The 72,089-nt window shown below is 37.8% G+C and overlaps 2 pseudogenes across 1 annotated transcript; one reads left to right on the top strand and one right to left on the bottom strand.

Moving 5' to 3' along the window:
• The first annotated feature begins 6,089 nt into the window (after positions 1 to 6,089).
• LOC143850669 (putative mannitol dehydrogenase) lies at positions 6,090 to 15,427 on the top strand (annotated as a pseudogene).
• A 23,337-nt stretch (positions 15,428 to 38,764) lies between these two features.
• LOC143849968 (putative disease resistance protein RGA3) lies at positions 38,765 to 70,016 on the bottom strand (annotated as a pseudogene). Its single transcript, XR_013235917.1, has 8 exons — positions 66,039 to 70,016; positions 65,363 to 65,406; positions 60,297 to 60,389; positions 50,108 to 50,225; positions 39,945 to 40,505; positions 39,705 to 39,856; positions 39,179 to 39,580; positions 38,765 to 39,079 (listed from the first exon to the last, which is right to left on the bottom strand). The product of XR_013235917.1 is annotated as a putative disease resistance protein RGA3 (transcript).
• Positions 70,017 to 72,089: the final 2,073 nt, after the last annotated feature.

Genomic DNA, 72,089 nt, shown 5'->3' with positions numbered 1-72,089 from the left:
TTTTATAGTGGAATATAGATTTCATTAAATTAATTGTTTGTTATTCACGGTATTATTATTAATGCATACATTTACAATTATAAGGTTTAAATAACATATTTATATATCTAATACATAGCCTAAGGTCTTAATAGAGAGAGATTTACATTTATATGGTTTTGAACCTTTTGAATAGCTAAGGGCCTAAGAGATAGGCTTGCATTTATAGGAATTTAAATAGCCTAGAGGATTAATAGAGAGAGATTTACATTTCTTGGGTTTTAAATAGCCTAGGGGCTTGATAGAGAGATTTACAAAACAGCCAGGATTTTCATTTTCTTATTTACATTGGGTAAAAAAGATAGGGATTGCTAATGGCAACCCAAGTGTTTTATTTATAATTAGTATAGATATAAATATAGATAGATAAATGACTTTGTAAATTTTCTAAATGGCGTGGGAGATGGGCATGGCAACCCATGTTTTCCCATTCTGTATACGGTATAGCATAGATAAAGCCCCAACAAGAAGGCCATATTCCAACAGAAATTTTTTATGATCAGAAAGAATATAAATTTCAAGTCCACCAGATATTTAAATGACATTTACAAAACAGCAATATCTACTTGATATGCTTAAAAATAGTGTAAAAAGAAAAGAAAAGAAAAGAAGAATAGCAAAACAAAGGACAATGCAATCATTACCTCATAAGTATGGGCAGTTCTATTCCGAACCATAAATCTAGGCCATGATGTTCCATCCTGTCTGTCATTCTGGTTTGCTGTATTATTTTCCCCGACATGAGCGGCTTCAACACCCTTGTCAATAGAAGAATTACGCACGTCCACATCTACCGGATTATGACCTTCCTGATTTATTTGTTCAGTTGGTGTGTTTGATAATATTATTTCAGCCATTTTCAGAGAATCCAGAAGAGGATCTTCCAGAACTGTTTGCAGATTTATACAGCTGGATTTAAGGTCCTTTCGTACTTTATTTACATCGAGTGTAGACAGGCTATCATATTTATTCCCCATTACACAGTTACCCACATTCACAACGTGAGAACTGCCCACTTCTTTGGGCAGCATTCCAATCTCTCTTTCCTCAGTGAAATTTATGTCTTGAATGGGTACATCTTTCTCTCTAGGCTTCTCACTTTCCTCAGTCGAATTTATATCTTGAATGGATACATCTTTCTCCCTAGGCTGTGAACTCCCTTTACATTCGTCTAAGCAATGTATGTCAAAAGAAAATTTTCTCAGATTGATTGTTGAATTCAGAAAGATAAAATAACAAACAAGTATAGTATGTTAGACCAAAACAATGAAATACAGCATTAAAAATATAAAATTACCTTACACATGCATAAGTCATAAACAGGCAATTGCTTAGTTTTTTATTTCAAAATGAAGACTGATAAGTAAACTTTTCAAGACAAAAAATAACAAAAAACAGATAACTGTTATGTGCCTAGACGGTCCCACTTAGGGTAGAATAAATTAATTTATATTTTTTATAGCTTGTGGAATTTTCTCCCTAGTTGCTTGGTATGGATTGGAGTCTTAGAGATAAGGGTTATCTAGATTTGCTTGGGAAGGAGTTTTAGAGGAAGCGAGTGGGTTTTCTATTTATAAATAACATGCAGTCTTTTCAAATTAATGAAGAATTCCTAAATCAAAACTGTATTTCTGAGCATAGAACCTTCACTCGAAGTGGGTCAAGAGGCTGATCTTTCCAATAAGAAGATCCATCATGTTGCGAACTGATTCGGGTTCGTAACTCATACATACCTGTTATGGTGTATATACTTTAGTTACAAAGTAGTTATCAGATAGCTATTTATGTCAAAGTTGTGGGTGTTGATTTTTGCTATGTGTCATTGTAGGGGGTAAATGGGTTGATGATGTGGCACTCTCTTTGTGCTAGTATTCAAGTAATTATATTTCAATGAAAATGTAGAGAATTTGCAACCAAAGCAGAAGCTTATAGAAGCTTATGTTTCAGGAGAGTTATGGTTCCTCTCGAATTGAACCGTTAGGAGATTTGGTTGTGCCTCGAATCAACCTCTCTCCCCCTCTTTTTTCTGTCTTTTCCTTCGTTTATTTGTGTTACGGCCTTACTGCAAATTAAGCACATAATAGTAAGAACATCCAACCAGCACAGAATGAAAAGCAATGGCAAGTTAGAAAACATTAAGGCCACATTTGGGTACCCACAAGATTTAGATTTGGATCAGATCCTTAGATTTCCAGATCAGCTACAACAGTGAAAAAAATAATCCGATTTTCAAATCTGTTCTGCAAGACATTATTTGGAAAACAATATTTGTGCCAATTACCTCCACCCTCGCTGCTCCTTCACCATGCTGCAGCAGCAGCAAGACTTCGATCCCTCCCTAAATCTCTCCATCTCTCTCTCTCGTACAACATGAGCATGAGGATGATTGATGTATTTTGTATCCAAAACTCAAATCCAAATCCACATACAAAAGCATAAGGTATCCAAACGTGGCCTGATTGTTTTTATAATTGCACTAATTCATATTGTCTTTTATTGTTTAAACAGCTGTAAAATGTTATTATTATATTATAGTTCCCAAAAAGCTCTTGGAAGCCAATTAAAGAAGAAAAGACAAGCTGATTTTGTGCAATTATTAAAACATGGTATTGCCAGTGTCAGTATCCTTGAGAAAAATCAATTCCAATTCAGAAAACTAAACTTAAACATCATACAACCAACCTATCTGTGTTGGTTCAAGCACAGTTTCTTTCTCCATCTCAACAGGGGGATCCAATTCCATGCCAGTGACACCATTGCCTAACTCAATTACGCTAACATTTCCAACCAAAATCCACGCATTTTCCTCCTTACTACAAACCATTTCCGCCGCAAATTCCAAAAAAGAAGGACCCAATTCTCCCATAGCCTCCTCCAAAAAAACCCAAACACATTCCAAAGCATCCCTTCGCGTATCCTTCATCAAAAAATTATCATGAACACTCTCATTCCCAATCGCCTCTATTATCTCATATCTCGACTCCCTCAACCATTTTGAACCCAAACCAAAACCCTCCATCTCACAAAACCCTAATTTTGCAAATTCTCTCAACAGAATTAAAACAATTCTCCCAAAAATACTTCGCTGCACATTCCACTGCCACCGCACAGTATCCAGCCTTCATCGATTCCGAAACCCTAATTCCGACTCCACGGCCCATCAATTCGATTGATTCCAAGGAATCGAGAATTTTCTCTGTGATTGAACCTTTCAAAAGTGATGTACAGATTCTTCTCAAGAGTATTGTTTTCTTTAGACGGAGATCTTGTCTGCGAGTGGGGAGAATTGAGATGAGTCTGTTGAGTACCCAGTCTTCGATTGGTTGGCGAAGAAGGAATTCGAGAATCCATGAGCCTTTGTGTACGTCCATTAGGGTTTGTAGAGAAGAAACCCTAACATGGAGGATTGAGGAGTTTTAGGGTTTTGGCATTGGAAACGCGAAGAGAGGTGAAAATCTCCCGCCTGTTTGTTTTGATGGAGCCTCAAATTGCACATTTATCTATCTAATCTAATATAATAAGGAGGGAGGGAGGTTTACTGTTCACCGCTGAGGTGGCAGCCCTCCCCTTCCCCCCCTTGAATCTCGGTGGCAATTTTTTTTCCAACGTGCCATTCAGAAATAAAAAATAAATAAAAATCTATTTCTAACGTGTCCATTCCCATCCCTAAACGTCTGTGTTCTAACGTGTCGATTCCCATCCGAAACGTCTCTGTCTCAACGTACGTGGTAATTATTTTCCAACGTGGAATTGAAAAAATTTCCATTTTCTCCTTTCCTTCTTAACCTTCCAAAAACACCGTAAATTATCCAACTCTACATCTTCCAAAACAAACGAAATAATTAAATTCAGTACCAGAAAAAGAAGGATATCTTCAATTAGTTTCCAAATCGTTTCGGATTCTAAAGATTTGCTATGTTATAAGAACAGTCCCTGTTTGGAAAGACTGCTTGGGAACTCAATCTCTTACGTGTTGTGAAATCCCAAACGATTTGGATTCTACATATTCCAAGCGCCCTTCTATTAATGGCCACGTGATTTCGAGTACCCCATAAATTAAAGGAACGCATTCAAGATTTAATTCCCATAATTTCCCATTTCCTAACACCACCTCTCTCTCTCTCTCTCTCTCTCTGACGGTGGTCGTTCCCTTTTTTTTTTCCAAGGTATACATTTTCCTCTATCTTTTTTCTCCTATTTCCTTCTCCCTATGTTTGATGGATTGGTTAAGTTATATATGGTTTTCGTGGTCTCTATCGCTTGATTGATGAAATGAGCCTTGCTTCGTGTGTTTCAGTCGAGGGGATTTCATGGTGGTTCTAAGTCAAAGGGATTCTTTAATTTTGTGTTATAACCTCGGCGTTTTGTAATGGATATTTTTTCTAAGTTGCAAATAATCATTTTGCAATTTTCGGTGAACCTATTTTGCAATTTCCGGTGAACCTATTATTTGTTATATACTGCATGCTTCATTGTGTGTAAAACCCACAAATATCTTCTCAACCCTACTGATTGTGATATATATTGATTTGGTTTTTGTACTGAAAATCTTGATGCAGATTTTTTTACATTTTCTCTTGCTCAAGTGTTGCAAGTGTTGTTTTGTTTTGAAGTGGTATTATATCGAGGAAATTTCAGATTTTTTTGGACATTTGGTTGGAGACTAGGCTTTGAATAGGCATATGTTTTTTTTTCTTTTTTTTGGGCTCTGTCTTTTTCGACCTAAAATGGGTGCAAAACATATTTTATGCCTATTTTTTAAGTGGAAAAAATCGGCATAAAATCTATTTTAGACCCATTTTGCATAGAAACAAACAAAACCTTAATGGACTTGACAACATAATAATGTCATTGGAAAAATAATTGTATGCAAAAGCATCTCACGTGGCCATGAAACAGAAATTGGGCTTGAGTTTAAATCCCAGACCCATTTACGAATCCTTTAGTTTTTTAATATTTATTTTAGGCATTGGATTCTTATTATATTTTTTCAAGGCGTCTCTCTCTCTCTCTCTCTCTCTCTCTCTCTCTCTCTCTCTCTCTCTCTCCGTATTCCCTTTTGATAGACACACGGAGTAACCCCAACTCTACCACTCTTTCATTTTTTAAATACATTCTATCTTTGGAGGGATTTGCTTGCGTCCATCGCAGAAGGCATTTCACAGATGCCATGTCACATATGACAGCAGCCACCTCATGAATGAAGACAAAATATGCTGAAAAGTGGGCCTCTGAATGAACTACCTAACCATAGTGAGCCTCCGATGATGTAATATAATGAACTACTCTCACCATAGTGGGTCTCACCTTTGACTCACATTAACCATTCATTAATTTGAAACACCATGCTTTGGGCTAAGGAAATATTAAAATAATTGAAAATGGCCAAACCAACTGCCAATACATCATATTCTTTGTTCAACTGGGATTATTAATTGCAGGTTCAATATTTATTCTTTTTCTTCTTCATCTCGATAAATTGTTATATTTAATCTAATTATATGGTAGAAAAAATTTTCTTCTTTATTTTTCGCTTACAATTACCCTATCCAAATACAAAACTCATTTTGCTCCAAACATTTTTGTTATTTAATCAGCTTTCAATCTTTACATCTTAATTTACGTCAATACCATGCATCGCACGGTTGGTCTCACTAGTGTGAGAATAAGGCACAAGGGCAAGTGACCCAAACCGTTCATCTTATGGGTTATTGGGAGATAATCCCTAGATATGGTCCCGTACCAATTGGACAATTTTATTAAGAGGACTCGGATTTCTGTTTAGATTGCAAGAAAAATATTTTTTAACAGAATTTTTTTTTCATGAGCCGGTTTTTTCCCACGCTCTCGAGCCGGCAGAGGATCACCACATCGGGTTATCTAAGAGTGTTAGGTTATCTGCGTTTCTTGCGAACTCAAGACCGTGATCCTGATTCCACAAGGAAGAGAAATTCAGAGTCGCCACCTAGGTTAGGGCCTTGGACCCATACATGTTCTTCCGATGAAAATAGGGTAAGTACCCAAGTTTCATTGGAGGAACAGTAAACCAAATGGGTTCTTTTGCTCTGGGCTTAGAACCTTGTAATTTTGCCCTGTTTGTTAAGACATGGTCCTTACAGATATCTGGGTAAGGGTTATGGTTACAATCGGGGAAGTTGTTAGACACCACTCTTGCCCGGATGAATCCGGTCTCTTGACTTAATTTGGCATTTTCGAAAAATTTAATCAGAAAAAGTTATCTTTTCTACTTTTATTTGGGTTAGGCTTAATTCCAATATGTAAACGGAATGAATTTACAAAAGAAATGAAAAGAAGCGGTCATTAACCTGATTCTGATCATATGCTGTGTATGAGTCCCGAAAGATCTCGTAGCTAACCACAATCAGGTTAACTAGTTTAAAGAAAGGCAAAGGGGTTTATATTACAGGATCTGAGGGCAATGGGAGCCGGAGATCCTATAGCGTCACCACCCCATACCTTACTTTGTAAAGAAAGTACAGAAAGCTAAGAAATGAAACAGAACGTAAAAGACAGTACAGAAAGTAAAAGAAAGATAAAAGGGTTTATATTACAAGATATGAGGGCAATGTGAGCCGGAGATCCTATAACGTCACAACCTCGTATCTTTCCTTGTAATGGAAATTCCGAAAGCTGGAAAATAAATGTAATTTTACTAGAGTCTGTACAGAAATCGACAGCATAACGGCGCTATTCTGAAAAAGGGGCTCCGAGTTTGACGAGATTTCGGCGGCGTAACGGCGCTATTTGGACAAAGGGGCTATGAGGTTGTCGAGAAATCAATGGCGTAACGGCGTTATTTGGAAAAAAGGACTCCAGAGTTGTCGAGATTTCAGCAGAACAACGATGCTATTATTGAAAAATAGGTCGTAGTTCTGCGAAATTCGATAGAATAATAGCGCTATTAGAAGGATGTCACTCCGAACCTTCTGAATTTCGACAGAAAGCCGACGCCTAATGTGAGCAACCGAAGTATTTTTCTACTTTCTCTCTTCTAAAAAGTAAAGAAACTAAAAGATTTTTGGAAAACCAAAAGGATTTGGGTGGTTGAAATCTCAGAGCAAAAACCCAGAGAGAGAGAGAGAGAGAGAGAGAGAGAGAGAGAGAGAGAGAGAGAGAGAGAGAGAGAGAGAGAGAGAAGAAAAAAGTAATTTGACTTGCTCATGGACAAAAAACCCGATGTGGTGATGTCGGACCTTCGGTTTATGATGTTGTCCCTCTAAATTAATTAGACATAATTCCCTTCTTAAATCATTGGACGAAAAAAATTTCCATAGAGATAATTTTCCAGAGTTATTTTCTTGTAATCCAACCAACACAGGAATTTCTTGGAAAAGTTAGAAATGAAAAATATTCCTAAAATTTCTTACTTTATTCTTACCCTATTTAATTTATTTTAGAGAGATTTTCAATTTATTTAATTCCTAAAATGATTTTTTTGTTGAAGGATTTTCTAAGAGAATATTGGAAGAAATAATATTTTGCTTATGTCCTAGTATTTTTCCTAAAATAATGGAAGGGAAATAAAAAAACGCTAAAACCGATTAAATGGGTTGGGGGATAAATTTGCCGATTAAATGGGTTAGGGGTAAATTTGCTATATTAGAATTTCTAATGGAGAAAATTGACGTAGATGAGTTTTAGGGACCTTTTAGCAAATATTTTCTAAAAATATGACTACTAAGATAATATGCTTTTCTTCGGGACTAATAAGTAATTATTTTGCCATGTAGGGACTAATCAGTAAAAATCCCTAAAACATTTAGAAAGCGCGAGAACCAATCACATTAAGAGCCCGATGATAAGTGATGGGGTATGAAAAGCAACGACCAATTAGCTGTCGACACTTGGCCCTTAAAGGGCCCACCACGAATTCATGCACTTGCCCAGGGGTAGTCTGGTAATTTGCCAAGAGCAGGTAAAACTAAACCCACAAAGGGGCCGACACCTGTCCTAGCGTAGGTAATTCAACCACCCCAGAGCTCTCTCTATAAAAGGCCTCCCAAGGTTCAAAGAGGGTAATAACTTCTGAACTACCACTTTTAAAGTTTTGGCTCTGCACTCCTGCTCATACTAACTTGAGTGTCGAAGGGCCCGTCCAAAGCAACGACTCCGGGTTGGTCTTCTGACCTCGTGCGTCCTTGTGCAGGGCTTAGCGCATCCAGTTCGGTACCTTGGGCCCACCAGATCAGTTCTTTCGTCACTGCCGTATCTGTTACCAATTTTAGGCATAACAATAAGCTCAGACATGCACGACGAACACGTGCTATGTTTGCTAATAAAACCTGTCACCAACATATCTCAACCCATTTATTTGTTAATTTAAATAATCTTATTAGTAACAAGTGTTTAACAATATAAATCCATTTCTAAATTATAAGAATCTGTGGTTAACATTAGGGAACCATTCTAGAGAATGGAAAAGGCCAAAAAAAAAAAAACTAGGAAGACAACATTTGGCAAGTCCCACGTGGCAAAAGTGAGCTTCGTGGCTGCTATCTTATGATCCATATATAGCAAATCCCATATAGTAAACATGCAAAAGTAAAAATAAATAGTGCCAGAATTGTCCTCTTCAAAATTCAATATCGGAATGAAATTGTGAATAAAATTACCTCATGAGAATTTAGTTAAGGTCCTTAAGACAAAATTAAATGCCCATAAACAAATTGAAGATGTAACTAGGTTCACGACAGTAGTTTTAGCTTGACGCGCATATGAAAGTTTTTAACCCAACTACATCTAGTCTTCTTCAGTCCTCAACCCTTAAGAAAACCACTTCCCACAACTAACATGGGAAAAAAAGTTTTAACACTAAAAAATATCCAAATTTTTTTTTTTTTTTTTTTTTTGCAACAAAAGACAAAATCCTTTAAATTTTTGAAATTTTTTCCAAAAGATTCACGCACTTTTAAAATCATACATGTGTTTGTATGAGAAAAATAATTATCTTTTAGGTTTTAATTAAAAAATATTTAACCCTGTTTACATTCTTTTCAGAGCGACCGGTGATAAAGATGTCATGTTGAAGATACTCTACTGAGGGATCTGCCACACCGATCTCCATATCTCCAAGAATGATTGGGGAAATTCCGTCTACCCTATTGTGCCAGGGTAATTATTGTTATTGCAAATGATTTTAAAAATATATTTAAGCATATTTATTTCATTTTTCTAATCATTAGAAAGATCTTGATTATGATCGATAAATAGATTATGAAGTTTTAAAAAATGTGTAACGATGTTTAAAATATGTGTAATTTAAAATAAATATCAATGGCCATTTCTTATGATTTGCTTCATTTAATTAATGAATGCATTTTTTTATTTGGGAGCTGATATTTTCACTATTTTCTTTGGCATTTTCCACCCTTTTTATTGCTGGGACAGAGACGCAGAGCATAGATAGCAAAACGCTATTTTAAATTGCATTTTCTGAAGAAATAAAAAGGACGTTTTATTGGTTTCCCGTTTAATATTGAGTTTTTTACAGTAAAAAAAACTCCATTTTGTTTTTTTTGAAGAAAATGTTTAAAACATGTTTAAAACTAGGAAAATGATATGGAGACATAGAGTACCACCTAAAACGGGACCTGCAATGAGAACATGCCACGTGTTAAAGAAAAATTTACCTTTTAACTATTTCCCTAACTGCTCAAGTCATTAGTGATGTTGTGGCATGAAACAATTTGTTCGGTCCCCTTTTAGGTCCTACTCTCGGTTTCCCTAGCATTACTCTTAAAACTATTAAAAGCGTTTTTGGCCTCCTTTCCAACTTTATCCTCGCTATATTTTGTAAATGATAAAATTTTTAAATGCAATTTTTTGTGTCTTGATTTTATTTTATTTTACTTTGTTTTCTTGATTTTTTTTTACTTTGTTCTTACAAGCGTTTTTGGCATATTAAACTTTAATTTTTTTCGTCCTGTTTTTTTTGTTGCCGCCGAATCAAGTTTTGGTAACTATGGGCTAGAGTGTCCTATCCCACACCACTTGACACTTGTACGACATGAACCCACTGCCACATGTGCAATGGGATCTATTGCCCTTGATCCCACCCTCATCGGATGACTCTAGACTTTTGATCAAGCATGATGAAAAGGATGTCCTAAATATGTCATTTAAGCCATTCACTTTCGCGTGCCTCTATCTTTGGGATGAAATCTTTGTTCGGCAACGTGACTGGGTTGCCTGCGAGGGACATCAGATCAATGGTACCAAATCAGGCCTGTACCGACTGGGTTGTCCTGCATGGGACATCCAATCAATGGTACCGATCACCAAGCCCATATGTCATGCAATGTGCATATGTGCTGGATGATCGGGACCATAGATCAACGGTCCTTATATCCCTAATCAGATCTCATGGATCCCATTCTCTTAACTTGATGGGATTTGGTCCACTTCACTAAATTAGGTACTTTCCATTTAGATGTTTTATTGGCTTGTAATACTTACAGTTTCGATTTCCAAAGAAAAAACAGATCCATGCTTTCCAAGGAAAAAAAATCGGCTTACGGCATTTACTGAATTTTTTTTTTCTCAGAAAGTTTTCTGTAAAATAGGATTTTCCAACGTTTGATAACTCATTTAATAGATATAAAATTTATAAAGTAAAAATTTTCATCACTGTAACTCATCCTTAGGTGTGTATTTTTTTCCTCAGATAAATTCATTAAGGTTGCAACTTGGGCCGGGTTTTACCTGAGCCCACATCATCCTGAACCAAAAATAACATGGGTCGGGTTTAGAATCTGCTCCTGGGTCGGGTTTCAGGTTGAAAAACCCAACCCAATCTCAAGTCAATTCAGGTTTAAACAAAAAAACCCGAAACATGAAACCTGACAAGAATTTTATAGGTATGCTATGATTTTCTGAGAAATTATCTGGTACCCAACCGTCAAGTCCCTTGTTGGTGGTACGTCGAAAGTACCACCCTTGATGTTTGATCCAACAGCAGACTCTTAAATAGTGGTCTGATGTTGGATCTAACATAAGGAGTGGTACCACCCACAAGGAACTTGCCGGTCGCGCACCATATAAAAACTCATGATTTTCTTAACCATCTCCTAAATAACATGCCAAATCATTTTCAAGTGTAGTGAAAAAAAAGCATCCCATCTTTAGGTGTGCATTTTTTTTCTTTGGATAAATTCATGCCAAAAAATTTCAAGGAATAAATTTTCTTTTTGGTAACACATTACTTATTAAAATTACAAAAGAAATGATAAATTCGTACCCCGTGGAGTATGCATATGCACCCCTTATTTGATGTCAAAAAAGGGTTAAAGTTGAGCACTCTTCATGTCAAATCATGGTATAAGGGGTGCGTATGCATAGTGCAGGGGGTGCGAATTCATCATTGCCCTTACAAAATCAAACATTGGAAAATTCAATGGCTAAGATGTTATCATAGGCATGAGATAGTAGGAGTAGTGACAGAGGTGGGGCAGAACATAACGAGACTCAAAGTCGGAGATAAGGCCGGCGTAGGGTGCATGGTCGGTGCCTGCCATTCGTGCACTAGCTGCGAATAGGGCTCGGAGAATTATTGTAGTAAGGTGATATTCACATACAATGCCCTTTACTATGATGGCACCCCAACATATGGCGGGTACTCTGATATTATTGTTATAGATGAGCCTTATGTGGTTCATTTCCCCGAAAATCTCCCCTAGACGCGGGTGCACCATTGTTGTGTGTGGGGATTACGGGCTATAGATGAAATGTCTTGGACTCAGTGAGTCGGGTATGCATTTGGGTGTGGTCGCACGCGGTGGACTCGGTCATGTTGCCGTGAAGATTGCCGAGACATTTGGAATGGAGGTTACTGTGATCAGCAGATCCCCTAGCAAGGCTAAGGCTAAGGAAGCAATTGAGCAACTCGGTGCTGACTCATTCTTGGTTAGTCGTGACCCGGCCCAGATTGAGGTAAAAAGGTTGTACTTTTAACATTATGGGTTTCGTTTTTTGGAGTCTTGATTTGAACATGTGATTATCTATTAGAAATGAATGACTCCTGGGGCGCGTTTGCCTACAATGAACTTTTTTTCATGATAAATCGGTGTCTCCAAATGGAGATGAGCGTGAAGTGGCTAAAAATTAAGAAACAAAAAACAGGAAACTAGTCTGTGATGATGAGAAGTGACAAAAAAATCAGGAAACAGTTGATCGGATTTTGAGTAGAGTTTGTTGTTTCCTGATTTTTAGCCCCATCTCACCACTTGGAGATGCTAGTATTCTAATTTTTAGCCATTTCACCCGCCCAACCCCTCTCTCATCACTTGGAGGTGCCAGTCTATCATTAAAAAAAATTCTTGGTAGCCAAACGTGCCCTAATTTCTGTATTTTCTTGGGAAATTGCATTTCTCCTTGGAATGTTTTTTCAAATATTTTGTTCCATGAAAAATCATTTTCCATAATTTTTTCCAAGATCCAAAGGCCCTAAGATCTGCTTGTTTTGGATTTTGAGAAACCATTGTGAATTCAAAACTGATTCTTGAACTCAATTAAACGTAACTTAGAGCCCAATCATAGCTTTGAATCTAAAAATAAGATATATTATTCAAAGTTTAATCAAAATTTAGAATTAAAATTGTTTGATATACAGACAGAGATTGAAGATCTGACAATGAACTTCAATGAAACTAGTGTTTATAAAAGCTATCCTAACTTGATCAAGCTATTGATTTGGCTCATAAACCCTTTCTTTCATTCATCAATAGGGCACTTTTCCGGGCCAGGCCTTGATTCAGTGACGGGAAGTGGAAGTCATAAGAAAGAGATGCTTCTCTTCGCACCTCAGATCAAGAGGAAAGGTGATTGGTCTAAGCGCCTCTCTTATTACTTTTTTGTATCCCCCTGTTCCTCGGATACGATTCAATCCTTCTACGGCCAAATCTTAATTTGTGAAAAGCCTTCGGTGGCTTCCTTATGAAAACATCAATTTGTATATGGGTATAGACGGTCTCTCTTTATTCTTCGTGATATTGACCGCATTTCTGATCAATATCCAAAACAAACAAAGCATGTCCTTAATTGGATAGCAAGAAAAAAAAATTTGATTGAAATTTTTGGGAGATGATTTTTTCACCCCCTGGTAGGATTATGCGCCCCGCTTTTAAAGTGAATTGTAGCAGACTTTAACGCTTTTGATGTTAAATCAAGTTAAAAGGGGGGCGGGGGTGAAAAAATCAACTCCCAAATTTTTTCATGGGAATTTTTTTTTCTTTACATGATTTAGCAGGACGTCTTAAATTTATGATTAATTTTGAGGGGGATATCATCATAAATTAAAGGTCCCTCTAAATAAAATTGAATAGGGTTGGTTTTCAGTTAGACTAATCTCAACTATTCACAGAGAAGTGAATGGGGCTGATCTCTAGCTGACGCACCTAGTGGAGCCAGGTGAAGTCCACTCTAGTTCAAATTATCTTTTCCAGTGCCTAAAATGTAGGAATTATTGGAAATATTTTTTCTTTCCAAACTTTTCCGAAACATCAAAGAGCTGTTTGGATCTATGGAAAAAATTTCTTGAGAAAAGCTTTTCTTAGAAAGTTTGTTTTCCAGCATTTGGTTAACTCATTTTCCATGTAACTTAATTTCTAGATAGCAAAATTTTCATATTTTATAGAAAAATTTCATTCCTGTGGCAACTCTTGAATCATTTTTCATGGAATACTTTTCAAGGATAACTTTTTCCAAAAAATTCTTTTCCCCAGAACATCCTCATGGAAATGGGTAAATTCCTTGAATGGAATTGATTAGGGCTGCAACAGGGTCGGGTTGGGCCGGGTTTTTCAAAACCTTAGCCCAACCCTGGATCCAATTATCTTGGCCCGGCCCACCCTGACCAGTCAGAGCCAAAAGACCTCAACCCAAGGCCTGCCCTGGAGGGCTCAGCGTGGCCTTTGCCCTGATTGGGTGGGGCTGGGCTGGCCCTGATTGACCCTAGTGCAAACACACTGTTGTCAATAATATAAAAGCGAAATTTTATAAGGTGTATGACTGCACAGTCCAGTGTTTTCAAAAGTACCGTACAACCCACTTCATAGGATGATCCAAACCGTTCATTTGTTGGGCCACAACATAAATAGATTGTGTTCCAAAATTCATTTCCATCAGATTATCCTAGCCATCCGATCTATAGAGTGGAGGGTTAGGATCATCCTATGAAGTGGGCCTTACAGTGCTGTTTTTGAAACACTAGACTATAGGGCCACACACCATATAAAATCTCTATAAAAGCTCCGGTTTATAGACCCATTACTACACGGGTTTTTATAGTGTAAGGTGTCCGGACCTAATGGCACTTATTTTTTCAAGAAAAATATAAAAAAGTAGTGGAGGCCACCTTATTCGAAGATACAAGCCATTTGCCACAATATAATTAGGGCATGGCCCTAAAATCATGTAAATAGGATGATCTTATGTTTTGTGGTTTGATAAGTATATACTGTAAAGTGTAAATAGGGCCGGTTGGGCCGGGTCAAGGGTAAAGTGTGAAAAGGGTCGGGTTGGCCCCACGTATCAACCCTAAGCCCGACCCGACCCTGAGTCAGGGCCTACAAAATAAACCCAAGCCTGCCCTCAGGGTTGGATTTTCCAACCCTGACCCTGTTCGGGCTCAAGGCGGGTCAGGGCTCACAGGATATTGACCGCATTTCTGTTTTTATTTAGAGTGACCTTTAGGCCCTGTTTGGATTGTAGGAAGTTTTTGAAAAGGAAAATTATTTCTAAAATTTTCTTCTTTTTTCTTACAGATGAAAAACGATAACTTGAACGAAAGCTTTTCAATTTTTATTTAGAGAGACATTCTTTATGTTGTATCCCTCTAAATTAGCAATAATTACATATTTTTCCTATAAATCATGGTAAGTAAAAAGTAACCCAAGAATTTTTTTTGTTACAAATGTTATTCTTGCAATCTAAACAGGGCCTGAATTTACCATTCAAAAAGAAAAAAAAAAACTACAGGGCCTAAATTTATAATGACATCCGTCTATATTAACTATATGATCTCTCTCTCAATTCTGGAAAAGAAAGGAAAAATTACTAGGAAACTTTTTCCACAAGAAATAGTTTTCCTGCAATCCAGGTAGGGCCTCTCTTTAATTAGGTTTAAGTCAAGATTAAAGAAGTGAGATTACTTGATTTTGAATTCACAGGTGGGAAGATTGTGGCGGTAAGTCTTATAGGCGGAATGAAAGAGACCCAAGAGATGATTGATTTTGCCGGCAAGCATAATATAACAGCAGATATAGTGCTTGTTCCAATGAATTACGCGAACACGGCCATGGAGCGGCTTGCCAAAGCTGACGTTAGATATCGGCTCGTAATAGATGTTTGGAGCATCTTGACGGCTTCATGAATAGCCCATTGAATCGGGGTCAACATGATCTAAAATTCACTGCTTTTCCTTTCAGTCAGTTCAGGAAGTCCAAAACTTGTTACAGAATAATTCTTCCCTTATTTTCACCGACACCACCCTTTGGTGTTTATGATTGTGTTTTAAGAATAAGGCTTCTTTTCGTACTTCTATAAATTGTTTACATATATTCTTAGGGAAATGATATATTGGCCCGGGCCACCTCCCCCTATCCTAGTGTATTTATGAGTTATGACTACTCCTTTTACACTACAAGGGGTAGCCCAGGGAAGAAAATGGGGCAAATATATAACTTTCATATTCTTATGTAGCCCATCGGCGAAATGCCTTTTGCGATGGACGCTAACGAATCCCTATAATCTTATTTGCATAAAAACTTATTGCAATACATAAAACTTTGTGATTGGTCCTTGCGGTTCTCTGCAGTCAAAGAATTTGATCGAGAGAGAGAGAGAGTAAATATACCATTAGTGAGTGGACGATTTCTCCTCTAACTTTTCCAGCGGATCCCTTTTGAGACTCTAGCCTGAGTAAAAAAACGCCCGAGGATTGTCTCCCCTCCCCTACTCTTCTACGTGATGGAAAGCCTCTGCTCTTAGACATGGAAAAGGGCACTTGCTCTCTTTTCTTCAAAGCAAAAACAAGAGAGATAGAGAGAGTGTGATTTTCAGTCATGAGAGAGTATGGGAAGAGGGAGCCTTGGGCTATTTATAATCAATATGAAGAAACTGGAAGCTTCTTGCTTTCTAAAATTAGCCTCTAATCTTAGCAAAGCTAAGCTCATCAAAACTGTAGAAGGCATGTTTCCTTCTACACCTTTTGCCAACTCAAGAATGTTGCCATGTTGAGAATGACACTTGGCCAAACTTTCCAAAGAATGGCTTATGCCCAGGTAACGCAGGGCGACGCAACGGATACCAAATAATGCTGGGGAAACTAAGGGATGTAGTTAAAACAATATCAAGAAGGGTGGTCTGTTGGAGAAACTAAGGGATGTAGTTATAGAAAATCAAGATCTTAAGAGTTAGGAATATGGATATGGGTAAATGGTTGAAGGAAACAGTAGGCTAACAGATGGGTAAGATGGGAGTAAGGCCAGGCTTCTGGTGGGTCGTAATCAAGCTAGGTAGCCGGTTAAATTGGTGAAAGCAAGGGCTGGTTCTAGGGGGCTGAATTTATTACAATTATGGGTTTCTTGTTGGGAAGGAGCAGCAATTGATCAATTATCATGGTGTAACAGATGAGAATTAGTAGTGGTAATTGAAGGGCAATAAAAAAAAGATAAGGATTTCTGGGTTGTAGATGGGCTGATCGAGGGTTCAATTTAGGGGCTGTTAGAACGTACCTAAGATTGATTTCCAGACTTGAGCGACAAGCAGTAGGTGGCTTGCTGAATGGCAACAATACAAGCAGCAGGTGGCTTGTCTTTGATGGGGCAAAACGAGGCAACAATTTGAAAGGCAAACAAAATATTATTCATAAAAGCTTTTCAAACGTTTACACAGAGTAGTGTATTTATAGACTTTGTAAAAGCTTCCTAATCTTACTCAAACAAGTAAAAAAAAACTTTCTAAAATTATAAAACTCTTAAACAATATCCAACGTCCTGAAATTTCTCTAACTCTAAACTAAAATTAGTCCAACTCAATCTTCTCCTACAATTTCTCAAAGATCAAATCCTACTCTAAAAAGAAGTCTCATACGACTAACTCTTAGAAAATTAAAATTCAAATAAAAAAGGCCTAATAAATCAAAGTTGATCTTGACCGTTGATCTTGTGATAGTGCGAGATGCACCTGCATCACCAGGCCACCTAAGAATGGAAACATTCTAACATTCTACCACTTGGCCGGCGTGGGCTTTCAGATTCTTATTCTTTTTGATCGGCATACTTTATGTGCAGCGTTTTTTCTTACTATTCCATTCAGTGAAGATAAAGGCAACGGATAATGTAATCATTGGATTAATTCTATCCAATAACCTCCTCATGGTCACAGAGCTAGTATCCCCACCAGCATGATTACAGTCAACCTTATGATCCACTTTATATCTTTTGTACGCACTTTGCTTGTTTTATAACTTCCATTTATGTGCACAAAACTAATAACGGAGCAACACATAGCATAAAATATTAGAATCAATCAAAACATATTGTGATCACTATTGTATGAACCTTTATATAAACTCCCACTATCCAAAGCCAGTATGCTTGTCCACCAACCTAAACGCATGCAACACGCTCTTTACCGAGCTCCGATGGCAAGCCTTTGGTGATGGAGTCTGCCAACATAAGTGCAATGCTTATGTGTTCCACAAAGATTTAAGATTGTAAGCCCAAGGGTACATCCCTCTCTTGTTTTGATGATCAACAAACCCAAATTTATGGTAGTTTGATAATGGCTTCTCTAGTGTTGTGATTTAGACAGGTTATATTCATATCAATACTGGAAGCAAGAAGAACAAGGGCTAGTCTTGGAGCAAGTCAAGTCTTGGTGGTCATCCTTCAAGCCATATGGTGTATCGAAGAATCAAGGGATCCATAAGCGCAAGAATGTATTTGAAGACTATCTCAAGACAAGGAGAAGATCATGCAAGCTCCCAAGAAGAATGAAGATCAAGAAGTCTCAAGGTTCATACTTTTAGAATGCATTGGAGTCCTCTTGGCATTTAATGTTTGCATGAGTTAGTGTTTTCAAAACTACTTAAAACCTATTTTTACAACTCATAAAAGGTATTTGAAAACACATGTACAAAGCCCAAAGACCATGGCCCAAAGTCCCTTGCACAAAATATTTAAAACCAAAATTTTAAAGCAGGGCCGATCGACCGGGCTAGGTCGGGCGACCGCGGGATGGTACCTGGAATTCCAGGACATCTCGAAATTCATCCACCCGATCGACTAGGTCATTCCGGGCGACCGCGGATTGGTTTTCTAGAAATTCAGAAAACATGCATGAAGGTCTTGCCGGGCAACCGCAATGAGCCGGTCTACCGCGGAATGGCTTTCAAGCAAAATATTTTTAAAACAGGTTGCCTTCGGCGGGCGACCACGGCGATTTGAATTTTGAAAATAAAAAAAAAGCGCCGATAATGGCGGGCGACCGCGGTGGCTCTGTCGACCGTGATGGTCTCGTGAAAGAGCCGTTGTGGCCTGCAGTGGGTAGGTGCAACCACCCAGTTTTATTACAGTTTTGCCCTTGAATCTTCCTAAGTCAACTTGGACTATTTAAACCCCATTAAAGACCTTCTTTACCACCTTTTGAACATTCATCAAACCCTAGAGCTTTCTTCTTTGAAATCAAAAGGATTATTCTTCAAACCTCTTGTGCATTTAGCACTTGCATTCATTTCTTGTCAAGAGGAACTTCCCAAAATATTTAGTTTCAATCATTGGAAGTATTGTAAGCATTGAGAGTTGTATATGCCTTAAAGAGACTTGAGAGCTTTTCATTTTTCATTTTGCCTTCCTTTATTATATTTGAAGTTGCAAAGAGGAGTTTCTTTCTTCAAGGTGGTGGTGCAATGAAGAAGAACGTCCTCGGAGGCGGATTGTATCCAAGGGTGTGTCCCCTTGTTGTGGTGGTGATTGTTGTATACGCTTTGTGAGGCGGCGTTGAGGAGTCTCACCATAGTGGAGAAAATCCCAAAGAAAGACTAAGTACTTGGGTAGTGGAGTAGGTCAAGGTGTGACGGAACCACTATAAAATCATCTTGTAGTCTCCTTGCTCCCTCTCCTCTCTCTTGTGGTGTGATTGGTAATCTCTTTCCTTTGTCTATCTAAATATAATCTTGAACAAGGGTTAGAACTAACTAGGTTAATTTCACAAGCCCTAGCTTTGTAAGTAAATTTTTTTTAAAACACCCAATTCACCCCCTCTTGTGTGTTGCTCTTTGGGATTTCACTTGGTATCAGAGCTAATGACTCTTATAGAGATTTCTTATCCAAAAATCTACAAGAGAAAGATCCATGGCAACTGATCCTCCTCCATCCTCATCCTCATCCAATCCTCTTCCGGTAGCTCGCTCCGAGTACATTGAGGGTCATGCCTCAAATAGACCTTCATATTTCAATGGATTAAACTACAGATATTGAAAAATTAGAATGGCCTTTTATTTAAAATCGTAGACTTTGAAATTTGGGAGCTAGTTCAAGATGAGTACATTGAACCCACAACGAATAGGAAGGAATGGAGTACCGCCGACAAGAGAACGGCTACATTAGATGCCAAATGAGTGACACTGCTATTTTGTGCTCTCTTCCGAGGAATTCAATAGAGTCTCAACTTGTAAGACGGCTAGAAAAATTTGGACCACACTTGAGACAACCCATGAAGGGACAACTCAAGTGAAGAAATCTAAAGTTAATATGCGTATTAGTGATTTTGAGGCATTTGAGATGCATGAAGGAGAGTCTATCTCCAACATGTTCATAAGGTTTACTAATATTGTAAATTAGTTGAATGCCATAGGAAAGACATATACAAATTATGAATTGGTCCAAAGACTCCTGAGATGCTTCTCGGACTCGTGGGATCCAATGGTCACGGCAATAGAACAATCTAAAGACTTGGACACCCTAAGACTTGATGACCTCATGGGGAACTTAATCACCCATGAGATGAAGATGAAGAAGAGGGAAAGCAAAAGAAAAGGAAAGAAAGAAGAATCTAGGAAGAAGGAAGTTGCTTTCAAAGCCAGGATGGAAAGCGAAGAAGATGACAGTGAGAGAGAATTGAGAATAGAAAATTTAACATTGGAAATGGCTCTCCTCACAAAAAGGATAAGTCAATTCGGGAGATTCAATCGGAAGAATCGATCCTCAAGAAGGAGCAAATCCTCGAAGAGAGACAAAGATAGAAGAAGAAGAGAAGATGATGATCCGATTCGATGCTTCGAATGCGGCAAGGAGGGACACATACGTCCCAAGTGCCCATTACTCAAGAAGGACTCGGAGAGAAGAAAATGAAAGGATGACAAGAAGAAGAAGAGCTTCAGTCCCAATTGGGATGGATTGAGCGACACCTCGGAAAGCAAATCTAGCGGAGATGAAAAGTCAATCTTTGTATGCTACATGGCAAGTGATCCATCTAAACTCAATGTAAGTCAAATTCTAGACTCTTTTGTTTAAAGCAGTGATAGTGATAGTAGTAGTGGTAGTGAAAGTCATAATGAAAATGAACAACCTACCATGAATGAATTTATAAACACTTATCAAGAAGTCAAGAAAGCATTACTTCTTGAAGTTTCCAAAAATCAAAGATTGAAAAAGTCTCTTGAAATGATGACCAAGGACTTTGGAAACTTGAAGAATGAGCTTGATGGAAAATCTTCCATAAATGGTAAACGTTTTATGGAAAACACCTTACTAAAAGGAAAGCATGAAAATCTAAGGTGTAAATTTGATCACTTAAAGGAAGAAAATGAAAAATTGTATATTGATATTGAAAAAACTATGTGATGAGAACAAGAAACTTAAAAGTGAAAATGATAAACTTGTTCTTAGACGTGCATGTGAAAAAGACAAACTTGATGAGATTTTAGCAAGCAAGGTTTCTATTGGGAAACAAGGTCTTGGTTACCGAGATCCCTAAAAGAAAGGTGCTCATAAAACCAATTTTGTTAAGTCCAAAATCCCTTACAAGAATTTTAACACTTATTCTCCTACATGTTATTATTGTGGAAAACTTAGACATTATAATTATAAATGTAGATTGAGAAAATCATCTAATCTTGTTTGAGTAAGAAAGGATAAGTTTTTTTATACTAACAATGGATGACCCAACATAGCTTGGGTACCTAAGGGCACGACTTAAATCTTTTTTTGTAGGAGTGCTTGAGCTCAAGAGCCACAATGGATAGATGGTACTTGGATAGTGGATCCTCAAGGCACATGACGGGAGAACCCACCAAATTCTCAAGCATTGTCATGGGAGACGAATGATATATCACTTTTGGAGACAATGGCAAAGGGAAAATCATTGGGGAATGTACTATTAAGTTTAAATGCCATAGTATAAAAACTATTTTTCTTGTTGAAGGCCTACATCAAAATTTGCTAAGTATTAGCCAACTATGCGATGTTGATTGTGAAGTTTTATTTAAAAACAACAAATACATAGTTAAGAAAGAAAATGAAAGTAAAATCAAATTTGTAGAGGCTAAAGATGGAAGTCTATATTATTTGGTCCTAGAAGAGCTAGATGACCAAGACTTGAAATGTCTTTCCTCCGTGGAAGACAATTCATGGATTTGGCACAAAAGGCTAGGCCATGCGATTGTGAAAGGTTTACCCAATTTGAAATACGAAAATGATCTTGTTTGTAGGGGTTGTCAACTTGGTAAACAACATAAAGGTTCTTTCAAACTCAAGTATATCATATCTACTTCTAGATCATTACAATTGCTGCATATGGATTTGTTTGGTCCCATGAAAATATGTAGTCTTAATGGTAGAAGATATGTGTTTGTGATTGTTGATGATTTTTCTCGATTTACTTGGGTTTGTTTTCTTGCATCCAAAGATGAAACTTTTGAAAAATTTTATACTTTATGCAATAGATTACAAGGTGAAAAAGGTTGCAAGATTTTAAAAATTAGGAGTGATCATAGAACCGAATTTGAAAACATTCACTCTAGTTCATAATGTAAAGAACATTGAATTGATCACAACTTTTCAACACCTAGAACCCCACAGCAAAATAGTGTAGTGGAGAGGAAAAATAGAGTTCTTCAGGAAATTGCTAGGTCTATGCTTTATGACAAGAATGTGCCTAGAATTTTTTGGGCAGAAGCCGTTAACACAGCTTGCTATGTCATTAATAGAGTCATGATTAGACCTCACACTCATAAAACACCTTATGAGCTTTGGAATGATAGAAAACCAAATATTAAATACTTTAAGGTATTTGGATGTAAGTGTTATGTCGTGAACATTAAAGACAACCTTTACAAATTTGATGCTAAATCTGATGAAGGTATTTTTCTTGAATACTCTACTAGAAGTAAATCATATAGAGTATTTAATAGAAGAACACTATGTGTTGAAGAAGTCATCCATGTGAAATTTGATGAACTTAGTGAAGAAATGAAAAGGTCACATGATGATGAAGATTATGAAGTTATCCCCCCGAAACAATAACCAAAACGAAATTGAAAATGAAGTGCATGTGGATGATATTAGTGAAACCTTAGAGACACTAGAGCTAGAGAGTCCTCCTAAAGAGGTTGATGATCAAGGGAAAGAGAAAGGGAAAGGGATTCTATCCAATCACCTAAGTACCGAAATCATTGGTGATACCTTTCAAGGAGTCAAAACTAGGTCTCACTATAGAAATGTATGTGAGTTTGCTGCCTTTTTGTCACACATAGAGCCTAAAAGTATAGATGAGGCTGAAAAAGATGCTTTTTAGATTATTGCCATGCAAGAGGAACTAAATCAATTCGAAAGAAACAAAGTTTGGAAATTAGTTCCTAGACCTAAAGACCACCCCGTGATTGGCAATAGGTGAGTCTATAGAAATAAGTTAGATGAACAAGGAAAGATTCAAAGGAATAAAGCTCGATTGGTAGCACAAGCTTACAATCAAGAAGACAGAATCGACTATGATGAAACCTTTGCACCCGTTGTCCGGTTAGAGGCCATTAGAATGCTTCTTGCATTTGCTTGTTATAAAGGATTCAAATTATATCAAATGGATGTCAAGAGTGCATTCCTAAATGGGTTCATAATGGAGGAAGTTTATGTTGAACAACCTCTCGGATTTGAAGATTTCAAATTCCCTAACCATGTCTATAAATTGGACAAAGCCTTGTATGGATTAAAGTAAGCTCCTAGAGCTTGGTATGATAGGCTTAGTTCATTCTTATTAGACAAAGGCTTTGATATGGGTAAGGTTGATAAAGCCCTTTTCATCAAACGTCAAGTATATGTTGATGATACCATCTTTGGATCAACAAATGAGAGTATGGGTAAAGAGTTTGCTCAATGCATTCAAGATGAATTTGAAATAAGCATGATGGGAGAACTCAAATATTTCCTACGTCTACAAATTCATCAATTGAAAAATGGCATATTCATTAATCAAGAAAAATATACAAGAGAATTGCTTAAAAAATTTGGGATGGATAGCTCTCCAACAAAGCCTACTCATCTGAGTGCATCCACCAAACAAAGCAAAGATGATCTTGGCCCATCTATTGATCAAAATAAATATAGGGGTATGATAGGGAGTCTACTATATTTGACTGCTACCCAACCGGACATTATGTTTAGTGTATGTTTATGTGCTAGATTTCAGTCAGACCCTAAGGAATCCCATTTGCGAGGTGTTAAGAGAATATTCAAATATCTCAAGGGGACTCCTAATCTAGGTTTGTGGTAAGAAAATTTCAATGATTTTAACCTAGTAGGGTATTCAGATGCTGACTTTTGCTAGATGTGGAGTAGATCGAAAAAGTACTAGTGGTACTTGTCAATTTCTGGGTAGATCCCTTGTATCTTGGTTTAGTAAGAACGAAAATTCAGTTACCCTGTCTACTACTGAAGCTGAATATATTGCAGCAGGAGCTTGTTGTACACAAATCCTTTGGATGAAGAACACCTTAGAAGACTATAGTCTAAAATTTGATTGTGTTCCAATCCATTGTGATAGCACAAGTGCGATCAATCTCACCAAGAACCCTATTCAACACTCTAGGACAAAACACATTGAAATTAGGTATCATTTTCTTAGAGATCATTCACAAAAAGGTGACATATCTATTGAATATATTCACACTGATTCGCAACTTGCTGACATATTCACAAACCCCTAAGTGAAGAGAGATTTTGTGATCTTAGGAGTGGTTTGAATATGTGGTCACTTCAACAAGTAAAAGAGTTTTGATTGAACTATTGCATGCCTATACATATATTCTATGTACTTGAATGGTTGTGTGTTGTTGAATGCATGGTCATAATATCAATTTAACTTTAAAAACTACTCAGTTTGTACTCTTAGTCCTCTTAAATAGTAAGATTGAGAGTGTACACTCATCTTTTAATTAAGACATCTAATCATTTGGCTTCATGCCTCATCAAGACCATGAACATGTCTATTTGATTCCTAGTGCTATATTTATCTAGGCATGTATTCTACAAAATGGGGGGAGAAAAGTTTTTACAACAGGTTTTACAAAAAAAAAGGAGGGGGAATTTCACTTGTTTTATCTTTCCCCATTCTTTTTTGTGTGACGAAAGGGGGAGAAGAAGGGTAAATTGATTATGTTTATGCATGTGTGCTTAACATTGTTTTCTTCATGCATAAGATTCCTCTAGTCACCATGTTAGCTCTACATATGCTTATCTTGTGCTCATTGTTAAGGCTCTTAAATAAATGCATAAATCTCTTGGTTATTATAATTAGGATAAGCATATATTGAGGGGGAGGCATAATCTTCATAATTATTTTACTAAGGGGGAGCCTCCAACCCCATAATCAATTTACGTTTGTCATCATAAAAAAGGGGGAGAATGTAAGCAAGGGTACATCCCTCTCTTGTTTTGATGATCAACAAACCCAAATTGATGGTTATTTGCTACTGGCTTCTCTAGTATTGTGATTTAGATAGGTTATATTCATATCAACACTGGAAGCAAGAAGAACAAGGGCTAGTCTTGGAGAAAGTCAAGTCTTGGTGGTCATCCTTCAAGCCATATGGTGTATTGACGAATCAAGGGATCCACAAGCGCAAGAATGTAATTGAAGACTATCTCAAGACAAGGAGAAGATCATGCAAGCTCTCAAGAAAATTGAAGATCAAGAAGTCTCAAGGTTCATACTTTTAGAATGCATTAGAGTCCTCTTAGAATTTAATGTTTGCATGAGTTAATATTTTCAAAACTACTTAAAACCTATTTTTACAACTCATAAAAGGTATTGAAAACACATGTACAAAGCCCAAAGACCATGGCCCAAGTCCCTTCCACAAAATATTTAAAACCAAGTTTTTAAAGCAGGGCCAATCAACCGGGCTAGGACGGGCGATCGGGGATGGTACATGGAATTCCAGGACATCTCGAAATTCATCGGGTTGGTCGACCGGGTCATTCCAGGCGACCGCGAATTGGTTTTCTTGAAATTCAGAAAACATCCAGGAAGGTATTGGCGGGCGACCGCAATGAGCCAGTCGACCGCGGAATGGTTTTCAAGCAAAATATTTTTTGAAACAGGTTGCGTTTGGCGGTCGACCGCGGCGATTTGAATTTTGAAAATAAAAAAAGGGCGCCAATAAGGGCGGTAGCTCGGTCGACTTCAACGGTTTCGTGAAAGAGCCGTTGTGGCCTATTGTGGACCCCGATCCCGAGGACGAATGGTCGAGGGACACGAGATCCTACGCCGATCCTCTAAGATCTCCACAATGTGAATGAGAACTCTACCAAGGAACTCTCAAAATGGTGCCACTCACAGCATGGGTGGCGATATAAATGAGATACCTCTCGATTCAAGGACTAGCCCGGAACCAAGATGTACCTATAACAAAGAAGAGTCGCCATCCAAGGAAGTAGGCCCTGGATCCCATGAAATACTCTGTTGCAACGGATAACCAGAGATACAAAAGTCCGTGCCTGATGACGAATGGGGAAGGTGTTAAGCGCCCCCAATTCGCCCAAGTGCAAGCACCTGGTCTCTTATGCCATTTTAAATTAATTTTGGAGAGTTTTGGGCTAAAATCATGTGAAATGGGAACGAGTATCCCCGAGAAAACGTCTATCTAAGCATGCATGACCCGGGGATGGGCAAAAGAAAATAAACATTCAAATCCTAACTCACCGCATCTAATCCTAACCCATCACATCTAGGAAAGCAATAACATCCGCATGCATAGCTACAGCTAAGCAAGTAATAGCAGATATGATAAGCAGAAAAGCAGTAAATATCTACAGCTAAGCATGTGAAACTAAACGCACAAGGAATAAGCAAGCTGAAAGTAAACACACAAGGAACCAAAGACAAACACACGATAAGCTAGAAGATGCGAGGAAAAAAAAGAATCAGAAAATAGACGGTATGCGCAAACCCAAAATGCCAGGGAAAAGAAAATGGGACATACGATAGACTCAGGGAGCGATTCTAAAGGAATCGAGCTCAGTGATCCTAATCCGCTAAAGATCGGACAAGTCTCGCGATCGTCATAGCCTATCGTTGGGCTCAGCGAGGACAATCCCTGTAAAGGGGCCACGCTACGTCGTCGCCCGTCCCAAAACCCGATAAAACGTCGGAAAACCGATAAAACTGGCAAACCACGATCAAAATCGGAAATGAAATGATTTTATTGACAAGTTTGACTGAACTTGGGACAAAAATCCCAAGCTGCCTACGTACCCTGTGGAAAGGGATCAAGCCAACGTAGTTCGAAACAACTTTTCGAAAAACGCTTTTGTTGTTTTTGGATTTTTATGTGTTTTTATCCCTTTTGATTGAAAAGGGAGTTTTGGCTCAAGAGGTTGCCGTCCGTCATCGCCTAAACCCGACGAGTGTTTCCAAAATCGATGGGGATCCCAAAATGCAAGGAGAATCCCAAGGAACGTGTGAAAAGATGAACCCGAAGAAGGAAAGAAATTAATCCCTAACCCTGTAGAAAATGATCATCTCGGAGAGGAAGGAACCCTTGAGTCCTGTAAGAAAGGATAGCCTCCAAGAAGGGAAAATCTCTAAGCCCATGAGAAATGATGGGATAAGCAAAGAGACATGAAGGGCGAAGGGATGGCTCAAGAAACATTCCATCCTCGCCTGGGACTCAAATAGGCGCGAGTGAGAAAATGGGCACTACTTTTATTCTTTCCGCTAAAGATGACAGAGATAAGCAGCCATGAGATAGTTTAACTTTGAAACAAAGACGTTCACGCGTTGGCTAAGCATGAAAGAACACATCCCGAAAATAACAAGTAGGCAAATGAACTATCTTCAGGTAAGATATATAATCTAGATCTGGAAATTGAATGGGGTCCAATTTTATCAAAGTCAAAGGATATTGGCTGTTAAAATTTTCCTAAATAAAAAAAGACATTTGCTTCAAAAACCCATAAAGCTATTTAAACAAAATCAATGGATATTGAAATTTCTGAGCCAATCAAAGAGAGAACAAAGAACCCAAGCTTTAACAAGAGAAAATTATGCACCATAGAGAGGATATAAAGGGGGCAGGTAAATTACCAGAGTAATTCGAGTGAAAGGCCGGTGAGAATCGTGCCCTTTTGCCTTTGCCCTTCCTAGAATTCCCGACAATGCCGCGAAATCTCCGCAGCGATCTGAGAGGGAGGGAGAGGTTGATAAAAATCAAAGTGGGTTTTGAAGTGGGTTTGATATGGGTTTGGATTAGGTGAATGGGGCTTCCTTGTTTGGGGCTAGAGAGGATGGCGGTTGAAGCAATGGTGGAAATGGGTTTGATAATTTTGGGGGAAACGAGAAGGGGATATGATGGAGATGGCGGTTGGGTTTTAAAGATAGAGAGATGTGTCCGGATTAAATGGAGGAGGTGGAGGACGGCCGGATTCCGGTGGGGTGGGATAGGAGAAGATGGAGGAGGTGGAGATGGTGGCCGGTCAGAGCTCGAGCTGATCAGAGAAGGAGGCTCACCTCTCCTCACAACCTCTCTCCCTTTGCTCTCACCTCTACTACCCCTCTTTTTCCCTCCTGCGCTCTCTGCTTTTCTCCTCATTTTTTTTTGTTTTCTGGTTTTTAGATGAAAAACAACAACAACAAAAAAAAAAGGGTTTGATGGTGGTTGGATGGAGGAGAAGAGATGGTGGAGGCAATGGAGGGGTCGGCTGGAGGAGGCGTGGCCGGAGAAGAGGGGTTGGCCGGAGATGGTGGATGGAGGAGGAGAGTCCAGATGGGTTTTGAAAAAGGGTTTTGGGTGGATTTGATCGGAGGTTGCAGATGTGGTGGTGGGATGTAGTTAGTGGCCATGGAATGGGATTATGGTGGCCGATGGTGGCTGGTGGTCGGAGGAGATGGGTTTGAGAAGATGAGGTTGGATGATGGTGGCTATGGGTTGTGGCTGTGAAGAAGAGGGAATGGGGGAAATGGGTTTCGGTTTTGGAGGTGGTGGTTGGAGAGAGTAGAAGAGGAAGAGGGTTTGGGTTGGTTTGGTCGGATTCCGGCAAGCTTGCCGGAATCAATGGTGATGGTGGTCTCTCCCTCTCTCTCCCTTGGTGGCTGCTGTTGGTGTTGTAGAGGGGGTGGAAATGAAGATGGTGGCGAAGAGATTCGGTGGTGGTGGTGGCGATCGGACGGAGCTGGTGACTTGGTGGGTATGATGGCTCCCTTTTTTCTCCCTCCCTCTCTCTGCTCCTCCCTCTCTGTAGCTCCAAGAGATGGAAAAAATCTCCCCCTTTTGAAAACCCTAGTTCTATCTCTTTTGTTAGGGAAATGATATATTCCACCCCCTTTTGCTCCATGGACACCCCTTATCTGGTGCATTATTACTACTGTCTTGCACTATAGGGAGGGTGGCCTGGGTAGAAAATGGGGGGGGGTAACATTTAGCTCTTATTTGTTTACTGCCCATGGGGTTGGTATTAGCACACCCATATTGGATATTTCACCTCCCTCCTGCTTGATTTTGAGATAAATAAAAAAAGCGGATTAGAGTGCAACTTGGGTTAAATTTTCTCAGAGTCAGGTTGGGCTATTAACTTAGGATCATGTCGGGTTCGGATATTTTGGGAAACTTTAAATTTGGTTCCGGACCTTAGGTTTCGGGAACTTGAGACTTGATTCGGGAAGACAGTGAATTTGATTTCGGGACTCAGATTTCGGGATTTATTCAAAAAAAAATTTTTTTTTGGGAAATACGGGCTAGGTCAAAATGGGGTGTCTACACCTGTGGTGGGTAGGTGCAACCCCCCAGTTTTATTACAATTTTGCCCTTGAATCTTCCTAAATCAACTAGGGCTATTTAAACCCCAACAAAGACCCTTTTGAACATTCATCAAACCCTAGAGCTTTCTTCGTTGAAATCAAAAGGATTATTCTTCAAACCTCTTGTACATTTAACACTTGCATTCATTTCTTGTCAAGAAGAACCCCCTAAAGCATTTAGTTTCAATCATTGGGAGTATTGTGAGCACTGAGAGTTGTATATGCCTTAAAGAGGCTTGAGAGCTTGTCATTTTTCCTTCTTCCTTCCTTTATTGTATTTGAAGTTGCAAAGAGGAGTTTCTTTCTTTAAGGTAGTGGTGCAACGAAGAAGAACGTCCTCGGAGGCGGATTGTATCAAAGGGTGTGTCCCTTTGTTGAGGTAGTGATTGTTGTATACGATTTGTGAGGCAGCGTTGAGGAGTCTCACCATAGTGGAGAAAATCCCAAGGAAAGACCAAGTACTTGGGTAGTGGAGTAGATCAAGGTGTGACCGAACCACTATAAAATCATCTTGTAGTCTCCTTTCTCCCTCTCCTCTCTCTTGTGGTGTGATTGGTAATCTCTTTCATTTTTGTATCTGAATATAATCTTGAACAAGGGTTAGAACTAACTAGGTTAATTTCAAAAGCCCTAGCTTTGTAAGTAGAAAAACTTTAAAACAGCCAATTCACCCCCTCTTGTGTGTTGCCCTTTGGGATTTCAAAGATTTTGAATAATGTTCCTCACAACAAGTCAAACTACATTGACCCTTAATTTCTTATTTTTGTAATGAAAAACCGCAATGGAATTATCACAATAAATTCTCATCAACTTATTGATAATTTTAACAGCTTGATGTGTTGAGACTAAATTCCTCCATCACAAGGCATAACACAAAGGCTTTGAAACAAACAATAAATTATGTTTCTTTAGTGTAAGTAACTTTCTGTGCCAAGTTGACATTATTCCTGTTAGTTGCGCGGATAAAGGGATTTGGAGGCACATCGGAAGGCGTGGAAAATGAACTATTTCAAAACTTTTTAATCCCTTAATCCTTTTCCCAAGATCATAGTTATCAGATTCACAATGGTTGTCAAAAGGAAATATAGGAGATTAAGAATCTATACTAAAGTCATTGTTCGACTAACAATCTCTGCTGGATCCACACCCCGGCAGCTTGGCTCCTAATCTTCTCAAGATCAATGGGCCCAAAAGTTGGAATAGTGGTTTCCTCGATTGCACAAACCGAGAGGATTGAGAAGAACTTTTAGTCCTGTAAGAAAGTTGGCTCCAAGTAAGGCAACCCAAGAGAGGGGTGAATTGGGTTTTAAAAATTTATTTTACTACTTATAAATAATTTAACAAATTAAAGTAAGAACAAAACTAAAATCAAACCACAAGGCAAGATAAAGGTAAAGAGTTAGAGGGATTGCACGAGAAATTTTATAATGGTTCAACCAAACCCGGCCTACATCCACTCTTATGAGATATCCCCTCTCATGTTTCAACCAACCCGATCTTACAGGTGAAGACCAAATTGTTACACCAAGCTTTATCTCCAAGCTTTCTTTTCGAGGTTGATCTCGTGCCTCTCCACCAACTCGAGCTTTATCCTAACCGAGGGTTGATAAAGGTGCCCCCCCCCCTATAGAGAAAGACAGATTTCACAACAGCGGAAAATCCTCTTCTCAAATAGTGAAACCAAAGTTTACACTAGCCCAAGAACAATAACCAAAAGAGAAGAAGAACAATCACCACAAGATGTAATCCAATATATATGATGGAAGAACACAATACAAGACAAGAACAAAAAGAGAGAAGAAAGCTTCAAAACCAAGCTTGCACACAAGATAGCTTCAATGGAGCTTCAATGGAGCTTCAATTGAGGTCTCTTAGTTAGTGGAGAATCTCTACAAAAATGGAGTTATGACAATAGGCTTAGTCAATGGAAAGTAAAGAGAAATAGCTTAGGTAAGTGGTAGCGGGTATCGGAAAGTGGTGTCTTAAATGCTTAGAGAAGTAGTGGGTTTGGAGTTCTAAGTAAGGGTTTGAATTTGAAATAGGTAGGTAGTGGGAAAAGATGGAGCAAACATGTGTGGCTCACACATATGCAAGCTAGGCAAAATGACCAACATGCCCCTGGACACAAAGTTACAAATTTGTCCTCATTAAATCTCTCAAAATAAAAACAAAATAAAGCTAACCAAAAAACCACTTTAAAATTAACACTCCCCCTTAAAGTGATTTTTTGGAAACTACTCCAAGCTTACCCCTAAGTAGCTCAAATGGTCCTTTGGAAAGTGACTTGGTAAAGATGTCGGCAATGTTCTCTTTGCTCCTTACTTCCGCTACACCAATTGTACCATCTAACACCTTTTCACGAATGAAATGATGCTCGATCTCAATATGTTTTGTTCTTGCATGACAAACCGGATTTGTGGCAAGTTTGAGTGCACTTTGGTTGTCACCAAGAATAGTCGTTGCCTTGTGAATAGGTAAATGAACATCTTCAATCAACCACCGCAACCAAACGTATTCTTGAAACTCAAGAGCGGCAGCCTTATATTCCGCTTTCGTTGTTGAAAGAGACACCGAGTCTTGTTTCTTCATTTTGCTCATCTTCTTGAACATGACATGCAACATCACTCCCCCTATCACCTTGCTTTGAACCTATCCAAACTCCCATCCGTTTTCCGCTTCAATTTGTACACCCATTTACATGTAACCGGGTTCACATCATTAGGCTTAGGAACAAGATCCCAAGTCTCATTTTTCAGAAGTTCATTCATCTCTTCATTAGCTCATAAGGAGACTTCATATTAATCGGACTAAGAGGCATCCGATTAATCACATAAGTTGCACATGCCATACCTTCCGCCCATAAGGCCTTGGGTAAATTCTTTGCATGCAACCAACTTTTATAAGTTTCCACAAGATGGCTAATTTTCCTCTTCGTAACTCCATTTTGTTGAGGCGTATAGGCACAAGTGAGATCCCTTTGGATACTATGCTCACGACAAAGTGCGAAAAAATCATCGTAAGTAAACTCCCTACCATTATCGGTTCTCAACTGCCTGATCTTCTTGTGAAGTACACCTTCAACGGTCTTCTTAAACTCAACAAACTTAGGCAATGCATCGGATTTCTCCGTTATAAAGTACACCCAAGTGAATCTAGTAAAATCATCAACAAATAACAACATATAACGGAAGCCGGAAAGTGAAAGTGTCCTACAAGGTCCCATTACATCGCTATGGATAAGCTCCAATGGGGCCTTGCACCTTGAAAGAGACTTGCCAAATGGAAGACGATGTGCCTTACCATATTGACAACCCTCACACACCTTTCCCCCACCAAAAGAATTCAAATTTGGTAGCCCATTCACTAGATTCTTAATCACCATGACATTCAATTTATCCATGCTAATATGACCCAATCTAGCATGCCAAATTGAAGCGCCATCATTTGTACTCATTTTATCAACATATAGGTTGAAGCCGATAAAACAAATAAATATTTAACTCTCTTACCAGTGTAGACAACATCCGCCTTCAAGCTTGAAATATTCTGAAGAAATTTCACCTCCTTAGGCCCGAACAAAATATAATTTCCCTCATCAACCGCATTTGCCACTGAGAAGAGATTCTTCTTCATGTTGGGAACATGAAACACACTCTTAAGTGTAATGGGATCCTCATTCGCTCCACCAATGGTAATGACCCCTTCTTTCTCTACCGGATGTATGGTGTTGTCCGCGGTGATGATAACATCGTTGCCTTCATATTTTCGGAACTTTGAGAACTTGGATTCGTCGCCAGTAAGATGATGCCCACAACCGGAATCGACAATCCAATCATCCTCAAAATTGATGGACGCTAAAGCACCCACCGTAGTAGTTTCCACCACGAAACATCTACCCCAATCTTCTTCATGTTTTGGATCATCAACTTTTTCGACTACATTGCCATCCTTCAATTTCACACGACAATTCTTTTGTATATGCCCAAGTTTACCACATCTGTAACACTTGATACCCTTTCGGTTTCTATTACCCATAACGTATGATTCTCCTTCATCTCCACCTTTACTTGGAACATTTTTCTTCTCTTTGTATTTGTTGAAGGGATTCTTTTTACTTGAAAATAATGCTTCTCCTTCACTCCCGGATATTGAACAACCCGCCATTTGTCTAGCTAAAGACTCTTGTAAAGCAAGAAGATTCTCAAACTCCACCAAAGAAGGTTGCCGATCCCACCCTTGAATCGACGTAACATAAGGAATATACTCTCTTTTCAACCTATTAATAATATGTCGCTTCATTCGTGCCTCCGAAATAGGCTCTTCCGGATCTAATAAAGAAATCTCCAAACAAAGATTCTTGATCTTCAAAAAGAATTGAGAAATAGAGAGATCACCTTGTGTAGTATTTGCCAACTCATTCTCCCACATTTGTAGATGAGCCATATTCTTCTTGTTAAGCAATCCATCAAGGGTAGTCCAAATCTCGCTCGCCGATTAACACCCAATGATGTGCTCAAACAAGTCATGTGAAATAGACCTCTTCAAAAGAAATTTGGCCTTAGCATTCTTCATCCTCCACGCTTTCAATACATTGGCATTTTCTTGTGTATCTTCCAGAACTACAACGGCATTGCCACAAATAACCTCATATAAATCTTCTCCCACAAGATAAGACTCCATACATGTTCTCCATATCTTGTAATTTGATTGATTTAGCAACTCAATGCCGAGTCCACTAACCCATCCACTCATATCCATATTCAAAGCACCGATTGAACTTCTTCACTAAGGAAATCTAGACAAGCACCTACTACCACCCTTGTGGCTTTGATACCATATAGAGAAAGACGGATTTCACAACACTGGAAAATCCTCTTCTCAAATAGTGAAACCAAAGTTTACACTAGCCCAAGAACAATAACCAAAAGAGAAGAAGAACAATCACCACAAGATGTAATCCAATATGTATGATGGAAGAACACAATACAAGACAAGAACAAAAAGAGAGAAGAAACCTTCAAAACCAAGCTTGCACACAAGAGAGCTTCAATGGAGCTTCAATGGAGGTCTCTTGCTTAGTAGAGAATCTCTACAAAAATGGAGTTATGAGAATAGGCTTAGTCAATGAAAAGTAAAGAGAAATAGCTTAGGTAAGTGGCAGTGGGTATGGGAAAGTGGTGTCTTAAATGCTTAGGAAGTAGTGGATTTGGAGTTCCAAGTAAGGGTTTGAATTTGAAATAGGTAGGTAGTGGGAAAAGATGGAGCAAACATGTGTGCATGGACACAAAGTTACAAATTTGTCCTCACTACATCTCTCAAAATAAAAACAAAATAAAGCTAACCAAAAAATACACGTTAAAATTTACTCCCCCCCCCCCCCCCCCCCCAACACCAATTTACAATGAGGAAGAAACCAAAATAGCTTCTCACAAGTTAGGTATACAATTGAGCTCACTATAAGTTCTCTCAAAAGAATACAAGTTAAAACCTAGCATAATCCCTCAATTGATATGCAAATAATGTCTCTACGATGTTTATTGCTCTTAATATGATTCAAGCTAAGCCCAAGTGTGTTAGATTTATGTTTAAGGACCTTACAACCCTTTTTATCGACTTTGGAACCCAAAACTAGCCGCTATAGGTGTTGGATGAACGAGATCTAGGCGTAATGGAAGAGGCCATGGAGATCTGGAAAACAAAATTTTCCCTCATTCTTTAACCAAAAAATCCTAGATGACTAGATTATCTTTGGTGATTGAATTGAAAAACGGTCAACGAATAGAAAATATTACCAAATTGACTACTTGACTACTAGTCTCTGCTTGATCTACCCCCCGCTCGGATTTGAAGTTTCTCAAACTCTAACGCCCCAAAAGTTGGAGTGATGGATCCGTAAAAATGCACAAACACTAGAGGATCCGAAGAACTCTTCTTCAAACTTGGCTCAAAGCCAAGGAGGAAAAAACATGTGGAGTTTTACTCAAGAACTAAAAAAGAGAAAGAGAAAATTTGGGAAGATGAGAGGAATTGGAAAGTGAGTAAAAACATCTAGAATTCTTTCCTCCCCATCTTTGCAATATATATGAAACTGGGGAGTGAGGCTGGACATCCATGCACTTTAGATGCCCAAGCCTTTCCAAAAACACCACTTTCCCTTTTTAATTAGAACACAATTAGTTTTAGTAAAAATGTTTGTATCTTTTCTAATTTGTTTCCAAAAATCAAAATTTATAAATTAGAAACTCTCTCTCTCTCTCTCTCTCTCTCTCTCTCTCTCTCTCTCTCTCTCTCTCTCTCTCTCTCTCTCTCTCTCTCTCTCTCTGTGTGTGTGTGTGTGTGTGTTTTCCATAAAATTTTCCTTTAATTTGAATTTCCAACTTTCCACATATTAATTAATTAATCACATAGATTAATTAATAAATTAATATACACAGGATACGCACTAATGTGCATATACCATGCATACGGTGTACATCCTCCATGTATCTTATACACACAATCTGATTCATCCGTGCAATATAAAAATTCAGGACCCTGATCCTCTAAGGATCATAACGGGTCGAGCCAGCTAAGAGTGGGTTCAAATGTAGGGATCTGACGGCGGATCCTGCAGAGCCCTACGATGAGCAGGTACCCTGTATATTTTTCCAACATATATTAGTGTTTCTTTGTAACCTGTGAAAGGTTACATCCTGGGCAGTCAGTTGTTGTCGTTGGCAATGACTTCAGCACTGTCATGACTTCTGATGTTGAAGATGCCACAACTTCTGGTATGTAGAAATTATCAGTGAGCCACGCAAAAGCTGATGAAAAACTAATTGCTTTTGTATAGTTCACTGAAAAGCACAGTAAACTGTTAAATGCTTTTATTCGGCAAAACCCTGGGTTGCTTGAGAAGTCATTCTCTCTTATGCTGAAAGTCCCATATTTCATTGAATTTGATAACAAACGGGCTACTTTTCCATAAAAAATAAAACACCAGCACGATCATCATCACAGTCGTCAAAGAATTTCAGTGAAAGAGCTTACATTCTTGAAGATTCATATAATCAACTGCGGATGCATGCCACTCAAGATCTCAAGGGGCACTTGACTGTTCATTTCCAATGAAAGGAAGGTACTGATGCAGGTGGACTTACAAGAGAATGGTATCAGTTGTTGTACTCCAGGGTCATTTTCGACAAGGGTGCTCTACTTTTTATGACTGTGGGCAATGAATCAAGATTTCAGCCAAATCCCAACCCTGTCTATCAAACAGATCACCTTTCTTACTTCAAGTTCATTGGGAGAGTGGTATGTGCCTTTCTTGTTATACTCCAAGCCTCGATCTTTCCAGAAGCACATTCTCGGGGTTAAGGTTACCTATCATGACATTGAGGCCATAGCTTTTCACTGTGTTGATCCCTTGGGATTTGATATTCTCGGGGTTAAGGTTACCTATCATGACATTGAGGCCATAGCTTTTCAATGTGTTGATCCCTTGGGATTTGATATTCTCGGGGTTAAGGTTACCTATCATGACATTGTGGCCATAGCTTTTCAATGTGATGATCCCTTGGGATTTGATATTGTAGGGAAACAAACTGGGTAGAACTCGCCCCTAAAAGCTAGCCATTAGAGGGAGGGTGCCCATTTCCTTATATCCCATCCACATCCATTTCACATGTCTGATGTGGGACTATTGTTTTTGCGTGGAACCCCAACAATCTCCCCCTCCATGCGGCAGCAACGTGGGAACCACGAGATTTTCTCGAGGGAATTCCACTGTCCTGTCCTCGGAGGCACACGGGGGTTACCGAGATCTTCCCGGGAGTTACCACACCCTGAGCTCTGATACCATTTGTAGGGAATCAAACCGGGTAGAACTCGCCCCTAAAAGCTAGCCGTTAGAGGAGGGTGCCCATTCCCTTATAACCCATCCACATCCATTTCGCATGTCCGATGTGGAACTATTGCTTTTGCGTGGAACCCCGACAGATATCTATCTTGAACGATAGGGAACTAGAAATAATTGATTAGTGGACTTCCAGACATTGATTGTGATTTCTCATACTCATTTGAACTTTCCTTCAATCATTAATCAATATGTGATGAAATTTTGACGCCTGCATTGTTTCCTCTAAGGAGGTGCTAGAAAATAATGATACCATAGTTCTATTTTGTTATTTATGTTCTTGTGTCTCATGCCATTCAGTGGACGATATGAGGACAAATACTGAGTATTCCGGCTACAGTTCTGTATCTCCTATTGTCCAATGGTTTTAGGAGGTGGTTCAAGGTATTAGCAAGGAGGATAAAGCTCGTCTCTTGCACTTTGTCATTGGCACCTCAAAGGTACCGTAGTTCTGCTTCAATTCTTCATTTCTTTTTTTGCATTTTTGTACATCACAGTTTCCTTTAACAAACACGGGTAATTAGTTTTCCAGAGTAGAAAAACTTGTTTGTGTAAACATGCAATACGCTGCTACTACATATTTATGTTTGACCGTTGAACTCTTAATTGAAAGGATTTATTCATGTTTATGCATTCAATGTCCAATCATCTGGGAAGACGCATGAATGTGCCCATTGAATTATCCTGAAGGACACACTATCCTGTAGGACACATGAATGTGCCCCTTACTCCAATAATTTGTATACACTGTAGGATGCTCACCTAGGGTTTTAATTTTAAATTATCCAATTCCACTTGAAACTTGTTTCAATGCAGACCAAGATGACTCGGAAGGGTAGAATCTTCGGTCAAGAGTGGACAAAGTTCTGTAAATCACTATGTTTTCATGTGCTTATCCATAATTGTGGACTATGTATGAATCCTCTTCCATTTAGGTCTTTTATCCCCTATTTTCCTCCTATGTGGAGTTTTCTCTCCATTTTTTAATATGATAGTTCACATCATATGGTCTTTATTTTATTTTTTTTGAATGGCGACATAAATATTTTTAAACAGAAAAGGGAAGGGAAAGACCCAGGGACCAAGAATGTCAGAGAAAACCCCAAAATAAAGATAAAATAATATTAAACATAACTTTACCATTCAAAAAAATATGGGATTTGCTAGGGTCCATCGCAAAAAGGCATTTCGTGGCGGGTCTGTCGCATGTCAGACCAGCCACTTCATGAATAAAGACAACAGCTTTTGTCTCCATTGACGAGGTGGGTGCCTGACATGCGACAGACCATCCCCGAAATGCCTTCTGCAATGGACGCTACAATTCCCAAAAAATATATATTAAACATAACAGAGTGATGGGGAAGAAAATAAAAACTCTCTAGGCCCTGTTTGTTTCAGATTATACAACAAGTGATGGTGAGTTATGGCAACCGATTATGCGAAGCATCAATTATCAACATAATCAGTTGCAACAAAAGTGACTTCATCATCATTTCATAAGTGATCATGATACACTTACTGTAATGTTAAATGGCTAAATACCCTTCAATACGTAATAATTTGGTTATTTTACAATGCATTTAAAGGGATGACTATTTTAACAAGCGCACTTCTTACATGCAATAAACAGAAAGCAGACCATCATTCTTTGGGGATCATAAATCCACCCAATCAACAAAGAAATTCGATTATCAAGTGATTAAAATTTTGAACTCAAATTCATCAAACAAGCAGCCCTAAAAATCAAATGAAATCTAATCAAACAAACTGAAACCAATACCATCATCTGAGTCTCTGCAGGTTTTCTTTCTTCTCTTCCTCCTTGGGGGCAAGTCCCTACAGCAAAAAACTTGCTTGGATAAACAATTGATCAATGAGCTAAAGCAAATTAAATATCTAATCAAACAAATAGAACAGATCGTAAACCGTCCTGACCTTCAACTTTGTATCTCTGCTCAGTATCTCCGTGGCAAACGAAAACTCTAATATTCTTCCAGGCCCTTTCCAGTTCTTTCTTTTCTTCTCCAACCAAATCTCTGGTTTTCCTCTGAGAAAGTCTCACAGGAAGTCACAGCATTTCTGCAGATTGAGGATTATGCCAATACTTTCATGGAAAGTTGTCACAGTGAAATCAAAGTTGAGCGTTCGGCCCTATTGGGTTGGTTTAAGGCTCTAAAAGAACCCTCTAAGGCCAACTGCACCTTCACCAATATCATTGATCCCTCCCATAAAGCTTGAATAAAGAGACTTTCCCACGGGGATGCATTTCTCTGTTGGGCACTCTCACAGGATGAGACAGATTTCTAGTAGCATCAGCAGGACTCTAGGAGTGAACGTCTGCAAACAAGTAAAGCCAATGGCTGATGAGAAAACAATGTATTTACATAAGTTCATAATAGAAATTTCAATTATTAGAGGCCTGAAAATGCGTGTTAAAGAACAATCAATCCCAACTCCTCACCGGCAGAACCTTCTCCCATCCAGCAGGCAATTCACCAAATGAGTGACTTCAACTCTGCCGCTTCCTCTTTATACTTCTTCTCATGTTCTGAGAATTTAGCATTCCATTCTGCTTCAAGACCAACACCTTCTTGGACTTGGCGTCTCCAATGACTGTAAAAGAAGTGTGAGACACAATAATCAGCAGCAAAAAAGTTCATTCACTTGAGAGAGCAAAACAAGTCGTTCCAAGTTGACATACCTCTTCACCTCTTTCACCCATTCACTTGATTCCAATTCATTTTTTTAGCAAAACCTCAACTCGACTCAACCCAAGTTGCACCCTTAAGCTCAATGGGAGAATTACAAAATGATGGGAGGAATGTTATTATTGGAAAAAAAGAGTACCATTCAATTTCCTTTGAAAATACCTGCCAATTACTCCAACGAACAGAACACAAGGACAACTTTCCAAGCTTTGGAAACACAGCTTCTATTTTATTAAACACCCAAAGCAGTTCATCACAATATCTCCAACAGCAATAACCAAGAGGTGGGCCCCAATGACCTATCTCCCTTGAATAGAGATTGGTGGAGAAGTCAAGCAACAGTTGCACTTGGATGGATGCTGTTTAGCACAACTGGCTTTTCAAGTCATACACAACACCTAAGAGTTTTAGGGAGCAGAATCCGAACCTCGAATCCGTGTCAGATCCCGAGTCCAACTTTTTGGGATTTGCCGAATCCGAACCTCGAATCCATGTCTGATCTTGACAAGTGAATCCGAATCCATGCAACATAGGTGCCCACTGAATTTTTTAACCTGAAATGGAAAGATTAACATGTAAGTTGAATTTATATTCGTTGAATTTTAGCTCAAATTGATACATCTCTGATTTGCTCCATAGATATATTACATGAACATAGAATTTCCAGAGGAATAACCTCATGGAATATAAATTTGGAGAAAAAACTACAATACGACAAATTCTTTATGCAGTCATGTTCCACTGAAGCAACATCTAAACAACACATTCAAACAGTAATGAGTATTTAAGGTAAACCACTGTATTTAAGAAAGTACCCAATAAAGACATTAAAATGAATTTAATCACCACCGATCTCTATTCAAAATAAGTTTTGCAATAGTACACTAAGAGGCAGTTAGGTAGCTGATAAGAAAATTATTTAGCCCCACTATTAATTAGCAAAGATTAAAACGATATACGGCCTTCTTTACTTTTTCTTGATGTCCTTGATAATATCCAGCAAAAAGGCTGAGCAAATCTATCCAACCAGATATTAGACTTTGGCTAGTGTATAAGCAAGATGACGTATTTTCTTGTAATATTGAGAATTATAATAAAAGGACAGAATATTTTGAATCTGGTGGCCGCCGTACTGTTTAATCGCCATGGACATGCGCATTTCTGAGAGATTTAATCTCCCAAAGATAGATGCAAATTTTGCAAGATGGTTCATTTTTTCCAGTCTCAGACGAGGAAAGAACTAAATTCTGAATGGGTGGTTTTTTCTACGGAAGACAAACACCTAGAAGTCATCAGTTTTCTTAGTATTTGTAGACATTTCCGAGACATCATCGTTAATAAGTTTGATCAGACATAACTTGCAACATTTTTTGAACCTTCTCGTATACCTCTCCTTCCATAACTCAAAGGATGTGGAGCAAATCCTTCCATAATATAACTTTGCATCCAAAGATGAAATACTTGGCTCAAGCCATCAAATTTGTTAAAGTATAAAAAGATTAAATACTGCCTTCTCCAACAACATAAGCTTTTGGAGTAACTGGTAGTTTCACATAGTGTTTTAAAACTCGGCGACTCAGCTCGGAACTCGGCCGAGTCGACGCGGATTTGCGGTGGCCGCGTTTTGGAGTCCTGGACTCGGCGAGTCCTGGCCGAGTCGTGGCCATTTTGAACTCATATTCCATCCTAACTTCAACCATTCAAAAAAAAAAGATAAAATTTACAGAGAGAAACGTACCTAAAGCCGCAGAGAAAACCCTCTATAATACCCTAACTCATGAAGAAGAAGAAGTAGTAGTTCGTTTTTTTACTGGATCTAATAATATGATTTTGTGAAATGATAAATACGCCCCCTTTCATTACCTGAGACAGCCCCTCCAATGTAAAATAGTAGTCATAAATACACTAGAGAGGGCTGTCCCGAGTAAAACCAAGGGGTGATTCGAATAAAACAAAGGGGCAAATACATTATTATTATTTTTTTGGGCAGTGCAGTACACAGTGAAGTTGTCAATTCCAGCCTGACTTTTGCAGCTTTGCTTGTCTTATTCTCTAACTCATTCTGGGTGTGGGTGCCTGGACAGCCATTTAAGAAGACAAGGATATAATTCTTTTATATGGTGTAAGCCCTTATAGTCCCTTACTTTTCTAGAAGTACTGTACGGACCACACTAGAGAATGATCCAAACCGTCCATGTGATGGGCCATGGACTGTTTGGATCACATGGACAGTTTGGATCATCCTCTAGTGTGGTCCGTACAGTACTTCTAGAAAAATAAGGGACTTTAAGGGCTTACACCATATAAAATCTCCTTTTTTGATATATATAACCTCTTTCTTTTGGTTATTAAAAAATATTTCTAAATTTTCTTACATTTTTAACACCTGAAAAACAAAAAGATAACTTAAACTAAACCTATTCAACATTTACTTAGATGGACCTTCAATTTATGAGAATATGCCTCCAATTAAATCATAATCATATCATTATACTCAAAAATTTTCCAAGAAAAATTACCCATCAAAAATGTTTTTCTTGAATGTATTTTTTTTTAAATTAGCGGGCTTGCACTTGGTTAGATGATCTAAACTATTCATTTGTTGGGCCCTACTTAAATGGGTTTGGATTTTTGTATTTTTTTCATTTATTTTTTAATAAAAAATAACGACTCATCTAATTTGGCCGCGTCAACCGCGTTCTTGGCCACGTCAACCGTGTCCGCGCCGAGTCGACAAGGATTTTCTTCGGCCGCGTTCCGCGTCAAATCCGCATTTTTAAACACTGCCTTCACATGGTATCATAGCAAATGCCTGGGTTCAAACTTCATGGATAGCAAAATCCACATGCAATGGCAAAACCCAAAAGAGGGGCCACATGTGCCACGTGTAGGCTAACCCTAAAACAGGGGTCACACGTGAGGGGGAGTGTTAAAGTATAAAAAGATTAAATACTGCCTCCTCCAACAGCTTAAGCTTTTGGAGTAACTGGTAGTTTCACAAGATTGTAACTTGACGGGTCCAAACAAGGTGGAGAGATAGAAAAAATGAACAGAAGTCCTTCAAATTGAAATTGGGCAGCTAATGGTATATGCCTTCAAGATTCACAACTTTTTCAGAAAGGCCATCTGGATACAACTTGTCTAGATTTTTTAACAGTCCTTCATCTATATTGAATTTCTTGAAACGGAATACGAGAATGGATCACTATCTGTGTGTGTGTGGCTGGGTTGGGAGTGGGGGATGGCGGTTGGGGTTGTCAGGAAAAAAGAGTTTCATCATGTGCAAGTGATTTTGTTCTCTTAGCTATGGAATCTGATTTCCTTGCAACTATCTTCCCATTTTTTCCGGGTCCGCAGCACTATTTCCAGCTATGGATCCTACAATTCCTTACAAATCTCCATGACAACCCCTTCATCCATCTTGACCCTGGCTAGCAACTTAGATTGAGCCCTGGGACTGATCTTCCCATTGGCTTCGATACAGTAGTACTCATAATGTAAGGTTAGTGGGTGGCATAGCTAAATTCCTCATCAAGATGACTGGAGAACCATCGACCAGATTGTCCCAGCACAATGATTAAAAGTGTCTTTGGAGCTTATTCCATTGAAGTAGTTAGGGCACTAATTGAGTGAGCCGTGGATCATAAACGATGATCATATCTTAATTTAGCTAATCCCGCCACTCAAGAATTTGGATAGAGTTAAGAGAAATGCCTAACTTATAAGAGGAGGTAGAGACCAAGTACTCCCATTTCAAATCGTAAATTAAGCGATTTTCAGGGTACAACAAAGTATTGTCATTTCTCTTATTACTTGAGAGTCCACCTCAAATCGTAAACCAAGCAATTTTCAGGGTACAACAACCCAATAGGGTCCTCTTCAAGTTCAAACTTATGCTTTAACATAACACACCAGCTAAGAGGTGCCTGAAGCAGCAACACTTAAGCTATTGGGTACTGAAAGTACTATCACTAGGAGCAAGACATTTAATAAGTTATGCAAACATTTACTTCGCAACTCTTTGGTTTGTGGATTGCATGTTTGGCATTTGGATTTCTTTGGTTTTTCTACTTGTCAGTAGGACATTGGTATGGGCCAATATGTAGAGCATTAATTAGCAAATTCGGAACTTTTTGAATTTCAAATTCTGTTTACTGATGCAACCTAATAATATAAGTAATCATGGACAACATTTTAATATATTGCTCTGCTCTCATATACAAGAATATGAGATTGTCAATACATTTCAGTGTTACATTGCAGGCAATATAATCAAAGTGTTTCGCTACTTATGAAGTTATTCCGTGGTAGGTTAACAATAATATGAATGTCACTAAATTATTCTGGTATTTTCTAAAATTTGCAGCCTCTCACTATTATGCATTTTGTTTTAGTATATTCATACAGATTCTCTGCTTCTGTTAGTATTAATGCAGAAAAGTTTTATTTACAGTAATGTTTCCTTGAAAGTAAAGTCAATATCGAATATTAGAAATTACAAAGTGAATGCCAGCTCCATTCACCCATACTGCCAAACACCCATATGCCCGAGTATTGGAACAATTGGGATCCATATTGCCTAACAAGGTTGTGAAGAGTGGTCCTAACACTTTTGTCAGTTGTCCTAGACCGTGTCCTTGTTTGAGGTTTGGAGAACATGGAGTTACAAGCCCTCAAGTTTCCAAACTAACTTCAAAAAATAATTTATGTAGTATCTAATTTATTGTCCTATTTTACGCAAAATTAGTTTTATCCAATACTTAAGAATGTGTTGTAACCGTTGTATTCAATAGGGTGACTAGCCATGTCAACTCAACTCAAGATCATGACTCATACCTGGAAATCTTTCTGAATGCAACCACCTGCCTACACGGTATTATTCTTTTTAAAGATAACAATATAGCATATGAAAATAAAACCTTGAGTTATAGCAAAATGGAACAAGATGTCCCAGGAAATCCGGTAACAGAAAAAGCTTCCCATCCACCAAGAAGATGGCTACAAAGTATTAACCACTCTATAATTCACTATGCCTAAGTCCCTGTTCGTTTTAGATTGTGAAAACCGATTGTGAACCCCAAACCGATTCTTGGACTCAAAATTAAATTTGATTTTGAGTCCAATAATAGGTTTGAGGTTCACAATCAGTTGTCGCAATCTAAAACGAATAGGACCTAAGAAAAAACTAAATCTCGAAGAACCTGCCATCAGGAAAATAGTGCTTGAAGCGACACAACAGCACAGAATGGCTAAAGCTTTCACTACTTTGATAGATGTAGCGGATGGGAATAGAAAAAACATCCCCCCTGAAGTGTCCCACAAACTACTGGAAGTGGAGGGTGTTCTCAATGCTCAGTGAAGAGCACTCCACAGTCTCTCTTTTTATGCCTATTTGCAATATCTTTAGTAGATGTACAAATGTGGTTGAAGGATGTTGAAATGAATTTGTTATAGATAGAATAAGTGTAGATAGAATAATTCTAACACCCATCTTACTTATCTCCATGGTCCATAGGACATTCTTTTAGCCCATCTTATCATGTTGCTTGGATCACCTTCAACTATAAGATTTCCGAATAGTTCTTCCTTGGAGATACGAAGACCCACCAATAGTTCTACTTCATTAATCCTTTTTTTTGAAATATGACAATTTCATTGATACTTTGAACAGCATTGGGGACCAGGAGTCTCGCCCTGCAATACATATATATCAATGATACTGGACCAGGCATACCTGGAACCAGAAAGCATAGGCCTAAGCAAAAGATTTTCGCCGTTAAAACAAAAGCCAGAGTTAGGTAACAACAGAAGCAAAAAACACCCACAAAATTGCCGAAAACATAAGAACATTCTGCCTTACCCAAAACACTTCTCCAAATCTTCCAGAATGGTGATGAATTCATCATAGAGCAATTCCTCATTGACAGATTGGTCTTCTTCATTCAAGTTTGATTTTTCTGAGGCCTCTTCTCTTAGAATCCAATCCTCCAGCCTATGAAGCCCATCCTTTTTCTTTGCCGCCCAATCTACTTCATTAATCTATTGTAATCTTTGTCTATTTGTTTCTCACATAATAGAACATTGTGGTTTCTCCCATGGATGTAGGCACCATTTTCAAACCACATAAAACACTTGTGTTATCATTATACTTGTTTTAATGTTACTTTTGGACGCAAGATCGAATTAGGTCCTTCAGATTTCTACACCGAGTAATCATCGAGGGAGGGGGGGAGGGGCAGAGCCTCCCAATCAAATGATTCAAGCTGTTAAATTCATAGCATGTAATACGTACAATCGAGGATAAATCAACGGTAGTGTCAACAGACGAATAGTCCAAAGGGCCCAGCCAGTAAGATTGCTAAGACAGGAAAAAACATGGTTTTAGTGTTGAAAAGTTTACTACAGTTGCTTTGTTGCATCTGAAGCATCAGTCTTTCAATGATTTTAAGACTTAAGGATTGATCCGGTGGCCTTGCACTGCAATCCCTACCCACTGACCCATAAGAAATACTTACTAGCATGCAAGCTATAGTAGAAAGTTACCCACACTTACCCAGAAGAAAGAAAAAGATTAATATAGTTACTAGCATGGAAGCTATAGTAGAAAGTTACCCACAATGCACTCTAGCGAAGAAAAAGAAAAAATATTAACAAAGATGGAGCTTCAAAAATCAGCTTGGGTTGTACATCTAGAGGCATTCTAAATAGAATTGCTAACGATTTCATTGTTGGCTCTTTGAATTTATGGCAGCTATTAAGAATATTGTAATCCAACTCTCTAGACTTGTTTCTGTGCTAAAAAGGGAACCACATATGCTTTCATTTCATATATTCAGTCACAGGCCAGTCCCTGAGACTCCTTTAGGAAGTTCCGAAGCTTAAAACCAATGTAACTGTAATGACTGTGATTAACTCCTTCTTTCAAAACCCTAAGATTTGGGCCACTGGATCAGTGGATTTATTTTCAAGGGTGGGGATCAACGATCCATCGTTGATCAACCCTTGATCTTATTTTTTTTAATCACTCTTTTCCCTTTGATTTGCTTGGATCCATAGATCTTAGAATCTATGGCTATTGAAAGTTATATCTAAATTCTCTAATTGAGAGAAGAAAATAAGTCTTGTTATAAAAATAATTTCCGTGGAAAATATCACTTAAAAGGTGGAAAAATTTTTTGTATTAAAAGTGAAGGGAAGAAACCCACGTTTTCCCTTGTATGGGGAAACGTGCATGGTGTGGGTCCACTTAGGTTTAATTAGAGGACTTTAATATACCTGCATATCTTAAAAGATAGACTGGTAGATAATTTAGGAATGTGAAAACCAATAATCATAGAAGGGAATGACAGATCTAAGGAGATGATGCAGGAAAGAGATCTAAAGAAAAATAAATTAGATGGTGTTTCTTTTATTAGTCATTTTAAGTATTAAGGTAGAGACTAAAGAAACCTAAAAAGAATGGAAACTTGCAAATCTAATTAGATTTGTTTAGTTTAGGAACCAATCCCACAACATAGAAAGTAGGGTTTTCTTTTAAGAAAGAAGAAGCCATTGTGGGACTTTCCTCCCTAGTCACGCCCAAAAGCTCTCCCAGCAGCAGCAGCTTGCAAAAAAAAAAAAAAAAAAAGAGAGAGAGAAAAGAGAAGTAATGGAATAGAGAAAGAAAATCATTGGCTTTTTCTACTTCAATCTTCAACCTTGATCCCCAAGTAAGTACCCTCGTATTGTTGATACTGAATCATCCAATGGGATTTTCGTCAAGTTCGTGCTTCCCTAGACACAAAAAGGATTTTTTTATACAAACTTCTGGTTTGGATCGATTCTATGCATATCCCTGCATATGGAAATAATGTATTAATTTAGATTTTCCTCTTAGACAGATTTTTCACATGCAAATAATTATATTCACGCATATTTTCATTCACAGGCAGATTATGCGTATATCTAAATAAACTTATTTATTCATGTTTCATTCCCAACGGATCATGTGCTTGGTAATAATGAATCTGTCCATGTTTTCATCACAAACAGATTTCACACCTGAAAAATAAGTGTATTCCTTCATAGTTATTCACAGGCAGATTATGCGCATACCTAAATGAAATTTATTCATTCATATTTTCATTCACAGACGTATCATATTCGTGCAAAATATGTGTTTGTTCATGTTTTCATCACAAACAGATTTCATACATGATAAATAAGTGTAATCATTCATATTCTGCTCACAGGCAGACATAGATAAGTATATTTAATTAAGCATAGACTTACAAAATAATTTTCTTTTTGGGACAAATTCTTATCTCACAACGTATATTCATACAAGTACATTTATTTACTTTCGTACACAATTTCTCACCTTATCTGTTCTAGTTACAAAAGCATTTAAAATGAATCTTGTGTCTAACCTCATTTCTCATCAATTCGATACGTATATATTTTTTTTAAATGATCCTAGCGTGTATTTTAAAATCTCATCAGTTCTGCACACTAAATGATTTTGTGTAAGTTTTCCATCTCTAATACTATGCTACCACACTTACATATATTCATGTTCTTTCATAGGTCTGTTTCTTTTTAAACACCATCGTATCCTAGCAGGGTCTGCTTGAATAACACGATTTAAACGATTTCCTATATGTCCATATTTCCAACAGCCCTTTAGGCCCTCAAAATAAATTCTTCCTTGAGTGTTCAAAATCATGTGTAGGGTCTGTACTGGGTTACTTGCTGCTTTTAATACCTAAACCTGGACAGCTATAGTGCTGCCTGTGTTGTATTTATACCTTAGACAGGACAGCAGTTGTATCGTTGCAGGTACCCTGTTGACCCCAAAGTCAGGGGCTCCTCCTAATAAAGAAAATATGAAAATGATTAAAAGAACCTAGACCGAAATAAATTGACTCTATTTCACTTACTGATTTGCCTTCAGGACCGCTTCCCTTCTCCTTCTAGCAGGGACTGATCTATTCACCTTGTTTGTAAGTTAAAGGCAGGTGACAGCTAGACCTTGCTTTGTAATGGTTTCCAATATAATTTGTCATATGCAATGTAGCTCTATTTATAAAATTTTGTCTTATTGATACCTGCGTAGTTTAATTATACTTGCTTACCTGGAATAAAATGAAATGAGAAATAAATCGTTCTAAACCTTATGCTAAAGAATGCAGGAAAGAAGACAAAGGTAATGTAATTTAAAATCCCAAATTGCATATCATACATGGGGGAGAGTGAAGGGGAAATTAAGAGTGTGGTGGTATCATCCTGGGACCTAAGGTCCAAAGGCCAACGCGAGAAGCGTGTACAGCCTTTCGTTGGCAAACCATCCAAAGGGATAGTATCCCCGAAACGGCTCGGCATTAAATGCGAGACCGAAATCCGAGTCCATAACGCCACTACCTTTGGACAGGGGTACTGGGTGGTCGTGCGGCAAGGACACCGGCAAAAAGGAGAAAGTCAGAAAAGAACTGACAGTAAAGTAAACTGGGGAAAAAGCCGGATGTAACTGGGGAATGTGCTGTCTCAATTTACATAATCGTTGCATACATAGTATAAACTTGAATCATTGTCACTCTTTTATTTATATTGCCATGGATAGTGTAATTCATTTCAGTCTTTATTATTGTTTCTAGATATTGCTAAGCATTTGGATTATATTGTATGCACTTTTTATATTGTCTTTCTTACTCTGCTCGGTCTCTGGAGGACCCTGCTCTAACGTTGTTTCCTCCACCACAGGGGTTGAGGCGTTAGATGGCGGAGCGTTTGCAAACGAAGGAATCATGGGATAGGGGACCGTGTGATCGGAGAGTTCACTTCTTGGATTTTTGCGCTTTGATGTCTTGCGTCATTTTCTATTTTTATTTTGTCGAGACTTTCTTTAGTTTGGACTTTAGTGATTTAAAACTTACTTTTCATTTGGAGTATGAGTATTGAAAGGACCCCTTCTTATGGTAAGACTTATTTAATTTGGAATAAGATTTTGTCGTGGTTGTTGATTATCAAAAAAAAATATTTCCATGATTTTTGCGTTGTTCTTTTGCTCGTAGCGACTTGACGGAATCGGGTCGTTACAATAACATTATCTTTGTTGTTGATACAAGTGCAATCATGATTTGCATACTAACCAACCATAGGTATGTTTGTGCGAAGATACCTATTGGATATTACATTCTGGACTTCATGATGTTCAATATCCGTTCAAGGCTGCAAATATAGATATTCTGCCTTTTGATTTTACAATGAGAGAATGGTGCCCACCAATTTCGCTTAACCTAAAATAAAAAGATTAGCATGTAAGTTGGCATTTAAATTACTTGAAGCTTAGGTCAATTAGGTACATCTTAGATTTATTTCTTAGCTTGAGTACATAAACATAAACATTTCCAGAGAAATAAAGTCGTGGAAGGTAAAGTTGTAAAAAACTACAAGTTAAAAATTCTTTTCACTGTCATGTTCAATTGAAGCAATATCTAAACAAGTAAATAATTCAAACAATAATGGGCATTCAAAAAAAGGAACTAAATAATAAAGAATTGAATGACCTTGTACTCATAGTAACGATTTATTGGCAAAGTCTACTGTCAGACAACAACAAAACTTTAGAGTAAAATTTTTAAAGAGGAGAGTAGCGTTTGTGTGGGATTGCCATTTTTGGAGCTGAGAGGGATTGGGGTTTTGAAAAGAAGATAGAATTGAGAACTATATAGGACAGGTAGAAGAACCAATGGCTTCGATGGGTGTAAGAAGAAAGGAAATATGTATATCTAGTAGGAATTTAAACTCAATCCCTTATTAAGGGATGTTGATCCCTAAGATTTGGTATGGTGTAATTTCTTCTTTAATCATGTAAGAGAGAGAGAGGGGGTGGATGGGGAGGGGGTGGGGGTGGGGGTGGAGAGGAGAGGAGAGAAATCATGTAGCGGGGAGAATAATCTATTTTTCTTTGTTCTATTAATGAGCATGACAAAGTATTTTCTACAGTAGAAATTACCAAAAAACTAAAATATTCCAATAAAGGGTAATCAAAAAGCATGTAGAGACATAGTTAGATGACATGCTTGAAATGCTCACTAGTGCACAATGTTCTACAAAATCAAACTACGAAGTGGCTAGATCAAATCCAAATCAAGTCGGGTAATGAATGGAAGGAGACATTCAAGGCAAAAGATAGTCTCAATGGATGGCTTGTGATGCAAGCTACTTTTGTTTTTTGGGAAGTTATTCACTTGCGTGGAGTTCCATGGTGGAGAGTGGAATGAATTATCAAGGGCAAATTTCTTTCCAACTGGGGGGTGATGTCATACAAAGAATAGAAGTCATATGGTTCACAGGGGGACATATTTTCATTTACCATGATAAAAGAGGACAAAATTGAAAAGAATGAAAGAAAGAGAGGAAGTTAACATAAAATGGAGGCATTTTTAATAGAGAAAAGAATAATGGTCAATCTTCTTTGATGACATATTGGGGACCTAAATGGGTAGTTATGATAGTTGCATTTTCCAAAAGTTGACTACATTGAATTCTCTATGCATTGAAGATTGTTTCTTGGTTGAATGCGGTCAATATTTGAATTTTCCACGCATTGTAGGTTGTTCCTAGGTTGCATGACCTTACGTTTCATATTTTGTTATGCCTTGTAAGTTGTTCGAAGTCTTTAATTCTAGCATGTATGAGATAAGGTAGTAGGTTCATGCAAGGAACTTTTGATTGATATGACATTTTATATTTATAAGCTTCAAAACTGGTAATTTTGACAAATATAGAATGGAAGACAAGCCTATCTTCCCTTCAACTTTTAGGTAGTGTTAAATGCTATTTTACCGTTAACATTGTTATTAAATTTATCTCCTTCACATCCTACTTTATGTTTTCTACCAATGTTGTAGCGATTCGTATTCGGATCGCTACAACAATTGTAGTTTTAGGAGAAATAGTCATCAATTGTTTTCCGAAAGTCGGTAAATCAAAATTTAGTAGTTTTTTTATTTTAGCAAATTTCTTTTTTTCTTTTTTCTTTTTTGAGTCTTTCTAGGTAAAGAATATTATTAATTACTTATGTTTCAACAGATATAGAGTACAAAGGAGATTTTTTTGGGTTCATTTAGAAAGGACTATCAGTCTGGGACTAGAAAGTTATGCTTTAGAAATTAGAAGATGCTTTTTGTACAAGTACTATCTACGTACTTCATTGTAAGGTTTCAGTGGAAAGTTCATAATTACTCTTTTTGATGGAACAGTTCTATTACTGCTATGGGAAAGAAGTTCATTATTTTGGAACCTTTTATATACGAACAATTCATGATTACTTATTTTAGTGGATCTTCTTTAGTGCTTCCATGAAAAAAAAAGTTCATGATTTTGGAATTTTTTATTTAGTGGGCAATTTCTAAAAAAATTTCTAAGATTTTCAATCTCTCTACTTCATCCTTCCAATTGATGTTGTGTTTACTTCGGATTTGCATCAGTTCTGCATCAATCTTGAGTTCTAGATAGGCAGGTTCCTATTAGCTATTTGAAGTTGCAGCAATCCTGTTCTCATGTTGGGCTCTTAAGGATTGACTGTTTCAAATGGGATTTATAAAAGTATGATATGTGCCAAGAAAGATAAAAGGGAACCTTATCTACCTCAAAAGGAAATCAAGGAGGAAACTGAGAAGTGTTGGAAGGCCCATATTCTAAACCGATTCGTCAACTGGAGGACTCTTGATCAGTAGGAAGCTGAACTCAATCTTATTATGGAGGAAATAATTTGAGGAAAGAGCTACTAAAGAAAGAGGGAAGATGAGTTGGAATCTGATACTAAAAAAAGTATGAGAAGCAATGCTGCTAAGAGGTGTTTAGGCCAGAGTCTTTCCATGAAATAAGAAGAAGAAAATAACAAAAAGGACTAAGAAATATAGTAGATGAAACGAATACATCGACCTATCAAGTATCTACACTAAAGCTGAGATCAGTGGACAAATGTGGAAAAAGAACGATAGGTACCTTCCAATGAAGTTTAATTTTTATATGTTGTTATGTTAGATAAATTCGTTTTTGAATATGTAGGGATCATCCTATAATCCTCCTTCCAAAAGGAAAACTATAGACTTAAAACCCAAGGTTCTGATTCTAATAGTATACGAAATATCAAAATGCAACAAGGATATTATTGTTGAGTAAGATAGAAAGTCATCGCTGTGAACCAAAAATGATAAGATGGTCTGGGAATTTGAAGGTTTGAGTAAAGGAATACTTCCTTCTTTATGAAAATTTTGTTATCACAGCTTCAAGGAAATTTTATCTAGACTGAATATGAAAGAACAATGAGAAGAACAACAATATTCCTCATATGTTGCAAGATGAGTTGATATTTCCGGATAGGGTAGATGATAGTTTCGACTCAAGCAAAATCCAAAACAAGCTTGCGATTTGGCAAAAGTAAATTGGTCATTGGATTGAAATCCAAATATAGAACCGATATGAATGCCAAGATGAAATAAACTTTTCTCAACAAAATTGGCTTGAGAACATGTTCAGTCTGTAGAAACTATCTAATATAGGTTTGAGTATAGATGAAAGGAAATAATACGCTTATTCTAGCATAATATTATTTCATAAATGGGCCCCCAAAAGGAAATTCTTTAAAATGAAGAGGTAAAAGCTTAACTTTTTGTTGTCTACTGTACTGTATTCTAAATCCGAAAACCACAGTCCCACATTTATCCTTTTTTTCACAAGAAATCGTGGATACAGTCTTTCGAATTACATTTGGTCCCAACTGAGACTTTTGACTAACCTCAGTGAATGGATAAAAGGCATCCAAAAATGATGGAGAAGTGGAAACAAATGGAAATAGGCAGGGATTATTCTTTTTTTTGGGTAGATAAGCTAGGATATAACCTCCAACCTCTTTATCATTCTTTATTTGGAAGGCCCAAACTAAAAGAGTAGATGAGATTTTGAAATAAATTGGAGAAAGTTTAGGGCGATAATAACTTGCAACTAAGAAAGATCCAATGAAGCATTTTATGTTAACATGTGTGTGTGTGTGTGTGTGTGTGTGTTTAACAAAAAAGAAGTCAATATGCCAGTGTGTTTGCATGTCTGTGTTTTTAATTTTTCTTCTGTAGTAAAAAAATTCAATATGTGTGTGAGAGAGAAAGAGGGAGAGATAGAAACAAAGGTAAAAGCAAATTGGAAAATTATTTCAATGTTGATGCTAATTTCTAATAGAAGTTGGTGTGATAAATTGAAAAGAGAATCCTTGTAATAAATGCGAAAGAAAATTCTTTAGACACCACTCCATCTTCTTATACAATGAATGATGACAAGGAACGACCAATGAATAGAAAGCTCAATAAAAATCCATGTTGGCTTGTTTGACTTAGTTAAAGTTAACTGTGCATAGATTGTAGTTACACACATTGATCAAATTCTTAATATAGACACTTCTTTTCTTTTGGATAAGCTGAAACTAATTGAAAAAGGAGAACAGAGAAAAATAAAACAAAAAACTACACCAAGGCACAAAGCCACTAAGGAAAAGAAAAGGAAATCACATAAGAACCAAAGCAGCCTGAACAGTGCTTAAATTCCACAATGTGTACGTGGTAAATTCATCCCAGTTGGATTCTTTTTGTTACAAAAAAAGGTAACAATTTATTGTAAACTAATTGGTAACTAAATTTGAAAATAAATGAAGAAAAATGTAAAACACACTGTACTAGCATCATATCAACTAATGTCAGATTTGATTTTAGAGAAGAAAAATTCAATCCAGACATACAACAAAGAAAAACATTTAACCTACTTCGAACCATGTAAGACAGAATTTTGTATGGGCATCTAAAATTTGTTTGAGTAGATGTCTTTTCCAGCATCATGGTGTTCCACCCTAATCCATAGAACTAGAACAAAGAGCTCTACTAGCATCACATCAACTAATTTTGAACTTGATTTTAGATTAAAATATCTCAACCTGGACATACCAACAAAGCAAGCATTTAAACCTGCTTTGTCTTCTCGTTTTCATTTTTCATGGATAAGTGCACTTTCTTTATGAACTTGAAATTCCAATAAAAATTAACAGAGTTTATTTTTAAAGCAAGATGAAAAATTAACTGAGTTTTGATGCTCAGTTCTAGCAGAAGTTTAGGCAGTTCTAGCAGAAGTTTAGGGAATGTAATCAATTGCAAATGAAATCATCAATCAAATAACATTTAAAGCAAACCAACACCAAATAAAAAAGGAAGAAGAATTGAAGAGTTGCTACAAGATCAATTAATATGAATGATACCAAAGAGTTCAAAACAGAGCATAAATTCAATGAATCATATAAGGTAAATTCATCCTAGTTAGGGTTCCTTTTGTCTTAAACAAGTCATAATCTACTGTATGGCAAGACTAAGACAAGATATTTTGAGCTATGATGAAAAATTAAAGAACCTGAAAAAAAAAATCTCATATCAGTGTCCTTTCTTTATGAAGATGGAATTCCAGTAAAATTAATTATTTGTTTTGTTTTGTAAGAAAGTGAAAGAGACAAAATGAGGAAATGAAAAGAGATAGAGAGAAATCCATTTAAAATAAATAATGGATTGAAATCTATTCATATGATTAATAAAATCCAAGAGCCCTAATTTGGGATTGAACCTCTAGCTCAATGGTTAAGGCTTTTTCATCAACTTGGAGGTCGGAGGTTCAATCCCATCTTACATACCAAAAAGAAAATAAAACAAAAGCCAAGAGGAGAGACAGTCGTGTACCTTCTCCAGATTAGTCTTCAAACCCACGAGTAATTTATCCATATGATGGGGATGTGTGAGATATTAGGCCAATATTGGCCTCCGTCCTTTTGACACTGTTTCTCTACTTCCGGACAGCCATGAATTTGTAATCTCTGAAGCATGGTGGGCAGCCCATCCTCCGGCAAGGAAAGGAGTTGAGGACAGGCACCAATGGTCAAACTTTTGAGGGAGGTGAGGTTCTTCAACATCCCCTTGGGGAGGGATTTCAGATTATCACAAGAATAGATACCGAGGGTTTTAAGCATGGGGGGCAGTAGCATGCTTGAAGAGAATTCGAGTTGTGAACATTGACAAAAATTCAATTCTTGGAGGGATGTAAGGTTGTTAGAAAAGATCTCAACATTATCAACTGAGAGATATGTAAGCATGTCGAGCATTCCCTCTGGAAACTGCTGCATTAGAGGGCACTTTATAATTGTCATTCTACGGAGGCCGATGATGTTTGGCAATGACTCTATTTGTGGACAGTTATTAATATATAAATATTCGAGGGAGGTGAGGTTATTACACATCCCCTTGGATAGGGATTTGAGATTAGGACAGTTGGAGATCGAGAGAGATGTAAGCGCGGTGGGTAGCTCCTCCTCGCCTGCCAATGACTCCAATTGCGGACAATTTCTAATTTCCAAGACTTTGAGGGACGTAAGGTTGCTGAAAATCCCCTTGGCCATGGATTTGAGATTAGAACATGAGAATATCTCAAGGGATTGAAGAGTGATGGGCAGTTCCTCCAATGACTCCAATTGCGGACAACTTCTAATCTTCAATATTTTGAGGGACGTAAGGTTGCTGAAAATCCCCTTGGACATGGATTTGAGATTAGAACATGAGAATATCGTAAGGGATTGAAGAGTGATGGGCAGTTCCTCCTCTGGCAAGAATGGGCATTGAGTAACCAAGTCCAGATGTTGGAGGGAACTCAGTTTTCCTAGCCCCCTTGTAGGCATACACTTGAGGCTATCACAACCGTAGGGTATCTGGAGAGATCTAAGCGTGGTGGGAAGGCCCTCCTTGTCATCTCCTAATGACTCGAGTTTTGGACACTGGTAAATTCCTAAATATTGAAGAGAAGGAAGGTCATGCAAGCCGACCACCTTTGGCCAAGACACCAACTCATTACATTCAGTGACATGCAATTTCTCAAGTGCGGTTAAGGGTTGAAGAAATCCAGGGGGTATATCAAGCCTTTAATAGAGCTAATTTGTAATGACTTTAGAGTAGTGAGGCAAGAAACCGAGGCCAATACCATCTCATTACAGCCTCCTAAGTACAAATTATTAATGGATAGGAGGTGGGGAAATCTCTGCAGCTTAGGACAATTTGATATTTTTAGTGTACCTAGGCATGGCATGTCCCCTTCCCTTGCTCCACACCATTCCTCCAAATTCGGCATGTTTACTAGCTCTAACTCCTCCAATGATGGAAAACCCTTAATAACCTTATTGGACCTACCAATAAACTCGCCTTCAGTATGTTTCAATCCATCCATTCCATTAATCTTGAGGTTCTTGAGGAAAGGTAGCTGGCCACGGCGTGGAAGCTGTTGGCAATTCAAACATCGATAGAGACTAACAGTGCTCAGATTCATCAGATTATCGTTCATCATCCACCGGGGGAAACTAGCACCACCATATGATAAAATCTTTAGGGTTTTGATGTTGGTGTGAGGTTGGAGGCTTTCAAGGACCTCCTCATCAACTGCAACACCTCGTGGATTATTATTGCTATTCTAATGTCAACTCATCAAGGTACTCTTTCTTCTTCAAATTGGCTGCTTTGCCTTCCTTCTCATCTATCACATTCTCCAAATTTGAAATGTGAATATTTCCCCTCAACTCTGTCAAGTTCTTTAACTCCCTTATTCCACATCCACTTTCTTTGCCCACAACAAATATAGTCAAAGTTTGAAGACTTATTAATTTCCCAAGTTCCGGCGGGGTACAAATCTTACAACCCTTCAAAGCGAGATGTCGTGAGTTAATTAGGTTGCTGGTGTTCTTCGGTAACTCAACAAGTAGCAAGCAATCACCGAGTTTTAGTGTTTGCAGATTATAGAGGCTAGTTATTGATTCAGGCAAGGTTGCAATATCCGTACCAGAGAGATCAAGGTACCTCAAATATTTTAATTCGCCAATAGAATCCGGCAATTCTCTGATTTATGTACCACCCAAATCTAACACCCGTAAGCATCTCAATTTTAGGAAGAAATCATGAGCAACTTGCTTAGTGAGTGTTTGGCGCATTAGCAATTGAAGAAATGTGCGTATTCTCTTGGATTCATAAAAGGACTCATAAATTTGTGAGCCTTCATCGCATTGCCATACCGATGTACGACGAACCTTTGAAGGGATATTCCAACACTCAACGTCCTCCAATTTATGATTACTAGTTTCCATTCTAAAGTATTCATCACCAGAAATTGATCGTGCAAGGTCATGAATTAAATCATGCATCTTGTAAGACCCTCGAGAATATTTAAAGAACGACCTCCATGTCAAGTCATCAAAATACTCTGAACCTATGTCTTCCAATCGCTTCCTTCCTTCAGGTTGGATAAATCCTTCTGCAACCCATAGTTGGATTAGAGTGTCCTTAGCAAATTCATAATCCTTTTGAAACAACGAGCAATACACAAAGCATTGTTTCAGACATGCAGGTAAGTGATCATAGCTAACCTTTAATATTGGAATAATATCATCTTTCATCTCTGATATTTCCCGCATTTCGCATTCAAGGATATTCTTCCACTTGTTTTCATCAGTATTTGAGCGTAAGAGACCTCCAAGAGCTTCTATTGCCAAAGGCAAGCCATTGCACTTTTTCACAATCTCTTTTACAATTCCTACTAAGTTCAAAGATACATCTGAGCTTCCCACTATGAATGCCCGTTGTGTAAACAAGGACCAGCCGTCGTCCTCGTCTAAACAACCCAAATTATAGGCGGGGATTGTGCCCATGATTCTAGAAACTCTAGAACTCCGCGTAGTAACTAGAATTCTGCTCCCTTTTGCCCCAAAACTGAATGGGGACTGTAGCCTCTGCCAGTCATTAGGATTGTCATGCCATACATCATCTAGGACGAGTAGAAATCTCTTGCCACTCAATTCTTCCTTGAGGCTAACTTGAAGTGGATCGATTTCATTAAGATCACAAGATTTCTTTGTCACTGATTCAATGATTGCTTTTGTTATTCTACACAAATCAAAATCTTCAGAGACACAAACCCATCCTCGAACTGGAAAATGATCTCGCACCTGTTTATTGTTGTAAATAAACTGGGCGAGAGTTGTCTTTCCAAGGCCCCCAATGCCGACAAATCTACTACCGAGCTCATCTGTGGTGGCCTTTTTGTTTCACGCCGCCTCCCTGCATCTCCTTGTTTCAGATGAAAGTGATACCTATCCTGTCCAATCTTATCCAATCTCTCCCGAATTTCTTTTATCTTATGTCCTATTTCATGTCGAAACTTAACTGGGTTGGAAGTAAAACAAGAGAAGCATAAGCTGCGCACCTGCTTCCTGTTACTGGTTTGGATATTTCCTTCCAATTTTGATCGGAGCACTTCAGTTGTAAACTCGTCCACTACATCATCTGCATCGTAAGCAACATCCTTGAGCTTCTGAAGCCAAACTTTCACTGCATTACTGTTGACTTGCTGTTCTTCAGCGTCTTGAAGCACAGCTTGAATTGCAGATAATGTGGTGGATAGGTTTTCGACCTCTTCATCAACACTCCATAGTAATGTAATCTGTTGTATGACTGAATCCATCAATTTGCCAACGATTGTATCAACAAGAGGAGACAGTAATAGATCGGCCATACCTTCTTCCTGTATTGGAGAAAAGAACCAGAGAAAGAAGCAACGAACTAACAAATCGTGATTCAAAAAGAAAAAGCAAGTTTAGAGCACTATGAACTCAAAACGCCTCTTTTCTTTTTAGCACAGAGAGCCTCTTGCAGTGGGGAAAAACAAGTAATGGATCATTCTTTTGACGTAAAATGGGTGTAAAACAAATTTTACACAGGAAGAAAAGTAAGTTTGATTGTGACAGCGAGACCAAAAAAGAAAAAGATGCAATACTTCATCTTTGAGATTTAAGTGGCGAGCAAGGAGCACCACACAAAGGAAAAAAACATCTAGCTACATCGCCTACACGTTCTTATCATGGTCAGAAGATAGAAATCTAAGAAATAGTGACCATCTAGAGGCATTTTACATAGAATTGGTAATGGAGATTTCATTATTGGCGATTTGAATTTGTGGTAGCTATTAAGAATATTGCAATTCAACTCTCTGAACTTGTTTCTTCTTCCTTTTTTGTTCTATTCTAAAAAAAAAACCACATATTGGGTCAAAAGACAGTTCATGAGGCTCCCTTAGGAAGTCCTGAAGCATCAGACCAATATAACAATACAAAAGGAAAGGAAAACATCAAAATGTATGCAGATTTATCTTTGTGGTTGGTAAGAAGGAAATCATGAATTGCATAGTAACCAAGCATAACTTTTTTTGTACGGAGGTACCTATTGGTTATTAAATTCTATACTTACATGATGTTCAAGATCCGTTCCAGACTGCATATTTAGATAATATGCCATCTGTATTGTTCCATAAGAGAATGGTGCCCGCTGAATTCGCTTAACCTGAATGAAAAGATTAGCATGTAAGTTGAAATATATATTACTTGAACTTCGCGTCAATTTGGTACGTCTTTGATTTATTGCTTAGATGGAATACAAAAACATAACAATTTTGAGATAAATAAAGTCATGGAATGTAAAGTTGTAGAAAAACTATAGGATGAAAATTCTTTTCGCTGCATGTTCAACTAAAGCAACATCTAAACAAGTAGATAATTCAAACGATAATGGGTATTCAGAAAAACGTAACTGAATAATAAAGAATTGAATGACCTTGTACTCGTAGAAATAATTTGTTGGAAGAGTCTACAGTGAGACGATAATAAAATTTTTGCTAAAAATTTTTAAAGAGGAGAGTATGACCTGTGTGGGATTTCCATTTTTGGAGAGAGATGGATAAGGGTTTTGAAAAGAAGATAGAATTGAGAACTATATAGAAGAGGAAAAAGGATCTATGGCTTCGAAGGGTGTAAGAAGGAAAACTGTGCATCTAATAGGATGTTAAACTCAATCCCTTGTTAAGGGAACTTGATCCCTATTGTATGGAATGGTGTAATATCTTCTATAATCATGTAAGAGAGAGAGAGAGAGGAGAAATCCTTCATAGGGGAAAATAATCTGTTTTTCTTTGTTCTATTAATGAGCTTGACAACGTATTTTGCATAAAAGAAATTACCAAAAAACTAAAATACCATAATAAACAGAAATCAACATGCACGGATAGACGTAGATAGATGACATGTTTGAAATGCTCGCTAGTACAGAATGTTCAACAAAGTCAAACTAAGAAGTGGCTAGATCAAATCCGAATCAACTCGGGTAATGAATGGGAAGACCACATTCAAGGCAAAAAATAGTCTCATTGGATGGCTTCTGATGCAAGCTACTTTTGTTTTTTGGCAAGATGTTCACTTGTGTGGAGTTCCAAATGGTGAGTTGAATGAAAACCCAATGGCGACTTTCTTTCCAAGCGAGGGAGAATGATGTCATCCAAAGAATATAAGTCACACGGTTCACAAGGGGGAGGCCATCTTTGCCATGATAAAAGTGGACGAAATTAAAAAGAATAAAAGAAAGAGTCGAAAAGGAAGTTAACATAAAAAGGAGGCATATTGGTGAGTCTGCTATTAGTTGGTATGCTTATGGGTGGACTGGAAGTTTCAGGCTCCATGCTGCATGGGTTTTTACACTTGTGGGATGTCTCGTCCCCTCTGTTGTATTTACTCTTACAGCAATAAAAAAATCTGTTACCTTTTCAAAAAAATAAAACATAAAAAGAAGGAATTTGAATAGAGAAAAGAATGAGGGTCAATCTACTGTGACCACATATTGCGGGTCCAAATGGTAGTTATGAGTTGCCAATCGTTGACCTATATGCATTGTAGACTGTTTCTAGGATGAATGCAGTTAGTATTTGAATTTTCCATGCATTGTAGGTTGCATAACTTTATCTTTCATAGTTTGCTATTATTTGTAAGTTGTTCGAAATCTTCAATGATAGCCTATATCAGATAAGGGAGTTGGTTCATGGTTCATGTATGGAACTTTTGATTGATATGACATTTATACTTAAAAGATTGAAAGCTGGTAATTGTGAGGAATATAGAATTGCCGAGCAGCCTTTCTTCCCTTCAACTTCCGGGTAGCGTTAAATGTTATTTTATCGTTGGCATTGAAATTATCTTTATCTCCTCCCCATCCTTCTTTGTGCTTTGTACCCATGTTCTAGCTATTTGTATTTGGATAGCTTTGAATTTTCGTCAAACATGTAATAGGAGAAATAGTCATCGTTTGTTTCTCGGAAGTAGGTAAATCGATAGTTTTTATAATTTAAAAGTTGCTTTTTCTGAGTTTTCTAGGCAAAGAATATTATTACTTACTTAAGTTTCAATAGTTATAGATTACCAAGGAGACATTTTTTTGGGTTCATTTAGAAAGTACTATCAGTTTAGGACTAGAAAGTTATGGTGTAGACATTAGAAGAAGCTTTTTGTACAAGGACTCTCCACATAATTCATGGTAACCTTTCAATGGAATAGTTCATGATTATTCCTTTCAATGGAAATTTTTATTCACAAACAATTCATGATTGCTAATTTTAATGGATATTTTTTACTGCTTCTATGAAAAAACAGTTCATGATTTTGGAATTTTTTTATTTATTGGGAAATTTCTATAGGAATTTTTAAAATTTTCTATCTCTCCACTTCATTGTTCGAATTAAAGTTTTTTGGGTGGGTAAGCTGGGGTTTGGGGGACCCCTACCAGGGAATTAATGAAAGAAAAGTATTATAATCGTATATAATGCTCTCCTGATCGATCAAGTTGGAGGGGATGATGAGGAGAGGGATGTTCACCCCCTTGGGCAGCACCTTTTTGACAATAGATGGCTGCAGCATTGGTTTCTCTTCATACATTAAAAAAATCTTCCAATTCATGTTGTGTTTACTTTTGATTTACATAAATTGTACATTAATCATGACTACTAGATATGCATGTTCCTAAGCACTGTTTGAAGTTTCAGCAATCATGTTTCATATTGGGCTCTGGAGGCTTGGCATGAATCAACTGGGATTAATTTTTATACATTAAGACTGAGATCAATAGACAAATATGGAAAAAGGAACGATCAGTCCCTTCCAATGAAGCTTAATTTTTATATTTTGTCATGTAAGATGAACTCTATTTATGAATATGAATGGATCATGCAATAATCCTCCTTTGGAGAAGATAGTATAGGCATTTGGAGGCTTGAATAAAGGAATATTTCCTTCTTTATGAAAATTTTCTGGTCTCTGCTTCAAGGAAATTTAATCTTAGACTGGATATGGAGGTACTATGATGGAAGAAAGACAATTTTCTCCAGATTTAGCAAGATGAGTTGACATTATTGCGTAGGGTGGTTGATAGTTTGGGATAAAGAAAAATCCAAAACAACCTTGGATGTAATTTTACAAAAGCAAATTGGTCATTGGACTGAAATCCATATATAGAAACTTAAAATGGATGACAATGAAATGAACTCTTCCCAACCAAATTGGCTTGAGAACATGTTCAGTCTATAGAAACTATCTAATATAGGATTAAGTTTATATGAAAGGAAATAATAAGCTTATTCTAACATAATATATTTCATAAATAGACCCCCAAAAGGAAATTCTTTACAAAGAAGAAGTAAAAGGTCAACTTTTTGTTGTCTACTATATTGTATTAATTCTGAATCCAGAAACCACAGTTCCCCATTTATCTTTTCTTGTACAAGAAATCATGGATACAGTCTTTAGAATCACATTTAGCCCCAACTGAGACTTTTGACTAACCTCGGTGAATGGAAAAAGGCATCCAAAAATGACGGAGAAGGGGAAACATATGGAAACAGGCAGGGATCATTCATTTTTTTTGGGTAGGTGAGCTAGGATATAACCTCCAACTTCTTTATCATTCTTTATTTGGTAGGCCTAAACTAAAAGAGTAGATGAGAATTTGAAAGAAATTGGAGAAAGTTTAGAGCAATAAAAAGTTGCAACTAAGAAAGGTCCAATGAAGCAACTTAAGTTAACATGTGTGTGTGTGTGTGTGTGTGTGTGTGTTTAACTCTTTCTTATTTAACAAAAAAGAAGTCAATATGCCAGTGTGTTTGAGTGTGTGTTTTTAATTTTTCTTATTTAGCAAAAAAATTCAATGTGTGTGCACACGTGTGAGAAAGAGGGAGAGATAGAGACATAGGTACAGGCAAGTTGGAAAATTAATTCAATGTTGATGCTAAGTTCTAATAGAAGTTGCTGTAATAAATGCAAAAGAGAAACCTTTAGACACCACTCCATCTTCTTATAAGCATATGGAATGTAACTGTTTGCAAATCAAATCACGAATAAAAAAGATACAAAGAATAATAACAAGGAACGACCAATGAATAGAAAGCTCAATAAAAATCCATGGTGGCTTGTTTGACATTAATAAAGTTAACTATGCATAGATCTTAGTTACACATATTGATCACATTCTTAATGAAGACAGTTTTTTTCTTCTGGAGAAACTGAAACTAATTGTAAAAGGAGAACAGAGAAAAATAAAACATATACTGCACCAAGGGAAAAAGCCAATAAAGGAAAAAGAAAAGGAAAACACATAAGAACTAAAGCAGCCTGAACAGTGCTTAAATTCAGCGATGGGTACTCGGTAAATTCATCCCAGTTGAATTCTTTTTGTTATAAAAAAGGTAACAATTTATTCTAGACTACTAGGTAAGTAAATTCGAAAATAAATGAAGAAAAATGTAAGAACCACTCTAATAGCATCATATCAACTAATGTCAGATTTGATTTTGGAGAATAAAAATTCAACCTAGACATACAACAAAGAAAAACATTTAACCTACTTTGAACCATGTAAGACAGAATTTTGTATGGGCATCTAGAATTTCTTTGAGTAGATGTTTTTTCCAGCATCATGTTGTTCCATTCTAATCTATAGAGCTAGAACAAAGAGTCCGGCAAATCTCTTACACAAGTATTCTACTAGCATCACATCAACTAATTTGGAATTTGATTTTAGATTAACATATTTCAACCTAGACATACTAACAAAGAAAGCATTCTACTAGCATCACATCTTGCATGTACCTCTCAACCTAAAAATTAACAGAGTTTTGATGCTCAGTTCTAACAGAAGTTGGCATATACAAAGATATATTTTTTCTTCTTCAAGGATTAGTTGAAACTTGTTGAAAAAGGAAAACAAAGAAAAGTACAACAAACACTCCACCCAAGGAACATAAATCAAAGGGTCCAAAACAGAGCATAAATTCAATGAAGCATAAAAGATAAATTCATCCCAGTTAGGGTTCCTTTTGTCTCAAACAAGTCATAATCTACTGTATATTAGGCAAAGACTAAGACAAAAATAATTGAGATATAATGAAAAAATTAAAGAAATGATTGGATTGGGGAGAAGAAAGTGGTGTAATTTTCACTTGCCTTTTCTTTTAATTTTTCGCGGATGAGTGTCCTTCTTTATGAACCTGAAATTCCAGTAAAATTAATTATTTCCTTTTTTTGTAAGAAAGTGAAAGGGAGAAAATGAGGAAATGAAAAGAGATAGAGAGAAATTGAGGTTTACTATTCTTTAAAATAAATAATGGATTGAAATCTATTCGTATGATTAATAAAATCCAAGAGCCCTAATTTAGGATTGAACCATAGAGTTCAAAACAGAGCATAAATTCAATGAAGCATGTAAGGTAAATTCATCCTAGTTAGGGTTCCTTTTGTCTTAAACAAGTCATAATCTACTGTATGGCAAGACTAAGACAAGAAATTTTGAGATACAATGAAAAATTAAAGAACCTGAAAAAAAATCTCTTTATGAGCCTGGAATTCCAGTAAATTAACTGTTTCCTTTGTTTTGTTTTGAAAGAGAGAAAATGAGGAAATGAAAAGAGATAGAGAGAAATTGAGGTTTACTATTCTTTAAAATAAATAATGGATTGAAATCTATTCATATGATTAATAAAATCCAAGAGCCCTAATTTGGGATTGAACCTCTAGCTCAATGGTTAAGGCTTTTTCAACAACCTGGAGGTCGGAGGTTCAATCCCATCTTACATACCAAAAATAAATAAAACAAAAGCCAAGAGGAGAGACAGTCGTGTACCTTCTCCAGAGTAGTCTTCAAACCCTCGAGTAATTTATCCATATTTTGGGGATGTGTGAGATATTGGGCCAATATTGGCCTCCGTCCTTTTGACACTGTTTCTCTACTTCCGGACAGCCATGAATTTGTAATCTCTGAAGCGTGGTGGGCAGCTCTTCCACTGGCAAGGAAAGGAGTTGAGGACACAGATCAATCCTGAATGTTTTGAGGGAGGTGAGGTTCTTCAACATCCCCTTGGGCAGGGATTTCAGATTATCACACGAATTGATAACGAGGGTTTTAAGCGTGGGGGGCAGTAGCATGCTTGGAGAGAATTCGAGTTGTGAACATTCAGAAATATCCAAGGTTTGGAGGGATGTAAGGTTGTTAGAAAAGATCTCAACATTATCAACTGAGAGAAATGTAAGCATGTCGAGCATTCCCTCTGAAAACTGCTGCATTAGAGGGCACTTTATAATTGTCATTTTAGGGAGGCCGATGATGTTTGGCAATGACTCTAGTTGTGGACAGTTATAAATATATAATTGTTCGAGGGAGGTGAGGTTATTACCCATCCCCTTGGATAGGGGTTTGAGATTAGGACAGTTGGAGATCGAGAGAGATGTAAGCGCGGTGGGTAACTCCTCCTCGCCTGCCAATGACTCCAATTGCGGACAATTTTTAATTACCAATTCTTTGAGGGATGTAAGGTTGTTGAAAATCCCCTTGGACATGGATTTAAGATTAGAACATGAGAATATCGTAAGGGATTGAAGAGTGATGGGCAGTTCCTCCGCTGGCAAGAATGGGCATTGAGTAACCAAGTCCAGATGTTGGAGGGTACTCAGTTTTCCTAGCCCCCTTGTAGGCATACACTTGAGGCTATCACAACCGTAGAGTATCTGGAGAGATCTAAGCGTGATGGGAAGGCCCTCCTCGTCGTCTCCCAATGACTCGAGTTTAGGACACAACTCAATTTTTAAATATTGGAGAGAAGGAAGGTCATGCAACCCGACCTCCTTTGGCCAAGACACCAACTCATTACAGTCACTGACCTCCAATTTCTCAAGTGCGGTTAAGGGTTGAAGAAATCCAGGGGGTAAGGATATCAAGCCTTTAGTAGAGCGAATTTGTAACGACTTTAGAGTAGTGAGGCAAGGAACCGAGGCCAATACCATCTCATTACAGTTTCTTAATTCCAAATTATTAATGGATGGGAGGTGGGGAAATCTCTGCAGCTTAGGACAATTTGATATTTTTAGTGTACCAAGGCATGGCATGTCCCCTTCCCTTGCTCCACACCATTCCTCCAAATTCAGCATGTCTACAAGCTCTAACTCCTCCAATGATGGAAAACCCTTAATAACCTTATTGGACCCACCAATATACTCAACTTCAATATGTTTCAATCCATCCATTCCATTAATCTTGAGCTTCTTGAGGAAAGGTAGCTGTCCAAGGGGTGGAAGTTGTTGGCAATTCAAACATCGAGCGAGACTAACAGTGTTCAGATTCGTCAAATTACCGCTCACCATCCACCTTGGGAAACTAACACCACCATATGATAAAATCATTAGGGTTTTGAGGTTGGTGTGAGGTTCGAGGCCTTCAAGTACCTCCTCATCAACTGCAACATCTCGTGGATTATTATTGCTCCATTGCAATATTAACTTGTCAAGGTGCTCTTTCTTCTTCAAATTGGCTTCCTTGGCTTCCTTCCCATCAATCACATTCTCTAAATTTGAAATGTGAAGATTTCCCCTCAACTCTGTCAAGTTCTTTAACTCCCTTATTCCACATCCACTTTCTTTGCCCACAACAAATATAGTCAGTGTTTGAAGACTTATTAATTTCCCAAGTTCCGGCGGCGTAGAAATCTTACAACCCTGCAAAGCGAGATGCCGTAAGTTAATTAGGTTACTGGTGGACTTTGGTAGCTCAGCAAGTTGCTCGCAACGGCAAAGTTTCAGTGTTTGCAGATTATAGAGCCTACCTATTGATTCAGGCAAGGTTGCAATAGTCGTAGAAGAGAGATCAAGGTACCTCAAATATTTTAATTCGCCAATAGAATCTGGCAAATCTCTTACACAAGCATCACCCAAATCTAACACCCGTAAGCATCTCAATTTTAGGAAGAAATCATGAGCAACTTGCTTAGTGAGTGTTTCGTACCTTGGCGGTAGCAGAAATGTGCGCAACCTCTCAGATTTACGAAAGGACTCGAAAATTCGTGAGTGTTCATTGCATTGCCATATTGATGCACGACGAACCTTTGCAGCGATATTCGAAGAGTCGATGCTATTTTTTATTCTGAAGTATTCATCACCAGAAACGGATTGCGCAAGGTCATGATTTAAGTCATGCATCTTGTAGCATGATCCGTAGAGCCCTCTAGAATATTTAAAGAACGACCTCCATGTCAAGTCATCAAAATACTCTGAACCTATGTCTTCCAATCGCTTCTCAGATTGGATAAATCCTTCTGCAATCCAAAGTTGGATTAGAGTGTCCTTATCAAATTCATAATCCTTTGGAAACAGGGAGCAGTACACAAAACATTGTTTCAGATATGCAGGTAAATGATCGTAGCTAAATTTTAATATTGGAATAATATCATTACTCATCTTTGATATTTCCCACATTTCAATTTCAAGGATATTCTTCCACTTGTTCTCATCGGTATTTGAACGTAAGAGACCTCCAAGAGCTTCTATTGCCAAAGGCAACCCATTGCACTTTTTCACGATCTCTTTTCCAATTGCTACTAAGTTTGGAGATACATCTGAGCTTTCCACTATGAATGCCCGTCCTCTAAACAAGGACCAGCTGTCATCCTCGTCTAAACAACCCAAATTATAGTCGGGAATTGTGCCCATGATTCTAGCAACGGTTGAACTCCGTGTAGTAACTATAATTCTGCTCCCTTTTGCCCCAAAACTGAATGGGGACTGTAGCCTCTGCCAGTCATTAGGATTGTCATGCCATACATCATCTAGGACGAGTAAAAATCTCTTGCCACTCAATTCTTCCTTGAGGCTAACTTGAAGTGGGTCGAATTCGTTAAGATCACAACGTTTCTTTGTCACTGATTCCATTATTGCTTTTGTTATTCTACACATATCAAACTCTTCAGAGACGCAGACCCATCCTCGAACTGGAAAATGATCCCCCACCTGTTTATCATTGTAAAGAAACTGAGCAAGAGTTGTCTTTCCAAGGCCCCCAATGCCGACAATCGGAATAACAGATATATCCTTGGACGATGACGATGATGCAGATTCATCCAGTAGCAATTTTACTATCTTCTCTTTATCGTTATCCCGACCGAATACATTTGATTCGTTTATTAAGGAGCTAGTCACCGATTGCCTTTTTTATTTCACGCTGCCTCGCTGCATCTCCTTGTTTCAGATGAAAGTGATGCCTATCCTGCCCAATCTTATCCAATCTCTCCAGAATTTCTTTGATCTTATGTCCTATCTCATGTCGAAACTTAACTGGGTTGGAAGTAAAACAAGAAAAGCATAAGCTGCGCACCTGCTTCCTGTTACTGGTTTGGATATTTCCTTCCAATTTTGATCGGAGCACTTCAGTTGTAAACTCGTCCACTACATCATCTGCATCGTAAGCAACATCCTTGAGCTTCCGAAGCCAAATTTTCACTGCATTACTGCTTACTTGCTGTTCTTCAGCATCTTGAAGCACAGCTTGAATTGCAGATAATGTGCTGGATAGGTTTTCGACCTCTTCATCAACACCCCATAGTAATGTAATCTCTTGTACGACTGAATCCATCAATTTGCCAACGATTGTATCAACAAGAGGAGACAGTAATAGATCGGCCATACCTTTCTTCCTGTATTGGAGAGAAGAACCAGAGAAAGAAGCAACGAACTAACAAATCGTGATTCAAAAAGAAAAAGCAAGTTTAGAGCACTATGAACTCAAAACGCCTCTGTTTTTCTTAGCACAGAGAGCCTCTTGCAGTGGGGAAAAACAAGTAATCTAAGAAATCTAAGAAATAATGACCAGCAATCGGATATAGATTAATCTGAACCGTTGGGCCTTGCTTTGGATCTCCATGCCCCAAAATTATTGCAAATCGTCAATTCTTAACATCACGTGGACTGGTATGAAATGGATGGCTCTGATAAGTTAAAGATGGGACCCAAAATGCTCTAGTGATCTCATAGTATGCCCAATAGTTAATTGATCTTAACCGTTCACTTTATATATGCCCCAAAAATCATGCAAATCTTTCCATCGTGACATCACATAGACGGTCAAAAATAGCGGGACACATCAAATGAATGGCTCTGATTAGTTAATGATGGGACCCATATTGTCATTCATTTGATGGGGAGATTTTTACTATCAAATGGAGCCCATTTAAGCACTAGTTAATGTTATTGTTCCGTGCGGCCGACAAGGAGAATCAAACAATAGCAACCCACTTTAAGAATCAAAGATGAAATAATTTGTCTACCACACTCACGTGCTCAAGAATCAAAGTTTGATTGGGAATGATGCTCTCTCTCTCTCTCTCTTACTTTTTTCTCTATCTATATATTGGTAATGACACATCCTACAAGTACTCCACTTGGTTGACAAGCAAAAACTACCTACCAATATTCTGTGAGGTAAGTTCCAGGTAAATCCAAGGCTCTCCTCCTCCTTATTGACTACTTACATCACTAATCTACTAGGTAATTGCCTGCAACCAAACAGAGCCCTTCTTGTAGACTTGAAAAGTGGTGTGTACTTACGGTCATGGCCGACAAGGAGCATCACACTATAGTAACCGACTTAATGAAATAGCAAGCTTGATTGTGCCCACATTACATAAAAGACAAAAAAGCGATAATTATTCTTCATGATTTACGTGTTCTAGCAACTGAGGCACCACACATTAGAAAAAAGTATTGATCGATTGAGAAGCTCCAAAACAAGATTAGAACTCTAAGGCTCAATTTTGTATTTTGAGAACCGATTGTGAGTCCAAAACTGATTATTGGACTCAAATTCATGTTTAATTTTTAGTCCATTAATCAGTTTTGGACCCACAATCAGTACTCAAAATCCAATACAAACAGGGCATAATCAATTTTGGGTGCTAATCCAATACAAACAGGGCATAATCCAATACAAACAGGGGATTTTGAGAATTGATTGAGTCCGAAAACTTATTATTGGACTCAGAATGGAGTTAAGATTTTAGTTCGATAAGCAATTTTGGACTCGGTCAATTCTCAAACTCCAAAACAAAAGGTGCCTAAACTATTGATTTCATAGGCCTTAATCTTATGGACAAGATGTGTAGTTTGCAAACCTAGAGTTAAGAGAAAGAAATTGCTAGATGGTGTCTCTTAGGCTCTTTTTTAATTTGCAACGTTCATATGATAGGATCCATTGATCTGACCTACTAAAAAGTTGTTGATTGGGATGTTCGTTCAGCACGAGCTTAGGATCGCGTATGCCAACTAGACATATCGTTTAGGTTCACATAGTGGCAACCGAGGGCACAAGAGTCATTTCGTACCTCTTCCAGAAGAAAATCATAGAACCCGTGCCCTAATAGGAAGCCTAGCTGGCGGCGAGGATAAGTAAGGAAACCGACTTCTTAGTCAAGTAGGTCAATCACAAGGACTCCATTAAAGCTAAGTTTTCCAATCTAACAGGGACTAGTCTACCAAAGGGGGACCAAACTCCAAAGTATGCATCACACTACCGCACCATTTGTTTCTCTTCAAGCTCTCCCTGCCTTTAGCGTTTAATTTATACAGTTTGGTACTCCATTCTGACTTGAGCATCGGAGTGTGCCCCCGTGTCCAAACACCGGGCCCTTTAACGAATTCTCAGTGTTCGCAAGTCATCCTAAACAGCCAAGCTCATCTACAACACCCAACCTAGGCTGAAGTCCAGATTTCAGCATCAACCAGGACCAATAGATAGATTGTTTTGATCACCGAATGGTTGGACCACCCACTTTTAATATACCTTTTCCACTGGTGTTTTTCCTTGAAAAAAATCTACGTGTAAAATATCACATTTTAAGGTTTCTTTGCATTTTTT

This window comes from Tasmannia lanceolata, unplaced genomic scaffold (assembly GCF_043159265.1).
Source record: "Tasmannia lanceolata isolate RefF3 unplaced genomic scaffold, GAP_Taslan_0.1 ptg000018l, whole genome shotgun sequence".
Classification (NCBI taxonomy): domain Eukaryota; kingdom Viridiplantae; phylum Streptophyta; class Magnoliopsida; order Canellales; family Winteraceae; genus Tasmannia; species Tasmannia lanceolata.
This window is presented reverse-complemented; position numbering and strand designations above follow the sequence as displayed.